This window comes from Schistocerca piceifrons, unplaced genomic scaffold (assembly GCF_021461385.2).
Source record: "Schistocerca piceifrons isolate TAMUIC-IGC-003096 unplaced genomic scaffold, iqSchPice1.1 HiC_scaffold_2512, whole genome shotgun sequence".
Lineage (NCBI taxonomy): Eukaryota > Metazoa > Arthropoda > Insecta > Orthoptera > Acrididae > Schistocerca > Schistocerca piceifrons.
In genome coordinates this window covers 260,898-332,986 of record NW_025728457.1, presented here as the reverse complement: position 1 = coordinate 332,986, position 72,089 = coordinate 260,898, and the positions used below count along the sequence as shown (strand labels likewise).

The 72,089-nt window shown below is 41.5% G+C and overlaps 1 protein-coding gene across 1 annotated transcript; it reads right to left on the bottom strand.

Moving 5' to 3' along the window:
- Nucleotides 1–33,354: 33,354 nt before the first annotated feature.
- Nucleotides 33,355–71,847, bottom strand: LOC124743704 (ankyrin-1-like). The gene is made up of 4 exons (XM_047248879.1): nt 71,821–71,847; nt 67,336–67,503; nt 66,942–67,104; nt 33,355–33,836 (listed from the first exon to the last, which is right to left on the bottom strand). Exons 1-4 carry the CDS (start codon nt 71,845–71,847, stop codon nt 33,355–33,357), a joined length of 840 nt encoding a protein of 279 aa, XP_047104835.1.
- Between the last annotated feature and the right edge of the window lie 242 nt (nt 71,848–72,089).

The following is a 72,089-nucleotide window of genomic DNA, read 5'->3' as shown; positions in this document are numbered from 1 at the left end:
ACAGTACAGCGAACGCATTGTTGTGGCCAACATAGACACGAAGCCAATGCCTATGACAGTAGTACAAGTCTGTATGCCAACTAGCTCTGCAGATGACGAAGAAATTGAAGAAATGTATGACGAGATAAAAGAAATTATTCAGATAGTGAAGGGAGACGAAAATTTAATAGTCATGGGTGACTGGAATTCGATAGTAGGAAAAGGAAGAGAAGGAAACGTAGTAGGTGAGTATGGATTGTGGGTAAGGAATGAAAGAGGAAGCCACCTGGTGCAATTTTGCACAGAGCACAACTTAATCATAGCTAACACTTGGTTCAAGAATCATGAAAGAAGGTTGTACACATGGAAGAAGCCTGGAGATACTGACAGGTTTTAGATAGTTTATATAATGGTGAGACAGAGATTTAGATACCAGGTTTTAAATTGTAAGACTTTTCCAGGGGCAGATGTGGACTCTGACCACAATCTGTTGGTTGTGAACCGTAGATTAAAACTGAAGAAACTCCAAAAAGGCGGGAATTTAAGGAGATGGGCCCTGGATAAACTGACTAAACCAGATGTTGGACAGTTTCAGGGAGAGCATAAGGGAACAATTGAGAAGAATGGGGGAAAGAAATACAGAAGAAGAAGAATGGGTAACTTTGAAGGATGAAGTAGTGAAGGCAGCAGAGGATCAAGTAGGTAAAAAGACGAGGGCTAGTAGAAATCCTTGGGTGACAGAAGAAATATTGAATTCAATTGATGAAAGGAAAAAATATAAAATTGCAGTAAATGAAACAGGCAAAAAGAAATACAAGCGTCTCAAAAATAAGATCGACAGGAAATTCAAAATGGCTAAGCATGCATGGCTAGAGGACAAATGTAAGGATGTGGGGGCTTATCTCATTAGGGGTAAGATAGATACTGCCTACAGGAAAATTAAAGAGACCTTTGGAGAAAAGAGAGCCACTTGTATGAATATCAAGAGCTCAGATGGAAACCCAGTTCTAAGCAAAGAAGGGAAAGCAGAAAGGTGAAAGGAGTATATAGAGGGTCTATATAAGGGCGATGTACTTGAGGGCACTGTTATAGAAATGGAAGAGGATGTAGATGAAGGTGAAATGGGAGATATGATACTGCGTGCAGAGTTTGATAGAGCACTGAAAGTCCTAAGTCGAAATAACTCCCCAAGAGTAGACAACATTCCATTAGAGCTACTGACAGCCTTGGGAGAGGCAGTCCTGACAAAACTCTACCATCTGGTGAGTAAAATGTATGAGACAGGCGAAATACCCTCAGACTTCAAGAAGAATATAATAATTCCAATCCCAAAGAAAGCAGGCGTTGACATATGTGAAAATTACCGAACTATCAGTTTAATAAGTCACGTCTGCAAAATACTAACGCGAATTCTTTGCAGACGAATGGAAAAACTGGTAGAAGCTGACCTCAGGGAAGATCAGTTTGGAATCTGTAGAAATATGGGAACACGTGAGGCAATACTGACCTTACGACTTATTTTAAAAGCTAGATTAAGAAAAGGCAAACCTACGTTTCTAGCATTTGTAGACTTAGAGAAAGCTTTTGACAATGTTCACTGGAATACTCGCTTTCATATTCTGAAAGTGGCAGGGGTAAGATACAGGGAGCGAAAGGCTATTTACAATTTGTACAGAAACCAGATGGCAGTTATAAGGGTCGAGGGACATGAAAGGGAAGCAGTGGTTGGGAAGGGAGTGAGACAGGGTTGTAACCTCCCCCCAATGTTATTCAATCTGTATATTGAGCAAGCACTAAAGGAAACAAAAGAAAAATTCGGACTAGGTATTAAAATCCGTGGAGAAGAAATAAAAACTTTATGGTTCGCTGATGACATTGTAATTCTGTCAGAGACAGCAAAGGACTTGGAAGAGCAGTTGAATAGTATGGACAGTTTCTTGAAAGGAGGATATAAGATGAACATCAACTAAGGAGAACGAGGATAATGTAATGTAGTCGAATTAAGTCGGGTGATGCTGAGGGAATTAGATTAGGAAGTGAGATACTTAAAGTAGTAAAGGAGTTTTGCTATTTGGGGAGCAAAATAACTGATAATGGCCGAAGTAGAGAGGATATAAAATGAAGACTGGCAATGGCAAGGAAATCATTTCTGAAGAAGAGAAATTTGTTAACATCGAGTATATATTTAAGTGCTAGGAAGTCGTTTCTGAAAGTATTTGTAGGGAGTGTGGCCTTGTATGGAAACGAAACATGGACAATACACAGTTTGGACAAGAAGAGAATAGAAGCTTTCGAAATGTGGTGCTACAGAAGAATGCTGAAGATTAGATGGGTAGATCACGTAACTAACGAGGAGATAATGGAGAGGATTGGGGAGAAGAGAAGTTTGTGGCACAACTTGACTAGAAGAAGGGATCAGTTGGTAGGACATGTTCTGAGACATTAAGGGATCACCATTTTAGTATTGGAGGGCAGGGTGGAGGGTAAAAATCGTAGAGGGAGACCAAGAGATGAATACACTAAGCAGATTCAGAAGGATGTAGGCTGCAGTATGTACTGGGAGATGAAAAAGCTTGCACAGGATAGAGTAGCATGGAGAGCAATAGAGTAGCATGGAGGGCAGCATCAAACCAGTCTCAGGACTGAAGACCACAACTACAACAACCTTCTTTATATCCACACATAACATACTATCACGTTTGTATACATATTCATATGTAAATAATTATTCATACTGCGCTGTAGCCTGTTTCTGTTGGTACCAGCTGCCTAAATTGTATTTCTTCTCGTTATTGGGACGTGTCCTTGCATCGTTCCCTGTAAAAAATAACATAATAGTAACTTATAAACTAAGTACATAGTCACTCCAAGGCCAACCCACGTACCACTCTCGCTTATCACATTCATATTGTCATTCAGTATGCAAATGTTTTTAGTTCACTATTTTCTGATAGATTCTCAGAATTGTAGCCTTTTTTGTGAGAGTGGAAATATTAACACCATGTCCATCGCTTGCACTAACCTATTCCATCTCTTCTATATTGCTACAGTGAGTGCACATGAAGCAAATAGGTATCTTCCTAGATGAGGCACAGCGTCATTAAGCCCTGTCGTAGCCTCTCGTAGCTTATTCAGAGTGTGAGAATATCCCTAGACTTATTCATTCTTTAATGATACATACTTATTTCCTATACTATACTGTTTAGTTTATACTGAGTATAGCTATAATGTAAATTTTTTGTGTATATAGTAGACAGTGTGGTTAGTTAATTTTTTTTTGTTCCATTTAAATATTTCCTTATCTTAGTTCTCTTTTCTTAATTAGTTTAACTCATACAGTGTAAACATGGTATTTATTTCAGCAATCATTTTAGATTCATAATCTTTCGAATATATTCTACTTGGTGTACAGATACTAATGCTGTCTGAGTGTCTGCTGTGTTAAGCTGCATGTTGGACTCGTTTTGCCTTCGCCCATACTCTGAGGTTGCTGTCCTGCGATTCAGCTAGCGCATTATCCCTCTTCGTAATACTACATCATTTATTTCTCCCAACAACATTTATCAGTTTGCTGTTGGAAGGTGTATGTATTTTAGTAGTAAATTGGCAGCATGATGATTTGATTCAGCTTATTTCTTATTTCAAAACATACTTTTGTCAGTGAACAAAACCTTAAATAAATAATGACTTACCATATTTCTATTTACACATATAAATAGGAAGAGAGAAACTTATCCTAAAGCTAAGCGAACGTCTTATATGTTCACTATACTTAAACACAGTAATTTCATGAGTTGGTCTAACATTTTGTCAAACCCATTCCATGTACACATTCTTTTAGATACTTGTGGGGATAAAGGCTTTTGGCTTTTCGACTTATGGGGTAAGCCAGTCTATATGATCCTGGATGAGGGACTAGTGTAATTACAAATCAGCCAGTGTATAAGAGTTGCCATTTGTGGTCAAGTTTTCCAACTTTGATACACTTTGGCTGCATACTGTAAGGGGTCCGTAGGCCCTTACTATAAGTTTTGCGACAGCACAGCTCGACAGGACAAACAATCGATAGTGTGTGTCGGGTTGCGAGAGCGAGAGCGAGTGTTGAGATAGTAGTGTGGTCCGCGCTGCAGGCCGAGCCGGGTGGAGGTCTGTTGCTGGAATGCAAGACCGTACCGACAAAGGGAGTGGCCATCGCCGTGGTTTAACCCCTTTGTGTTAGAAATATACGGGAAAGTGGAAAAGTATAGTTACTAGTGTGATTCAGTGATTCTTTGTGCCGATATTTGTAATTACGCGTCTACCGCGCCGGCATCATTTGGATTGCAGTGTTGGATTGCAGTGTTGGATTGTAGTGTTGGATTACAATGAGTGAAATTGCGTGTGACGATAATGAATAACGAAAGGGCCTGTGCTGAGATTAGCCGTTATTAATTCTGTATGACGAAGGCAGTGGCTGTCTCCTTACTTTGTGTTTTTGTGATGAATATAGGTCGTTGATTAATGAAGCTGTGTTGTTGTTCTTCTTGCCACCAGACATTTTATTATTACAGCATTTTGAGAAGGACAAAATGGAATGTAACAACTCCGTAGCAGTCCCATCCGATTGCCAGCCCCATTAGGTACACGGTCACATTAGTTATTATCTATTTGGGCTGCTATCAGGTCCCGATCGAGCGGGATAAGTCAGTAGATTAAAACGGAGTGTTACACCCTTGGCTTACCGTGAAAGGACAAGTGCAATTTTCGGACGAATCGCAAAGAACAATAGGTAATTTTATCTTATTTAACGCGAAGAAAATATTTTCCAATGTTGAATCGGGACAGAGCATAAACTTTATAATCGCGACAAGAAACAGTGCATTTTGAACAATACGAAGTAATAGCACCTTACGATTGTGACTAAACTTTTTTTCTTGCCATATTAGATGAGAATAATAGTGTCAATAAACTGTTATACTGTGCAAACGCGTAAATCCGCACGAAAAACTGTGAAAAGTGAACACCAAAGAAGGACACGTGTGAACATTATCACGACAAATGGGCCAAGAATTCGTCATGAAAGCTTTACAGAAGTGTTTAATAGCAATATTGTGACTGAAATTGTTTTTTGAATAGTGGAATTCAGACAGCTTCATGCGGACCCATAAACTGGTATGGGGACGACAATGTATTGTGGCGACGCAATTATTGAGTGACGTCACGCAGACACGTGTAGCAGTTGCGCCAAAGAGTTTCGATCTGCGAGGTGATTTCACACATCATCCCAATTACCTGTGCAAAGAGAAGTTCAAGCACAGACGCACTACACCGAGCGCTGTCCTGACATCTAGCAGCCGAACTACAAACTACGCCCGCCTGCAGCGCCACGGAGCGGCCGGCTGAGAACTACGACGTCACACCACAGCGAGACCTCACGCGGTTCCAGCGGCAGTACAGCGCCACGCCCACTTCAAACGTCAAAACATCGCGACTCGTGGTAACGTCGGTTGGTGAGTGGAGACGACTGGTTGACATAACATTAAATTACAATGTGCAGTTTTCGCGGTAAATAAACGTTTGTAAACTGAATTGCGTGTTAGGAAAAGTGCCCAATTGCAGTAATTTCCGAAAAGTTGGCGAAAAATACTCTGAAATTGAGCATACTTATTTATGCATACTGCGCTGTCTAAATGATAATTATACAGATATGCTTATTGTTTTTGGGGGATTTTATATGTATAGATTTTATGAATGGTATGATTTATCTTATTTAAAACATTTTACATAAACTGTGTATGTGAAAATTGATATTTGAAGTGATTAGGTTTTGAGAGTTGTTATGTTCGATGCTCTTGCATATTGTATCAATTTAGGGATTAATTGAAAAATACTTCAGGTACTGTTTGATTAGTTCCATGGTAATTAGGAGTGTTTTACGTTACTAGAGGTTATTCTATATTACTTCTTGTGTGTTAAAAATAAACAAACATGTCTACTGAAGATAAGCAGGTTTGTGAGGCAGTAGTTGAAAGAAAAGGGGTAGGACAGGAAGACAGAGATGATTCAGGAATCAGTGATTATGGATTGTCATTAGATAGCCCATTAGCCCACTCAACTAGTTATCCCGAGACACCGGGACAAACAACGAGAGATAAGCCAGTTTCTGAGGGTGCAGATATACGGTCGATGTTGGCAGCCTTGCTAAAAGAAAATAACGCATCATTAGAGAAAAGTTTACAAGAAAACAACGCATCACTAAAGAAATATTTTCAAGAGAGGGAAGAAAAGTTCCACAAATCAGTAGAGAAAGGTTTACAAGAAACAAGAGAAGCACTAAAGAGTTTACAAGAGAATAACACATCATTAGAGAAGGGTTTACAAGAAACTAGAGAAAGCCTAGAAAAGTCATTTAAGGAAACTCTAACACAAGAGCTCAAAACATCAGAAAGGAAGATAGAATATAATCTGAAGAAGGAAATACAAGAATTAGAAGAACGACTGAAGATGGACATCAGCGAGAGCGAGAGGAAGCTACAGAAGAGCATAGACCAAGTCCAGGGAGACGTGGAGAAGATGGAAGGAAAGTTAACAAAAACGATGGAAGATGATATTGAAGAAACGAAAGCCGAATTGGGAGAAAGAATCAACGAAGTGGAAACAAATTGCAATCATCGAATCGCCGAGGTGACGCAAATGCAGAAACAATGTAATGATGCGGTTAAGGGGATAGGAGATAGGCAAAACCAACTGGCTGTCAATCTGAGAAATGCTATAGCCGTGCAACGGGAAGAGGATAACAAGAGGGTTGCAATGGAGGTCAGGCAATTACAACAGGGAGTGCAGCAATTGGAGAGCAAGACAGAAGAAATTGATAAGCGAATTAGCAATGCCACTTTAACCGTTGGGGAAGGTAAAGTCGTTACCTTGATGAGCAGTGATAATCGGTACGTCCAAAATAATACAGGGCAGAAATTTAGACCGAAAGGAGGGTTGCACCCAATGATATTTATGAAGTGGTTAAAAGGAGTTTTCCCAGCACATCTTAAAGACTCAGACAAGATTCAATTTGCAATAGATAGAATGGAAGGTGAGGCCTTCACTTGGGGAGTCAGGAAGAAGGAAGGGACTACTAGTTATGATCAGTTTGAAGAGGAATTCTTGAAGAAATACTGGTCCAAAAGTCATCAGTGTGCAGCAATTGAGGACCTACTCCACCGCAAGTCACTTAATACATGGAGAGGAACGTTGAGAGAGTTTGCCGAACATTTGTGGGAATTGAACGAGACCTTGGAACAACCCCTGAGTGATGACGTAATGATATCAGCAATAAAAAGAAGAATGAGCCGGAGAATGCAGGAAACTGTATCCAGGAGCCTAATTAAAGATAGGGAGGCCTTGATGGAAATACTGGAACAGTTGGAGTCTGTTCGATCACAGGAACACAATCAGGCTAATGATCGAAACCGAGGGGGAAGTAATGACCCAAGGAATCATTTTGGTAATTCATCAAATTATAGAGGAAGAGGTGGTGGCCATAGGTACAGGAACCATGGTGGTGAACGGCAATGGAGAAATGATTGGAGAAGGAGTGAAGAACCAAGAGATCATGAGAGAGGATGGGATAGGCGAGTGAATGACACAGTGCATATAGAAGAGGCGGAAGGACCAGAAGACTGAATGACACTCCAGATGAGGTCTGGTCAGGAGTGAGAGCGACAAGGACCAGAGTAAACCTACTAAGACACGACAATGGTGGAGATCTGAGAGAAGATCTACTGGAAGAAGGAAGTAGGATTCCCAAAGAACCCATGATACCCATGATAGGAATAGGCTATGTGGACTGAGTGTCGAGGCATTAGTCGATACAGGAAGTGAAGCATGTGCAGTATCCAAGAGGTTATATGAACAGATACTAAAAGCAAACATTAACTTACCTAGTTTCCCGGTGAGTGGAGTGAGGATTGTGAATGCGTTGGGTGCAAAGAGTAAACCTATTAAAGAACAAGTGTTGATTACCTTCGAGATAGAGGGAGTAGAATACGAAGCAACATTCTTGGTGGTGGCCAGATTGAACACATCAATTATTTTAGGGATAGATTGGTTGAACGAAGTTGATGCAGTAGTGAATTTTGATGAAGGTACTATCAAAGTGAAAGGAAGAAAGGGAGAAGAGAAGAGATTAAGGTTTGCTGAGGGGAGTGCAATCGAAGAAGAGGAGGAATTCAGAAGGATAAATTTGTGTCATGAAGAGGAACCCACCACGGGATACGGGGAAGAGGAACTAGAAAAAGAAGTGATGATGTACCTTGAGGGATTAGTACGAGAGGATAGACATGAAGAGGATAAGATCAATAAAAAGTTGGAAGAGATGACACACCTAGATGAGGGGACTAAGAGGAAATTAGCCACAGTATTATACAGGCATTGTAAGGTATTTTCTCAATGGCCAGGTATCATGAAAGGGGTGGAGTGTAAGCTAAAGATAAAGAACCATAAACCGTTCAATATAAAACAGTATTCCATTCCCCAGGCGAAACGAAGAGCAGTAGATGAAGAGATACAGAGGATGATGGACCTTGGTGTTATAGAAAGGGCCAACAGTCAGTATAACAACCCCCTATTTGTTGTTGATAAGAAGGATGGAAAGGTGAGGATAGTTTGGGATGCAGGAACAGTGAACAAAATCATCGAGCCGGAGCGGGACAAACCTGAGACTATAGAAGAACTGATTCAAAAATTCCGAGGAGCAAAGGTGCTTAGTAGTATCGACTTAACTGCTGGTTACTGGCAAATACCATTGGCCACAGAGTCCCGCCAGTATACAGCATTTACTTATGGAGGGAGGTGCTATCAATTTAGAGTGTTGCCATTTGGGCTTAATGTGTCAGTGTCTGAATTCATAAGAGCGATGGATAAGATACTAGGCGAGGAGTTACTTAAAAAAGGTCACCGTCTACGTGGATGACCTCTTGATAACAAGCGAATCATGGGAAGAACATTTGAGTAGATTGGACGCAATCTTAGCAGCTTTTGAAACCGCAGGGGTAACTGTAAACCTGGACAAGTCGGAATTTGGCAAATCAAAGATAAAATTCCTGGGCCATATAATATCTGAGGAGGGTATCTATCCTGATCCTAGTAAAATGGAGGCTATTAGAAATTTTCCGACCCCCCATAGTAAGAAACAGTTGCGAGCATTCTTTGGGGTATGTGAGTTTTATAGAAAATTTGTCAAAGGATCGGTACTTAATGCCCCGAGTATGAGGGAATTGACCAAGGCGAGGATGCTGTGGCATTGGAGTGCAGAGTGCCAAACCGAGTTTGAGAATATCAAGGAAGCACTATATAGTGCAGACATATTGTACCACCCGGATTTTTCCAATGATTTTTATTTAGGAGCAGACAGCTCTGACTATGGACTAGGAATACATTTGTACCAAATGGAGAAGAGCGGAAATGGTGAGAGTGTAAGAACGATAGCGTTCGGTAGCAGAAGTTTAAATGCTTGGGAGAGGAAATATTCGATTACTGAAAGGGAGGCATTGGCAATTGTGTGGGGGTTTAAGCGTTTCCGGTATTATTTGGCCAGGAGGCATGTGAAAGTCGTGACTGACCATAAGGCCCTTACATTTCTGACCACAAGCAAGTTGAGGCATAGCACACTAACGCGATGGGCCCTGGCATTACAAGACTATGACTTCGAGATAATTTATGAACCAGGAGCAACACACATAATACCGGATGCTTTGTCAAGATTTCCAGCTGACTCGAGAGGAATGTTGGTGGACAGGCCAGAAGGAGAAGGAGTTAGAATTAACCTGATGAAGGGAGTACAATATGAAGAATTCATAAGGAAATTCCTGAAGAATGTGCGCAGGGAACAGAACGAGGACGAGAAATTAAAGACAATTAAAAACAAATACAGGTGTGCAGGAGAGGAAAGGATTCGCACATTTTATTGTATTCATAATGGGATACTTTATAAAAGAAACAAGGAGAGTGAGGAGAACTGGAAACTCTGTGTGCCTGAGCATGTGGTAGAAAAGTTAATTTGGTATACGCACTATAGTAATGCGCATTATGGACCGAAGAAGTGTTTGGAAAAATTGAAGTTAGATTGTGCATTCAACAACATGGGAAGGCATATACGTAAGATACTGAGTACATGTGACACCTGTCAAAAATCCAAAACGACTACAGTACAACACAAAGGATATATGCATACGATTGTACCAACAGCAATTAAGGACATAGTTGCAGTGGATCTCTTTGGGCCACTTCCTGCCTCACGAGGGAATTACACACAAATCTTAGTAGTGGAAGAACTGGTTTCCAAGTACATAAAATTTTACCCATTGAAGAAAGCTACTAGTAGAGCCATTATTAACCATTTTTAGAAAGACTATTTTCAAAAGGTGTGTATTCCTAAGCGAATTTTGAGTGATAATGGGTCACAATTTAGGTCAAAGGAGTGGACGGAGATGTTAAATAAGCACGGAATAGAGCAAATTGCCATTTCTAGGTATGGGCCAGCTTCTAACCCAGCAGAACGAACAATGAAGGAATTGAACCGTTTATGCCGAACATACTGTCATAGGAAGCATGGTTCGTGGAAAGAATATCTGGAAGAATTTGAGCGGGTCAGGAATCACCTCCCACATGATTCTATAGGGTTTGCACCATGTGAAGTATTGCTCAATCAAGAACCCGACAGTATTTTTCGTGAGTTGCTAGTCTACCCACCAGGAAGTTCATTGACTTGGGAAAGGAAATTGGAGCTAGTGGAATTAAGTATGAAGGAGAAGGCTAGGAAGAGACAGGAAAGACACAACAAGCTAGTGAAACCGATAACTTACCGAGTGGGAGATTTGGTACTAGTAAAGGTTCATGCAAAATCAAAGAAAATAAACTCTGAAATAAAAAGTTCAACCACGTTTATAAGGGACCATACAGGATTATAAAAATTGGTCATCCTAACACTGTGGAGTTGGAGTATGCACGGACAAAGAGAGTGCATGGTAAGGAACATGTGGAAAACATAAAAAGGTACTACTCACACGAGAACAGGGATAACCCAGATGAGGAAGAGGTACGAATTGAAGAAAGTTAGGTGTAGGGAGCTAGCAACTCTTTTGCTGGTATACCAAGTGGCGACTGGTACACTCCCAGCTGGGTGAGACTTTATTTCTTATTTCAAGTTTCACTCCTCTACCATCTGTCTCTATCCTTAGGTTAAGAAAGTTAGTGAGTAGTAGTTAGGATTGGTAGTGGTCATCCAAGTAATTCAGTCAGGAACCATGTAGTAAATTTATAGTTGACTTAAAATAAGGATAAGTAGTTACTGTTGATGTAGTGTGTGAGGTGTCAAAGAATGAATAAGCTGAAAGCTCAGTTTAGTGTGAGTACATTACAAAATGAATAGTGCCAGAAGTAATAAAATGAGAACCAGATAAGAAAGCTAATGTATACAAAATATCGTGGGAAGCTAATTGGTCAAACAAGATTTTGTGTAATCTTATAGAGTTGTTTTATGAGACATGAAAAGATCAACTGTGGTAAGAAAATTGAAGTAGTGTATCAGCTTGTAAGTAGATGAACATATAAAGAAACAAATACATGAGGAGATAGTTGTTCGAATAAATGATGTGAAATAATATGAACGGAGAGGCTAAGGAGCCTGGAGTAGTATTTTTATGTAGTTATTGCAGCAAATATGAAGGGTTGATGTAGGTTGAAGAGATATATATCAGTAGAAGTTGCTATTAAGTTGAGGGAGTTATGTGTAATGATGTATATTGAGTATGAGATGTTTGAAGTATTGAAGTATATGGAGGATTGATGTAGGTTGAAGATATATATTTATTTGCAGTTGAAGTTGGTGTTAAGTTATGTGTAATGAAGAGTATGGAGTATGAGATGTTTGAAATATTGAAGTATGTCATTTAGCACATGAGCAACATTTGTTTGCAAGTTATTTGTAGGCATACATGTTTATCTGAAGTATGCTGATAAAACAAAGTGTAACTAATGAATAATTAGTAATTCATGTATCCAATTAGCTATCAGAGTCAATTATGGTTATACGTAGGTCAAGCTTTAGAAGCAGAATTCCGGCACTGAGTAATGAATGACAAATATCCATATAGTGGATTTGAATTAATGTGAATATAACAGGAAATATTGCACCTCTCATCTAAGCTTTCTTTATAACAATTCACATATGGCAGTAATGTTTGGCAAAATGAAATGATCAGTAGTTTAAAATTTTTCATTGGGTGACCACGTTAGTTGTAGTGTTGCAAATAATTATGTAAGACATGCTTAGCGGTATAATGTAGCATTTAAATTTATGGAATCTGTAATGAATAAGTTGTGAATTTCTTCCTTAACTTTTATGTGTGTTGATCAAGTTGGTTATGGGTTAGAGTGATAGTAGTATGGACGGCACAAACCCCGCTGAAAGGACGGCATACCAATGCGGTAGCTGGCATTCAATGTATAAATGTCATATTTTGTCTCATTTTCAATTTGCTTGTGTTAAAGATTTAAATAAGTTGTGATTTTTCTTCCTTAACTTTTATATGCGTTGGGAAGGGAGTTATAAGTTAGTGTGGTAGTAGTATGGACGGCATGATCCCCGCTGAAAGGACAGCATACCAAAGGGGTAGCTGGCATTCAACTAGTTTGTTTTCTTGTCTTTGCTGTAGCAATAAGTTGTGAATTTCTTCCTTAACTTTTATAAGTGCTGGGCAAGCGAGTTCTGAATTAGAGTGATAGTAGTATGGACGGCACAAACCCCGCTGGAAGGACGGCATACCAAAGGGGTAGCTGGCATTCAAGTAATTTGATTTCTTGTCTTTGCGGTAGCAAGTTATAACAAATATGTAGTTAATTACTCGTACAAACATTGAAAGTGAAAATTTTTGGTAATTGAATGTAAGATAAGTTTATAAAAATATTTACCATGCTATGTTAATTAAGTTAGATTGATGTTGTGTGTTATTGTGGTTTGGACATGCCATGTTTTCGAGATGTAATAACCTTTTGTAGAATATTATTGTAGAGGCAGCCCACTACCAGAGTCAAGGGTTTCTTGGTGAATTGTAATTTCATTACTTATTTGCACTGTGTGTTTTGTTCATATGTAGTGATGTCTAATTCCCTAGCCGATTCTTTTACGCCTGTGGCTTCAAAGAAGTTTTCGAGGGCGGGGATGTAAGGGGTCCGTAGGCCCTTACTATAAGTTTTGCGACAGCACAGCTCGACAGGACAAACAATCGATAGTGTGTGTCGGGTTGCGAGAGCGAGAGCGAGTGTTGAGACAGAGTGTGGTACGCGCTGCGGGCCGAGCCGGGTGGAGGTCTGTTGCTGGAATGCAAGACCGTACCGACAAAGGGAGTGGCCATCGCCGTGGTTTAACCCCTTTGTGTTAGAAATATACGGGAAAGTGAAAAAGTATAGTTACTAGTGTGATTCAGTGATTTTTTGTGCCGATATTTGTAATTACGCGTCTACCGCGCCAGCATCATTTGGATTGCAGTGTTGGATTGTAGTGTTGGATTACAATGAGTGAAATTGCGTGTGACGATAATGAATAACGAAAGGGCCTGTGCTGAGATTAGCCGTTATTAATTCTGTATGACGAAGGCAGTGGCTGTCTCCTTACTTTGTGTTTTTGTGATGAATATAGGTCGTTGCTGTGTTGTTGTTCTTCTTGCCACCAGACATTTTATTATTACAGCATTTTGAGAAGGACAAAATGGAATGTAACAACTCCGTAGCAGTCCCATCCGATTGCCAGCCCCATTAGGTACACGGTCACATTAGTTATTATCTATTTGGGCTGCTATCAGATCCTGATCGAGCGGGATAAGTCAGTAGATTAAAATGGAGTGTTACAATACACAACAATACTTCTTGTCCTATATGGAATTGTACAGTGCGCTCTAATCTTTTGTCGTAAGACTTTTTTCCCGGTTCGGCCATTTCTCCTACAGAAATTAAGGCTTGGCGTATTTTTCTTCAAATGACATATCTCTCTTAGGTACTTTAGACAGTGGTTTCTCCCACTCGTCCATTTCTCATTCCTTAAACATTAATTCGGTTCGTGTAAAACCTGTCGAAGTATGTGGAAAGTTATTAAGTAATGGTTTGCTGAAATGGCGACAAAGAATCGATCCATTTTGTATGTTTCCGTGGTGAGGATAAGGTAAGAATAATTACTGCACCCACAGAGGAATTCAAACAGTCATTCTTCCAGGGCTCCATGCACGAATGGAATGGGGAGAAACCCTAATAACTAGTACAGTGGGACGTACCCTCTGCCATGCACCTGGGGTGTGGGGGAGGGGGTCTACAGAGTACAGAAGTAGATGTAGGTCATGCAATTCGCGTAGATAACGAGCGGCCGACTTGCTCACGCGGTGATGGCATCCGAGAGCGACCCAGACGGGTTCCATAGGATTTAGATCAGGCTAACATGGTCACCGAGATACCAACGTAAGTCTACTATAACGATTCTCAAACAGCTGTAGCACGGCTCTGGCTCCGAGACACGGACAGTTGTACTGCTGAAAGATGGCATCACCGTCGGTGAAGAAGAAATCAAGCACGAAGGGATGCACGTGGTTCTCATCCGTCAGTGTGTCTTCGGTTCCTGGCTCAGGTCCCCTGCAAGCGCAGGAGAAAGTCTTCCACAGCATAATACTGCACACACCAGCCTGCGTCCGTGACGCTCTGCACGTTTCGAGCCACCGTTCACCTCGATGTCGGCGTCTATGGAGACGAACATAGAACTACTGTATCAAAAATCATGCAAACTGCAATCGTGATTGTCGATGTAGTTGGGTCAACATGTGACCACGTAAGGGTGGTCTGCTGCAGAAAATGGTTCAAATGGCTCTGAGCACTATGGGACTTAACTTCTGACGTCATCTGTCCCCTGGAACTTATATATACGTGAACCTAACTAACCTGAGGACATCACACACATCCATGCCTGAGGCAGGATTCGAACCTGCGACCGTAGCTGTCGCGCGGTTCGAGACTGTAGCGCCTAGAACCGCTCGGCCACTCCGGCCAGTGTCTGCTGCAGAGCTCCATTTTCAACAACGTATGGCGAACAGTGTGATCCAAACCACTTGTGTGCGCACAAGCATTGAGTTCTTTCGGCAGAGATGCCACAGATCACCATCTGTGGTACTCGTACTTTACTTCACGTTTGTGGTCACAAGTTTTTTTGTCATCAGACTTCACATCTGTTTTATAAAAAGACATGTCCTAATGTACTGCAGCCATAGTGGCATAGTCAAATGTTGAGCAGAAAATTAGAACCAGCATTGTCAAATATGCATAAGTAACAGCATATGCAAGGGTCAACATGTCAGCACCACTACTGTTCAAAACCACTGTTTGTTTTGAACACTAGAGCTGCTGACAGGATTGCTGAATTAGATACGCACAATGCACTGGATACAGGTGCATCGACAAATATAGTCTCACAAGGCTTACTTAATGAGTTGCATAAGTAAAACACACATACCAACCTACCCTGTGCAGAACTGTCGAATCCTGACGACATTGGGAGAAAATCTAAAGGGGTAAAAAATCAAGAATTAATACTCATTGTTGTTTTTGTTGTTGATTTTGTTGTTGTCATCTTCAGTCCTGTTGATGCAGCTCTCCATGCTACTACTCTATCCTGTGCAATCTTCTTCATATCCGAGTAACTACTGCAACCTACATCCTTCTGAATCTGCTTAGTGTATTCATCTCTTGGTCTCCCTTTACGATATTTACCTTCCACGCTTCCTTCCAGTACTAAATTGGTGAACCCTTGATGCCGCAGAATGTGACCTACAAACGGATCTCTTCTTTTAGTCAGGTTGTGCCACAAATTCCTCATTTCCCCAATTCTATTCAGTACCTCCTCATTAATTACGTGAACTATCCATCTTATCTAGGGCATTCTTCTGTAGCACCACATTTCGAAAGCTTCTCTTCTTGTCTAAACTATTTACTGTCCATGTTTCACTTCCACACGTGGCTACACTCCATACACATACTTTCAGAAATGACTTTCTGACACTTAAATCTATACTCGATATTAACAAATTTCTCTTCTTCATAAACGATTTCCTTGCCATAGCAAGTCTTCATTTTATATCATCCCCACTTCGACTATCATCAGTTATTTAGCTCCCAAATAGCTACTTTAAGTGTCTCATTTCCCAATCTAATTCCTTCAGCATCGCCTGATTTAATTAGACTACATTCCATTATCCTCGGTTTGCTGTTGTTGATGTTCACAATACCCATTACTATCGGAACCTTTTCATTAAAATGCTTATTTTGGTGGTTGAGAAACTTGTACTTGATTATTGGTATGGATATCCTTTGGACAGTACAAATTACACCCTGACACAGGACAGTGAAGCTGTTTCTTTACAATTAATGAACAAAGTCTATCAACAGATTTAATCAGAACCAGTACAATAGAAAACAAGCCTCTGCCAAATAGTCATCACAGTACAATTTCTTTATTCAGATATATAGTTTCGTGAGGCACAAAATACGAACAGCTACATGAAGGAATTATGGATCTGGTACTAGTACAAGCAAAGACAGAGTGAATCCGTTTGTTTGTTAGAAGACGAGAAAGAGGAGCTACAGAAATTAATATTTCGGTATGAGAATGTATTTGAAAAGCGCCCAGCAATAACAGAAGATTACACTTATAAAAAAATGTGTCTTACTTCATGAACGACTTGCTAATAGCAACGCCTATCTTGGAAGAGCATTTAGGATTTTTGGTACATGAAGTATATTGATTCTTAGAACATGATGTTACAGCAAATGTAAAGAAGGCGGAATTAGGGAAGGGAAAGGTCAAATTTGTACGACAAATCATATCACCAAAAGGTATTGTGCAGATCCGGGGACACTATCTGCAATCACCTCCGCCCCCCTCCCTCCCCTCCCCTCAAACAAAAGAAAACACTAAAAGCTTATCTGGGCTCTGTATCTTTCTTTAGAAAATTTTTTCCCGACCTGTTGCTGAACAGCGATTCCCTGTTAAACTTGTTACGGAAGAATGACTTTGGATATGGACCAATCAGTGTCAGACCGACTTTGAAAATGTAAAAGGAGCTCTACTGTAAGCAAGTACTAGACACGTCACAAGAGTTTTGTTTACGCACTCCTGTGTCTCCGCTAGGTCTGGTGCATTCCTGTTCCAAATCACTGAGACAACCGACACACAAGACATTTAGTTTTGCAAGCGTAACTCTTACTGGATGTGAGAGGTCATATTCAGTAACGGAGCTCGAAACTCTCTCTATAGTGTGTGCTTTTAAGAAAGTCGAATGTTACTTGCGGGGAAAACACATCAAAGTACTGTGACCACGAGGCACTTTCTCTTCTCTTGGCGTGTGAACTGTTGCACATAAGAATTGCTAGCTGGTGCCTTTGTTTGCAGGAATTCAGTTTCGAGGAAGTGTACATCAAAGGTAAACAAAACATAACTGCTGGCGCCTTGGCGAGGCCATCCCAAGGGTTGTATGAATTTTTAGGATCTACCAGACAGAATTCTGAAATCTGCATCCTACTTACGCAAGACAAAACACACCACTCTATTACTTAAACATGCGCAGTGGCCTGGAGCCTTTGCAAGAAAACCCGAGTTGGAAAAAGGTAAGACTCAAACTATGTGAAGGAGATAATGATAACAACTTTACAAAATCTCTTACCCCATGTGAAGGACTACTGTTTCACTGACATATACGTAACGAAGAACGGTGCTCCGTATTCTTACATGAAAAGTTTGTACATGAATTCATTCTTTACACTCACAACATATGGGGTCGTTTTTGTGTTTTTAAATGCACTGATAAGACACACACTGCTACTTCCGAAACACATGACGTCGAATTCTCCAAGTAATTCGAAAATGTATTGCTTGTCAGAAGACCGAACACTCCTACAAATATCAATTAATTGAACTACATCCAAAAGTTCCCATAAAACCTTTAGACATAGTATCATTGGATGCAGCCGGTCGTTATCCAAAAGGAAAAGGGGGTGTAACAGCCTTCTGTAATGTTTCTTCCAAGCATATTAAATTGCATGCAGTGAGGTCAGTGACCGCCGGTTCTACTACTAGAAGAACTACAGACGACTGTTCCCTGAGAGTAGGGAAGCCACAGATACTGTTAACTGATAGTGGAAGGGATACACGTCCACAAATAAAATAAAATACAAACTGGTATCACCACTCCAACCCAAAGCAAGCCCCACAGAAAGGGCGTTTAAGGAGTTTAATAGATTGATACGCTCACGGTTCCTATGTGAGCCATATGTAGGGGATGTAGTATATTCGTGGAGTAATTACTTAAAGCTGGTTCTTGAAACTTTGCTAATAGACTTTCGCAGGATAGTCTACAAGAGTCTGCTGGTTTAATTCCTTCAGTGAGACTCTCCAAGGACTAGAAAATCATATGACCAACCGTGTTGTCCTTTCCCGTATACGTTCAATATCACCTGTTAGTCCTATCTGGTTTGGGTCCCACACACTTCAGCAACACTCTAGAACCGGTCGAACGAGTAATCTTAAGCATCTTCTCTGTAGATTGATTGCGCTTCCCCAGTACCCTAGCAATAAACCAATGTCTACCACCTGCTTTACCCACGACTGAACCTATGTCATCATTCTATTTAATACCCCTAGAAAGTGCTACACCCAGGTATTTGAGTGAGTTGGCCGATTCCAAGAGTGACTCACTCATATTATAGTCATAGGATACTATGGTTTTTCGTTTTGTGAAGGGCAAAATTATACATTTCTGAACATTTAGAGCGAATTGAGAATGCTTGCACAACTTTGAAAACTTATCAAGATGTGACTGGATATTTTTGCAGCTTCTTTCAGACAGTACTTCATTATAGGTAATTGCATCACCTGCTAAAAGTCTGAGATTACTATTAATATTGCCCACAGGGTGATTGGTATACGATATGAACAACAAGAGTCCGAACACACTTCCCTGGGCCACACCCAAAGTTTCCTGTGCGTAGACATCTGATGCCACATATATCCACAAACCTACCAACAAACTGTCGGATCCCTGACACGCAGAATCAGTAATTTATTTCGTTCGAAAGATGTACAAACAAGCTATTGAGCCGGTGGTCATAATATTTTAGTTAATCAATGGCACTGCATACTTAAGCGATACGATGTGAATTCGATCACAGATTCACAACTTGAACTGCAAAACAAAAATGACAAAAAAACCGTAGCAAAATGAGTATGAATACGTGAAATGGAGACTTACCTGTATAACCACCTGTATTTCTGTAACCTACAAAGACTGGAAACCCGTATGAAATGTTCTGTTCGCATTTGTTTATATCACCGCCGCCTGAACTATTTGCTTCTCTTCTTGAATGGACCTGTATAGTTGCTTACTGGAGAACATCAAGCGATGTCAAATTGAGAGTATTTGGATACAACGGGTACTACAGGCCTTTAGAAGACGTTAGTCGATGTTGTTCAAAAGCACCAAATGGAACTACAAGTCTAAAGCAGCAATTGAAGAAATTTTATGCTGAATGCAAATTTATCGCAAGCGGCACCTACCCATCTGACAGAGTGCAACTGCTCTTCCAGGTCCTTTGCAGTCTCTGACAGAATTACAATGTCGTTGGCAAACCCCAAAGTTTTTATTTCTTCTCCATGGATTTTAATTCCTACTGCAAATTTTTCGTTTGTTTCTACTACTGCTTGCTCAATACAGGGTGTTTCAAAAAGGTACGGCCAAACTTTCAGGAAACATTCCTTACACACAAAGAAAGAAACTATGTTATGTGGACATGTGTCCGGAAACGCTTACTTTCCATGTTAGAGCGCTTTTTATTACTTCTCTTCAAATAACATTAATCATGGAATGGAAACACACAGCAACAGAACGTACCAGCGTGACTTCAAACACTTTGTTACAGGAAATGTTCAAAATGTCCTCCGTTAGCGAGGATACAGGATTCCCTGCGTCGCATGGAATCCCTGATGCGCTGATGCAGCCCTGGAGAATGGCGTATTGTATCACAGCCGTCCACAATACGAGCACGAAGAGTCTCTACATTTGGTACCGGGGTTGCGTAGACAAGAGCTTTCAAATGCCGCCATAAATGAAAGTCAAGAGGGTTGAGGTCAGGAGAGCGTGGAGGCCATGGAATTGGTCCACCTCTACCAATCCGTCGGTCAACGAATCTGTTGTTGAGAGCGTAGAACACTTCGACTGAAATGTGCAGCAGCTCCATCGTGCATGAACCACATGTTGTGTCGTACTTGTAAAGGCACATGTTCTAGCAGCACAGGTAGAGTATCCCTTATGAAATCATGATAACGTGCTCCATTGAGCGTAGGTGGAAGAATATGGGGCCCAATCAAGACATCACCAACAATGCCTGCCCAAACGTTCACAGAAAACCTGTGTTGATGACGTGATTGCACAATTACGTGCAGATTCTTGTCAGCCAACACATGTTGATTGTGAAAGTTTACAATTTGATCACGATGGAATGAAGCCTCATCCGTAAAGAGAACATTTGCACTGAAATGAGGATTGACACATTGTTGGATGAACCATTCGCAGAAGTGTACCCATGGAGGCCAATCAGCTGTTGATAGTGTCTGCACACGCTGTACATGGTACGGAAACAACAGGTTCTCCCGTAGGACTCTCCATACAGTGATGTGGTAAACGTTACCTTGTACAGCAGCAACTTCGCTGACGCTGACATTAGGGTTATCGTCAACTGTACGAAGAATTGCCTCGTCCATTGCAGGTGTCCTCGTCGTTCTAGGTCTTCCCCAGTCGCGGGTCATAGGCTGGAATGTTCCGTGCTCCCTAAGATGCCGATCAATTGCTTCGAACGTCTTCCTGTCGGGACACCTTCGTTCTGGATATCTGTCTCGATACAAACGCACCGCGCCACGGCTATTTCCCCGTGCTAATCCATACATCAAATGGGCGTCTGCCAACTCCGCATTTGTAAACATTGCACTGACTGCAAAACCACGTTCGTGATGAACACTAACCTGTTGATGGTACGTACTGATGTGATTGATGCTAGTACTGTAGAGCAATGAGTCGCATGTCAACACAAGCACCGAAGTCAACATTACCTTCCTTCAATTGGGCCAACTGGCGGTGAATCGAGGAAGTACAGTACATACTGACGAAACTGAAATGAGCTCTAACATGGAAATTAAACGTTTCCGGACACATGTCCACATAACATCTTTTCTTTATTTGTGTGTGAGGAATGTTTCCTGAAAGTTTGGCCGTACCTTTTTATAACACCCTGTATACTGATTGAATAACATCGGGGACAGGCTACAACCCTATCTCACTTCCTTCCGAACCACTGCTTACCTTTCGTGCCCCTCGACTCTTATAATTGCCATGCGGTTTCTGTACAAATTGCAAATAGCCTTTCGCTCACTGTATTTGACCCCTGCCACCTTCAGAATTTGAAAGAGAGTATTCCAGTCAATAATGTCAAAAGCTTTCTCTGAGTCTGCAAATGCTAGAAACGTTGGTTTGCCTTTCCTTAATCTATCTTCTGAGATAAGACGTAGGCCCAGTATTGCCTCCCATGTTCCAACATTTCTACAGAATCCAAACTGATCTTCTCCGAGGTCGGCTTCTACTAGTTTTTCCATTCGTCTGTAAATAATTCGTGTTAGTATTTTCTACCGTGATTAAACTAGTAGTTCGGTAATTTTCAGACCTGTCAACCCTTGTGTTCTTTAGGATTCGAATTGTTATACTCTTCTTGAAGTCTGAACAATTGAGGAAACAGCATTCTACTAACTCCTGTTGTGTCTGAACAAATCTACAGTGAGCACTTTCATAGGATATGAATGGAAACATTTGTATTTATGGCAATTTCAAAGTAAAGCTAGGGCGAAAATGTTTTCCTTTTATCGAGCGTTTTATTAGCCCGAAGACAAAAATCTCTTAAGTTTTCGATTTTTGTTTCCAAAACACAGTTTTCGTCCATCATTGAACATTTTTACGTTGCGGCAGTTGTAAGAAATGAAACTGTTTTGAAGAGCATGCACTACATTGCTATAAAGAGTGCCCCTTACTCGTTTGACGGGGATCATTTTTATAGACATTCCATCTACTTAATGTTATGACTAAATCCCGCCGATAGCAACACCGTAAACACGCTGTTGGCAGTGTAACAACCATAACAGCTGCTCTTGACATCAGACTGTTTGTCCGTGACAAGATCTCACACTACCTTCTCCGTCACAAGTCCTTCACGTTTGCCGCTAATTCCGTTTCCAGACACCTGCAGAAACTAAAGCCTTCTGTCCTGCAACAAGCCGTTGGCTTCAGTATTTACAATGTTTTCCAGCAATAAACTGTTTTTCGATTTTTTTGTGACTTAAATGATCTGCCATGTCAACATACAAATTTAAAACGAGATGAAGACGATTAGGCGGCAATGTTTTAGCTTTCACGACGTGATGTTAGTAGTATAATGTTAATGGCCACGTTTCCTGTACAAAAATGAGGGATGAGAGCTCCGCTCATTTAATCCGTTCTGTTGGAGAGCAAGACTTTTATGTGATCCAGTGCGATAGATAAACTACACCTGTATACGTTCTGAGTATTCCTTTAATTGTGTGTGTGGCCACGCAAGCATCCAGCGCATGGTGTCGAGTAAGAGTCATGTCGCCCCGTTGTCGACGGTCCGCTTACAGGCAATGAGAATAAATTAATTAACGCTAGTATTGTGACGTGGCTATGTAAGCAGTAAACTCGTTACCCTAACGCACCTGAGTGAGTGACGATCCGGGTCACTGATAATCCCAGTGTCAATGTGTTACAGTCTAACCTTGTATCTCAAGTACTGAATGATAAAAGGGTTGGAATCATACACTTAACCTCTGTCAGTCACCATATCGATGAGTTTTATGTCTTGTTTACTCGTTTAATCGTCACAAGTACCGCAGAAGTATGACACATTCCTTATCAGAAAGCACAGTGTAGGACAGTGCTGTGGAACCAACGTGTCGCAGGCGTCTAAAGCCAATGACCCTCTTACGAGGAAGACTGGAAAATAAGACGCATTTCACAAATGGGCAAGAAAATAGTGTGTCTGTTTAAACGTGGCTGCAAATGTTACACCGCATACCACTTTCACTACCGCTTATTGCTTTCACTACACGTGTGTGTGTGGAGCTGAGATGTCAACAAACAAAGCATAAAAATTGACAATTGGAAAAGTTTATCATGATCTCTCCATTGGTAGAAGATTCTGGGCTAGCCATTCTTTTGTATTTCTGGAAAGGGCGTGCCAAGGAGGAGGTCATCATGACAAAGAATTCAGTAATAAACGACAGGGTAACATTCTATGACTCAGACAGTGAGAACACGCAACGTCTGCAGTTTCATCATGGTAGATAAACTAATAGCCTTAACACTTTTTATGGCGATTAAATTAACACTTGTATATTCATGTAATTAAAATAGTCAGTACAGAGTATTGACTATGGTGTTTTTTGTGCTTAAAGTTTGAGATTTTTTAACCTTTATGATACCATGGATAAATTGTATGGTGAAACTTCTGTGCTTACGTTTTACAAATACTGTTATCAAGTCTGGTACTTTGGATTTTAAAATTTTTCCGCTAATCTAATATTTAAATCTTAATAATAAATGTGAATTTTCACAGTGAATGCCATTTTTAGTACACTCCTGGAAATGGAAAAAAGAACACATTGACACCGGTGTGTCAGACCCACCATACTTGCTCCGGACACTGCGAGAGGGCTGTACAAGCAATGATCACACGCACGGCACAGCGGACACACCAGGAACCGCGGTGTTGGCCGTCGAATGGCACTAGCTGCGCAGCATTTGTGCACCGCCGCCGTCAGTGTCAGCCAGTTTGCCGTGGCATACGGAGCTCCATCGCAGTCTTTAACACTGGTAGCATGCCGCGACAGCGTGGACGTGAACCGTATGGGCAGTTGACGGACTTTGAGCGAGGGCGTATAGTGGGCATGCGGGAGGCCGGGTGGACGTACCGCCGAATTGCTCAACACGTGGGGCGTGAGGTCTCCACAGTACATCGACGTTGTCGCCAGTGGTCGGCGGAAGGTGCACATGCCCGTCGACCTGGGACCGGACCGCAGCGACGCACGGATGCACGCCAAGACCGTAGGATCCTACGCAGTGCCGTAGGGGACCGCACCGTCATTTCCCAGCAAATTAGGGACACTGTTGCTCCTGGGGTATCGGCGAGGACCATTCGCAACCGTCTCCATGAAGCTGGGCTACGGTCCCACACACCGTAAGGCCGTCTTCCGCTCACGCCCCAACATCGTGCAGCCCGCCTCCAGTGGTGTCGCGACAGGCGTGAATGGAGGGACGAATGGAGACGTGTCGTCTTCAGCGATGAGAGTCGCTTCTGCCTTGGTGCCAATGATGGTCGTATGCGTGTTTGGCGCCGAGCAGGTGAGCGCCACATTCAGGACTGCATACGACCGAGGCACACAGGGCCAACACCCGGCATCATGGTGTGGGGAGCGATCTCCTACACTGGCCGTACACCACTGGTGATCGTCGAGGGGACACTGAATAGTGCACGGTACATCCAAACCGTCATCGAACCCATCGTTCTACCATTCCTAGACCGGCAAGGGAACTTGCTGTTCCAACAGGACAATGCACGTCCGCATGTATCCCGTGTCACCCAACGTGCTCTAGAAGGTGTAAGTCAACTACCCTGGCCAGCAAGATCTCTGGATCTGTCCCCCATTGAGCATGTTTGGGACTGGATGAAGCGTCGTCTCACGCGGTCTGCACGTCCAGCACGAACGCTGGTCCAACTGAGGCGCCAGGTGGAAATGGCATGGCAAGCCATTCCACGGGACTACATCCAGCATCTCTACGATCGTCTCCATGGGAGAATAGCAGCCTGCATTGCTGCGAAAGGTGGATATACAATGTACTAGTGCCGACATTGTGCATGCTCTGTTGCCTGTGTCTATGTGCATGTGGTTCTGTCAGTGTGATCATGTGATGTATCTGACCCCAGGAATGTGTCAATAAAGTTTCCCCTTCCTGGGACAATGAATTCACGGTGTTCTTATTTCAATTTCCAGGAGTGTATTTGTAGTTTCAGGATGGTGCTTACACACATCAAAAATTATGTTGTGACTGAAATTCAGTACCTAACGAAATTTGTATTTTTAAAAAAAATTTATTTTTGGTCATAAAGTAACTTTGCCCTAACCACTAGACATTGCTGAAAGTTGTTATAGCGCAGGCAAAATACCATGATCGACAGATGGCAGGGCATGTGCGGGGAGACTGGTACTGGTGATCGTTGGGGGCGGGGCCGGTAGGGGAAATGCCGAGCGCTGGAGGGGGGGAAGTGCCATTCTAAACTGAAGCCTACACTCACATTTTTTTGTAAATATTAAGTGGGGTCATTTCGCGCTCACAACAGCATGGTGACCATTCAAAAAGGTGTGTCATTTCTATTTGGTTCTAGGCGCTTCAGTCTGGAACTGCGCGACCGCTACGGTCGCAGGTTCGAATCCTGCCATGGGCATGGATGTGTCTGATGTCCTTAGGTTAGTTAGATTTAAGTAGTTCTAAGTTCTAGGGGACTGATGACCTCAGATGTTAAGTCCCATAGTGCTCAGAGCCATCTATCTATTTGGTTAGTATCTGAAAACAATTCCAGCGAAAATGTCGCGTTTGTCAAACCTTATCGCCTGGTTTGTCCAACATTTGTAACTTCCAGAGAAGTGTAAGGGGTGGTGAATTTTGAGTTAAACCTAGCAAGCCAGATAACAATTTGCTTCTTTCGCCAAAACTCAGCAGAGTTCAGGCAGTTTCACCTCACTAACATGTTGTGCAGACGCAATTGCGAGAGAATTCTGAAACAGGAATTTATTTATTTTATTCAGTGAGGAACTGAGGAAAAGTAAGGTCAGCGTCTTATGAGAAAGTACAGCCTTTAATGACTTCACTTATTTTGTTCCAAAACCTATAGCATTTGTCGTTTCACCAGCTATCCATGGCCCTTAAAAATTACATTGTTTCATCAGAAAAGTCCGTAGTTAATGGAATAATGCGGAAGATAATGAACTTTTCTGTAATAACCATATGATAAAATACTCTCCTCTTTGTGTGTTACCATTTTCCAAAAACTTATTACGATATATCAAACTGTTTGTAAATATGAGAAATGTTGTGAATATTTCACTCTGGCCTTATCGCTGGAATGGTGCGATCGCGATAGCAAGATCAATTTTCTCGAGATTGCTGGCAGATAGAAACTTCCACCCATGTCTATAGAAAAGTTCAATTTCTTAGCTAAATTTCATGTAGTAAGCACCAAACGTAAACTCATAGCGACGCCTATGTTTCACTGTAAACGTTTTCGAATTTCGCGCAGTGTCTTACTTACACATATCACAATAACTATGACCATTAACGAAATGATAGGCAAATCATATTGAACCTGATATATAAAGGTTCAAGTAAAGCAAAAATGAAATTCTTGTACCGAATAGTTTCCGTGAAAGTGTTTGAGAAAGGTATCAAGGTGTGCGCGTCGATTCTGTCATCGCCAACCCGCCGAAGATGGCGAACGCCTGCCGGCCTCCCCTTCTGAACAAACGAATGAACTCGTCCAGCGTTTTGGACGAGAACTGGTTACTGGGCAGCGGCCACCGCATGCTGCGCGACGTACAGACGAGCTAAGAGTGTGGTAAAAGATTTTTCAGGTTCTTGACCTGTTTACGTGTTAGTATCCATCGAAAGTGTGTGCAGTTCATGTAAGTAAACAAAAATTATTGAATTTTGTTACTCGTAACAGGTTTATACTGCTAAGCCTACGTCACCAGATCTCTAAACGGACTAAATTTCATGTACTAGATCTCAAGTATAAAAAAGTTGAGCACCGCTGATCTATTGTGATCATCCGGCTCTAAGTTTCCCGATAGATTGCAAACTGCAAGCGAATTTAGTTCGATGGTCAGTGGCTGTCCAGGAATACGATTTCGAAATAATTTATGTCAAGGGTGAAAATAATGCAGTGTTGACCGAGGAGTTGACCGAGATGCAAAAATATGGTAGTCAAAAACACTGAATTCAAGGTTTTATTAATTAGGGATGACTCATATCCACAATATGACCTCAGTCTGTGTAGAAACTTCACATAGTTACAAGATAATGTTTCCAGATGGGTGAAATTGAAAATACAGCCAGTGATAAATCTGATGGTGGCACTAAGTCATCATTGTACGAAAGATAATGAATTGCTCTATCACTGCGTTTGCATTCCAAAGGAACCAAGGAACGTCTAATCTGGTATATGCACAGAGCTTGGTGGAATTTTGGAATGGATATATGTGCCAAAAAAATTACTAAGTAATTCTATTTTCCAAAGATATGACGGAAAATGAAACAATTGATACAGAATTTTTTCATATGTCAGGAGACGAAACCTTCAAACCGAGGCTCAAAGGAGAAATTATACCATATTACTGTTGAGAAACCTCCACAGGTCATTGCAACAGACATTTTGGACCCCTTAAAATTGCATGTGCAGGCACCTGACACATCCTTGCTTGTTTTTGAAACATTTTAAACTACATGCTTTGACAAGAGTAACCAGCACCACAGTAATCCACCGATTTATAGAAAATTACATTCTTCCAGTTTGCAAACCAGAGATTATTTGGAATGAAATGCACAAAATTTTACCAGCAGGAAACGAAAGCAGTTTTTATAGGTATATGTTTTCAAACAGATACTTGTATCATGCCATCATCCTGATGGATGGGTATTAAAGGAATTCAGTAGTGTCATGTGGACTTACTGTTCAAGTAAACTGTGGAGTATTCTTTGCCATTATTTCAAGAAGTGTTTAATAATGTAACCTATGCCTCAACGCAATGTACTCCAAATGAACTAATGTTTGGTAGGGAGAACAATGAATGGATTATGCCATCACCCAAGATTGCAAGAGAAGTGTTCCCTTTGGAGAAACAGGTTTGACCAATTTTGATTACACACACGAAATACAGAAATGGGAGAATTGTCCTTTGACACCAATTTCAAGAGAGTAAAAGAGGTCACAGTAGAGGTTAAAGCACTTGTACAAAGCTGTAATAAGCCTTCTAGATTACCTAAACCCAACTGAGAGTGGCAATTGCTATATTTTGGCCCCTATGTCATTATTTACATACATCACAAGGGCACATATCTTTTGTCATATGCAATGTATCAAAGGAATATACATCCACAAAGAAATCAAGATATATTTTGAGTAAATACACTTATGACAAATGGAAATTTCTTCTGTAAAATTGTAAATACAGTTGTGTAGATGTAAGTGGTACATTTAAGAATTGTCTGTTCTTAAAGTAATCAGCATCTATAGTAACATATTTGAATGTGAACCACATAATATAGATTAGGTTTTGTCACTCATTCGTTTACCTTTCCTTCATATTATTAAGGTCTCTGCAAAAATGACAGCGTTGCTATAAAATAAATTAAACTTAGCTCTGGAGGTATATTGATCAGTTTTAAGTAGATAATAGATATGTTTAGTTGCTTGCTCAGCAATGAAGTAAAATTAAGATTGAATTCAATTTGTAAAAACATTGACCACAGATGTATGTGACAAAGTACCATAGCTGACATGAATAGTTGAGCTCTACTGCATTTATTAACAAGCAGTTTAATTACATAATATTAATACTCATAAATCAACAAATTTCGAATAACATTCTGTTCTGCATACATTATCACTGACAGTTTTATGTATGGGCTCCTCTACTTGATTTTTCCCATGTCCTTTCAGTGTGATGGACTTTGCTATCTTGATACAACAATTTCCTTCTCTAAAAGGGTGCAAATCCATCAGATATATTGAGAGTACTCCTGTCTGGCAACCAGAATAGCACTAAAGGCTTTGGAGAAGGGTTGAGATCATTAACATGAAAGCAGAAGCATAAACAGGATTTTCGAATCTGATATGGATCTAGTTCAGTCATGTATGAGATTCTTTGTTTAGTGGATGGATATGTTATGTGAATCATAAAGTTTATACCCATTTAATGTATGTGAGTGGACTTGGTGGCGATACAAACATGAATGTTTTTTATGAACTGGAAGTGTCAAGAATGAAGATGGCAGTATGCAGGCACTAGTGAATATGAACAGTTATTCAAACACAATGTTGGCCACTGTGTATGTAGTAAGGAATATCCATCAATTACCTATTGTAGAACAATGATACATCTTTCAGATAGAACAGACGTATCATCAAATCGCAACTGGGCTATGGTGAAATTTAAAAAATCTTGTAGCTAAGAGACTGCATTGTTGGTAATGGTGGTGGGTCAGCTGTTAACAGAGCAGTCTACAGGCAACAACAGGATTGCTAACCTTACCTAAATGGATGCTTATAAGTGCATACTGTGACTGTACTATCATTGAACTTGAAGGACTAGTGAAAATTATCAAACAAGGATGAAACTGATCAAATTGATCCCAAAGATACCACTAATGTACAAGTTAACCAATTTGAGAATGATTTCAAGAATATTAAAGTGTGCCTAGATTGTGAGTCAATGTCCCTCATTATCTGATCCAATAAATTTATGCTGAGGAAGCCTTCAATATTGTCGATTGTTAATATGCACCTTCACAGCAGCAGACAACCCTTACCTAAAAGTCAGTCACTTGCACTTGCTCCATCCAATTGCTGCCATGAATACTAAGATGATTAAGAAATTGTTGGGTATCATGATTTTATATATATATATATATATATATATATATATATATATATATATATATATATATATATATATAATGAGATACTTATTATGCAATCTGAATACTTATATGTAAAATTAATATCCATATTTCATAACATTACCTTCACAATGGAATTTGAGTCTGTATAACTTATACAATTTTTGTAAAAATTTAGCTTCATGTGTGAGTGAATTTAAACTGAACTTTATCTCTTAAGTTAGATTTTGGGAATCAGAAATTGTCAGCTCAAGATTTATTTAAACCTGTACTCTAGCAATAGTGTCTCACTGATAATAAATAATGTTTTGCCCCTGTTATCAACTGAACTTCAAGATTTTTGATAAAAGATGTACCAAATGGTCAGTTAATATTACAGTTCAATTATATTACAATTCCGCTCAAAAAAGTCAACTACAACTCAAATTTGTAATACTCTGACTAAATGCATCATGAAGTTGAAAGTCTGTTCTATGTTTTTTGCCAGTATTTCATGGAATGGCATCGAAATAAGGAGACACTGGAGTAATGATATTGTGGCATTACTATCAAATAAGCATCTTTATGAGTAGCAAAGAATCAGTCACAAAACTGATCTTTGTAACTACTCTATTGAGCATAGTGGTAATTATTTTCACAAAATCATTATTATAATTAGTACGAAATATGATTGAACTCTTGCAGTAACTTGATTCTAAATAATCGTAATAAAGTGCAATTTGTTCAACATGATGTAGAATTATAAGTTACCTTCGTAACTTTGGAGAGGTGCATTAACAACAACTAACAAAGGCAATTAACTGTTGCACTAAGAAAGAACATTTGAAATTCAAACAAAGTGAACAGCTAAATACACTCCTGGAAATTGAAATAAGAACACCATGAATTCATTGTCCCAGGAAGAGGAAACTTTATTGACACATTCCTGGGGTCAGATACATCACATGATCACACTGACAGAACCACAGGCACATAGACACAGGCAACAGAGCATGCACAATGTCGGCACTAGTACAGTGTATATCCACCTTTCGCAGCAATGCAGGCTGCTATTCTCCCATGGAGACGATCGTAGAGATGCTGGATGTAGTCCTGTGGAACGGCTTGCCATGCCATTTCCACCTGGCGCCTCAGTTGGACCAGCGTTCGTGCTGGACGTGCAGACCGCGTGAGACGACGCTTCATCCAGTCCCAAACATGCTCAATGGGGGACAGATCCGGAGATCTTGCTGGCCAGGGTAGTTGATTTACACCTTCTAGAGCACGTTGGGTGGCACAGGATACATGCGGACGTGCATTGTCCTGTTGGAACAGCAAGTTCCCTTGCCGGTCTAGGAATGGTAGAACGATGGGTTCGATGATGGTTTGGATGTACCGTGCACTATTCAGTGTCCCCTCGACGATCACCAGTTGTGTACGGGCAGTGTAGGAGATCGCTCCCCACACCATGATGCCGGGTGTTGGCCCTGTGTGCCTCGGTCGTATGCAGTCCTGATTGTGGCGCTCACCTGCACGGCGCCAAACACGCATACGACCATCATTGGCACCAAGGCAGAAGCGACTCTCATCGCTGAAGACGACACGTCTCCATTCGTCCCTCCATTCACGCCTGTCGCGACACCACTGGAGGCGGGCTGCACGATGTTGGGGCGTGAGCGGAAGACGGCCTAACGGTGTGCGGGACCATAGCCCAGCTTCATGGAGACGGTTGCGAATGGTCCTCGCCGATACCCCAGGAGCAACAGTGTCCCTAATTTGCTGGGAAGTGGCGGTGCGGTCCCCTACGGCACTGCGTAGTATCCTACGGTCTTGGCGTGCACCCGTGCGTCGCTGCGGTCCGGTCCCAGGTCGACGGGCACGTGCACCTTCCGCCGACCACTGGCGACAATATCGATGTACTGTGGAGACCTGACGCCCCACGTGTTGAGCAATTCGGCAGTACGTCCACCCGGCCTCCCGCATGCCCACTATACGCCCTCGCTCAAAGTCCGTCAACTGCCCATACGGTTCACGTCCACGCTGTCGCGGCATGCTACCAGTGTTAAAGACTGCGATGGAGCTCCGTATGCCACGGCAAACTGGCTGACACTGACGGCGGCGGTGCACAAATGCTGCGCAGCTAGTGCCATTCGACGGCCAACACCGCGGTTCCTGGTGTGTCCGCTGTGCCGTGCGTGTGATCATTGCTTGTACAGCCCTCTCGCAGTGTCCGGAGCAAGTATGGTGGGTCTGACACACCGGTGTCAATGTGTTCTTTTTTCCATTTCCAGGAGTGTACATTGGTAAATTCATAGCCCCAGTGTTTCACCACTGGAAGCAAGTGTAATGGTGCTTTCTGTCTTATAAATACAATACTTACATTTCACTACATTGACACACTGTCTGCCATAATAACAATCTTTACCACCTACACTGAAGAGTCATAGAATGTTTTTTATGTTGACTCTTTGTAGCAGATTGAATCTTGCAAGATGCATCACCATAAAGTGTTTGAAAAGTACTTTCTCTTGTTCTGGTATTCATGAAGAAAGTTGTGATGTAATCTTGTGCTGAAATAAATATCACATTATGCATTTCCTGCTTTCATTCGAGTAGACCATATAAATCTCCTTGGTGTTATCATAATCAATCATATATTTAGGAAACAGCAGTTTTCAATTCGAATCAGGGATAAACTTAATTAAATATTTCTCATGGGTATTTAATTATTGAACTAATTGCTGTTTTCAGTCTTGTCTGGTGTGAAATTTTAGTAATGAATGCTAGTCTTTGTAATAATTGGCAACATAATCAGAACCTGCACTTCGATTTGTTTCATACTTAGTCCGATAGCCAGGGTCACTGTTTTGTTGAATGTACAGTTTCATAATGAATTACCAGACAAGACACATGAAATAGTGCACTTACACATTTCGTTTGCAAAATATGTGGTGGCTTAGTTAAGTATACAGCTTATATGATAGTAGTGTTGCTATGGTGTAGTTTACACTAGCCTAACAAAGAATCATATATGCTCCTGTCAAGTACTTCTCCATAGTCAAATAATGTAGAGGTCTGCTAACAACTGAAGGAGATGCAGTCATGTGGGATATTTGACAACTACTAATGTTTTGCCATGTGTGACTTGAAAATGATTGTGTATTTGCATGTTGAAGTATCAGCGGTTGTCATAGACGGCACTTGGCTGCATTACCGTAAGTGGTTTGAACATTTAATATACTGGTAAAAACTCGAGATTGTGACACAGAACTGGTGTTTATTGGTGAGTATTTTTCAGTTTTGTTGTTAAGTGTTGTAAATAATGCTCAAGAAAAATTTTTCATGCTGTTTCCTCCAAGGCACAGTTACATAGAGTAGTTTACAGGTGTCTCCCATTGTTGCATTTGCTGAGGTGCTACTAGTGCAATTATATGTATAAATGGTTCATGACAGGATTATTTTTTTGTATTCTATGTTTTAAAAATAATGGCAAATTAAGTAGTGGAGCTTTACTTGTTTTATTCCACATATAGTACTTAGAGTGAAAGCTTCAAGTTAACAACTCTACGATATCCTGGTGGTTCTCTTTCCTGGCGAGATGACGAGGGGTGGCACCAATGTCATCCCTGGCCTCTGGGCTGGCTCCCACAGCCAGCAGTGCTGCTGTCGCCTCCACATGGCCATCGAGTGCTGCCCTGTGCAGTGGTGTCATCCCCCACTGATTCCTAGCATTGGGGTCAGCAGACAATGCCGCCAGTAGCCGGACCACAGCTGCTTGCTCTTTCCATGCTGCCAAGTGCAGAGGTGTATTCTGTAAGTTGGTCCTAGAATCAACTACTGCTCGAGCATCCACTAGACACTTCACTGGCTCTATGGGTCTCTCCCTTGCTGCCCTGTGCAGGCCACTGATGCACACTGTGTCCTTCGCTCCAGCGTCTGCCCCTGCTGCAAGCAGTACCTGCATCTCCTGCAGTGCCCCCTCCTCAGCTGCCTGGAGCAACCTTTTGTTTTTCCTCGTCTCCAGGAAGGCTACTGTGAGAGGCAACCATATGCCTTGCTCATACTGTGGCATCAAGCAGTCAGGCCTGCAAGATGAGTGGTCTGTCAAGCGAGTGGATTTGTTCTTATTTATTGAGTAACATCAATGACTGATTATGAGCTCTAGTACCCACAATTAAGCTACAAATTATTCTCCTGATGAATATTGCACAATGGAAACGGATAACACACATCTGACTATTAGTAATTTGCACAACTCTGATTGTTCACTACGCCCTGGCAACACCACATTTTCTTTCTCACCCAACGGCTTTGATCAACACGTGGCCATCGCACTGAATATGAATGGCGCACACATTATAAATTCTGGATATCATGACTACACACCATTCGAAGAACAAGACCACCAATCTTTTTCTTTTCACTGTCATTTTTATTCCAATAAATCCTACTCGTATTATGATTTAAAGATAACCTAAACAAACCATTACATTTTATACAAGAATTACACATGAGAAACTCCGACCAGTGGGCATGGCTTTTCATTGGTGATTCTTATGGTCTCGTAATTATTTAACGCTACAGTGCACTTTCTGGATAGGATGATGGATCTTCTGCTATATCTCACACTTCGACTCTCACACCCATCATCACGAATATTTACTCCAGACCTAGCGGTACAAAAAGAAACATGCATAACCCATTGCCTCTGAACCTATCTTGCTACTCTCCCATGCAAACCACACATACTTAAATTACATGAAATACATCACACTGACAACATAGAGTACATCACAAAGAATAGTCACAGCGTTAGAATCACTTCACTTTCAGCTTTCCCACTTCAATTAGTATTCATCCTAGTTTCACACGGCACTGCCCCACTTCGTAACTTTTCTTTCCTACTACGAACTCTGGGCGATATATGCACGTCTTCCTGTGCAATGCAAGACAAGTGGCGTTGCTGGATAGACACTTGACTCACCTTGCTTCTCTCTCAGAGTATTAGAGTTTGAATCTAGCGTTACACGGAAACATAACACGCAAAGGTAATATTTAGATCATATTCATGTTTCCTACCACGAACTCTGGAGGATATATGCATCTCTTCCTGTGCAATGCTAGCCAAGTGGCGTTACTGGATAGACTGCTGACTCACCTCTCTCGGAGTATTAGAGTTTGAATCTAGCGTCACACAGAAACATAACACGCAAAGTAATATTAAGATCACATTCGTCACACACGCGAGTCATCAACTGATACCTTGGACAGGTACTTATCTTTATTCTTTGTCTCATACACTGATTGAGACTCACACAGTACCCACCACGTAGTAGTGCTCGTCTCTAATTTCAAGTCCTGCACACGCCATTTCGTAAATATTCCAACTTATAGTACACACGCCAGTAATTCAGCTTAACTTTAGCACTCGGAAGTATTTCAACTTAGTACTAGCATTCACAAGCATTTCAACTTATTGCTACACGTGGTTTCATTGTGACCGTTGGTCACTTACGAAGATTAATACGTTCCCCTTAATATTACCTGCCTGTCATTTAATTCTCCCCCCAAAAGTTCCTGAAATAGTGAAATAATTATTCCAAACTACTCTGAAGTATTTCACATGCATACCATTCCCTCCACTCTTTTGTCTTTACGGAGCACACCTAAGACAGGTCTTACCAACATAAGATCCAGCGCCAGAGTGCTGAAACATGGCTGTTCTTCAGGTTATCTCGCACATCCGCCGAGGTGGGATGCACCATGCTACCGTATTGGTCATCCACATTTCAGGTGCTCAAAGCTCAGGTAAATTTCATCTCTTTGGTTCCACCAAAGGTGACCAAAGGACCGTCTCTAAGATGATCATATATTACACATTCACTACTTGTGGTTAGCAGACGACCATACATTCATTCATTTCACAGATCTCACCAACTTTGATGTAGGGATTTACTTTGTGGGAGTGCACATGTGATCAATTAAATAAATAAATTGTCCTTCTTTCTTACACTGGTATCCGGCTTCGGTGTATTAAGTGAAATTGAGTTATTATTACAAAAAATATGTTGTTCTGACAAGAATAACGAAGAATGTTGTACCTCTTCTCAATGTCGGGCGGTACTGTACCCTTTCACCAGCACAAACCATCACGATTCTTATACTTTAGTATAAATAGAGAAACCAAATGAAGGAAACTATCATAGAAGCGAAATTGTGAGCTGTTCTAAATACATATCCATATAGCAGGGTGAAAACCTCCCCCCTATGATAGGGAACACTCTGAAAGTCAGTTTATAGTGTCTAGCCACAAGGCAGTATCTCCTCATTAAAGTCTCCATCCACTACCCATTTCCTCTCATATAAATAATACAGTTATCATCATCATTTGCTTTGGGCCTTTGTCCCACTTCAATGGTGGATCGACCTTGTTACTATGGATTTGGCCATGTTAGTGTCAGAGGATGGCCATATGCCCTTCCTGTCGCCAACTCTTACCCCCTTGGATGGAATTAGTGTACCTCAGCTGTCTGCATCTAGTGTAAGCCATGGAATATTGCGAACATTCTGCATATGTCTGTGAGTCGTGTAACTGAGGTGGGACGTGTGGACCAGCCCAGTATTCACCTATTGGGATGTGGAAAACCGCCTAAAAATCACATCCAGGCTGGCCGGCACACCAGCCCTCGTCGTTAATCCGCCAGGCGGATTTCATGTGGGGTCAGTGCGCCTACTCTAACAGTGCATTAGTGCCCTTGGCTATCCTGACAGGTCAAATAATTCAGTTGTCATATTCTCCATAGCTCATTTCAGACAGTGGGTTGCTTACACCTCAAGAAGCTATAGTTATCCAGTACTTGACCCCACTGAAATATTCATTTGATACACCTATCAATATCTCTCTGTGCATGCTAATCCCTTATGATGCTGTAGTATACAGAGAAGTTGCAGCATTAGAAAATTGTAGTGAAATGCAGGAAGATCTGCAGCGGATAGGCACTTGGTGCAGGGAGTGGCAATTGACCCTTAACATAGACAAATGTAATGTATTGCGAATACATAGAAAGAAGGATCCTTTATTGTATGATTATATGATAGCGGAACAAACACTGGTAGCAGTTACTTCTGTAAAATATCTGGGAGTATGCTTGCGGAACGATTTGAAGTGGAATGATCATATAAAATTAATTGTTGGTAAGGCGGGTACCAGGTTGAGATTCATTGGGAGAGTGCTTAGAAAATGTAGTCCATCAACAAAGGAGGTGGCTTACAAAACACTCGTTCGACCTATACTTGAGTATTGCTCATCAGTGTGGGATCCGTACCAGATCGGTCTGACGGAGGAGATAGAGAAGATCCAAAGAAGAGCGGCGCGTTTCGTCACAGGGTTATTTGGTAACCGTGATAGCGTTACGGAGATGTTTAATAAACTCAAGTGGCAGACTCTGCAAGAGAGGCGCTCTGCATCGCGGTGTAGCTTGCTCGCCAGGTTTCGAGAGGGTGCGTTTCTGGATGAGGTATCGAATATATTGCTTCCCCCTACTTATACCTCCCGAGGAGATCACGAATGTAAAATTAGAGAGATTAGAGCGCGCACGGAGGTTTTCAGACAGTCGTTCTTCCCGCGAACCATACGCGACTGGAACAGGAAAGGGAGGTAATGACAGTGGCACGTAAAGTGCCCTCCGCCACACACCGTTGGGTGGCTTGCGGAGTATCAATGTAGATGTAGATGTAGATGTAGAACATGAACATATGAAGGATATTCACGAAACTGACCATATCTCTAGGTATGCAAAGAAAATTTTCTCACATGAAACCCAAAAATTTCGGCCCAGTTATTCGTGACTCTGTCCTAATAGAGAAAATTACTACTTCACACCATCTGCCTCCCCATTACCCCCACTCACACTCAAACAAATATGGTTTTTATATGCATTAGTAAATAACTCAGTCATACATGCAAGGTCACACCAGTGCAAGAGTGTGCACATGCGAGTGCGCGCCCGCGCACACACACACACACACACACACACACACACACACACACACACACACACACACACACACACACATACAGGACCTTTTAACTAGATTCTTATGCCTCCTATGTGTCTGACATATCAGAAAAACCTTTTAAAGAGTAAATTATTATTTCATATACTTGTGTACAGTACTGTTAGACGTATTACTATAAGCCAGTCTGGGCCTACTAAATACATGGCAGACTGCATGCCACTGATGTAAGTACTGAGAAATGGCAACTTTCCAGTATCACCCAGCAACCTAACGATAACATGCCAAACAGACAATACCTGTAATCCACTCCCACAAAATGTGTGCTACATGTCATGAGGAGTAAAATGAAACAAATTCCTTACACACCAAGAGCATTTAAGAAGAAAAACCCTTTTGTTATACTGTCAAGGGAGATGTTACACTGATACATCAAATATCCAGCAAGCAAACACTCAGTTTCTCTTTCTATAAATATTATATGCTCATGCAGATACTGATGTCACTTTTTCAACTGGAAATGAGTCCAAAAAATAAACTAATGGACTAATAGGTCATACAGTTCATTTACTAAATCGGATTTCATATTCAGAGAATAATGTGAGTCTTATCTTGGTCTTTCTTCAGAACGGTGAGCTAGCTAATGCATATTTTCAACAACTGTACAGTTGGCAACAGCTTGGAATACTAACGTCAACAATACTTGGTTTTAAAGTACATAAAGCACTGACAGAGTTGGAAGTCACGAACTAATCCTGTAAGTCTGAGTGAGACTCTGAACTGTGAAATTGCGCACTCATATGGAACAAGAAACGTTGTTCACATGTAGACACATGCAATAGTTTCCATGGCTAGTTCCACTGTACTGATAATCAGCTGCAAACAGATTTTCATCTGTGACATTGTACAAGTCATTTAGTCTATCATGTGCTCACATTATCATTGTGTATTTTGTGGTCTATCCCCTTAATTAGGATTTGGTGTCTCAGAATCGCTTGCAATGCAATAAGGGCCCCCACCCTTGCTCCAGACCAGCACATGCTGAGGAAGGCCGAGGTATCAGAAGCCTATGTTGTGAATTGCGGTGGCATTCATATGGATCCATCTGCACGTCTGGGTAACTGGCTGTTAAGAGTGGGGGGAACTCGATACTGTAAATCTGTTGTGGGAAAAACATAACTTACGCATATATGACCGCTGTCTCTGGCTGCCAAGGCCAGGCCCTGAGCCACAACACATGAAGAAAGAAGCAGTCTGGGTGGTGGCGGCAAGGAGGAGGCTGAGGCCGGTAGGGGGATATCAAGGTAGGGGTGTGGGGTGGTAAAGTGCTGCTTTTGAGGGGATAAAGAGATGTGGTGGAGAGAGGGTAAGACAGCTAAGTGCAGTTGCGAGGTTAAACAGAGAACAGTGGAATGGAATGATGTGCCAGTGGAAAGTAAAAGGAATGTGGGTGCATTGGTGGTAGAGAGGGCTGTATAATGCTGAAGTGGAAACAGGAAAGAACAATTATTATACTTCCAGTTTTTTAACTTTATGACTCTGGAAACAATTGTTTTACATAAAATTATATTTTTTTTCTTTTCACTTGTGTAAAAGTTTAGAAAAATATTTGATTCGATAATAGCCAGCAGCAAGATTAAGCTAATGTGAACATATCATTCCATTATTATGAAGATAATTTGAGAAATTGTATGTCATATAAACAATAATGATATTGAACTGAATTAAACGCAATGAAAAGATATGAATAAAACAAACAATATTAAGTCAATGAAGATGCATTCAAATGATATGGTATTAGTGGAGACCAGTCAGATGTGCTGAACCTGCACATGTGTAAAGACAATTTAAAATCTGTATCAGATCAGCACAAGAACAATAATTTCTTATTTAGTATGAAAATTTACCTAAACAGTTACTTTAAATCTTTCACTTTGAATTATAACTAAAAGTTCTTTATTCATAAAGAATGTGTGTTTTCAACCTTTCTTTTCCTTAAAATAATGATTCAACATAAACGTAATCAGTCTAATTCAGTTGAAGAATGAGACTCATTTCGTTTTGCATGTCAATTGCTGTTTTCCTCACTCAGTTTAAACAGTAGTATGTTAAATGTCATTATGGGCATTGCTGATGTGGACTTGATAGAATCCTGTACAATTTCTCTCTCATGAAGATCATGTCATTAATTACATTCAACCAGCCAACTTTTATCATTGTGGTCAGCCTTTCTTGTTAATAGCTAGTTTCCATGTAAATCAATGGAATAAAACCTAGTTTCTGATTTATGTGGCCTATGTTGATCGGTATGTCTTTACCATGGGAATCCAGTGCAGTGTAGAGACATTTGGGTACAGAATTGTTGCTCTATAGTATTTTCTTGTCATCCACAATGTTTACTGCCATGGCTAGATATCCAGTATCTGTGACTTCGAGAATCCCAGTGGTACTTACGTGTGGTATACCATTGTGTTACTAAACACAGCCTTGAGGATGTTGTCAGATCATACTAAGCTAACATTCTGCTTCCTGTGTTCTGTTAGAAAATGTGACGTTCAGTGAGAGGACTGCTGTTAAATAATTTATTTTACTGATGACAAATGTAATCATGAAAATTATCATTTTGAACCTACCAGAAATTCTCATTTCATGGCCATCACTACAGACATCATTATGTGCATGCTCCCAGTTAGCTGAAACCATATATCCTGTTCATGTCAAAGTACTTCATGTATAGGTAATTAGAAGGCATATCTAATTGTATGAGCTAGGATATCTTTTATAGTTACTTTTCGGTACTGTCGTTTAGATGTACACTCTAAGAAAAAAAGAGACACACAACAAAGAAATTATCCGAATGGGATGGAAATCTGTAGGTCTGAAGCACATGTACACTCAAACAAATTATTACTATTTCAGAAAAATTTGATGATTGATTCAAGAGAAAGAGCTCCACAGACTGAGCAATTCAGTAATGTGTTGGTCCACCTCTGGTTCTTATGTAAGCAGTTATTCAGCTTGCCACTGATTGATGGATTCATTAAGTTGTTTGATGTATTGCTCAGAGATAGTGTACCTAATTCTGTCCGACTGGCGCGTTAGATCGTCGAACGTCCAAGCAGTTGGAGAGAGACGTGATGACCTTCCTGGCCAAGGCAGACGAAACAATAACGCTATGCTGTGAGGGTGCCACGGATGACAACCAAAAGAGTCCCACAATGAAAAGAAATGGCACCCAAGGCCATCAATACAGTTTGTCGAGCTGCATAGTGAATGACAGTACTGTTGTTATCTTACAGCTGTCTGGAGCGTTTCCAGTCACGTCTTCACTGGTCACGAACTTGTAGTGAAATAGAGTCATATCACATATAGTTTTAAAATGAAGTGAATAGTACTCGTTTGCTTGTGCAAAAAACAGAGCTATTGAGCAAAAAGTAGAAAAACAATCCTCAGACCAAACAGGGAGGTTGGCACCTGGCGGATTTCATAAGGTATTGCGAACGAGTGGTACCAAAAGACATGAAAGGTGAGGGAAAGATTAATTTAGCATTTGATGGTATGACTGGTAGTGCGAAGACATGGGGATTGAACTTAGACATGTCTCAAATGACGTTCTTGGCGTTCATACAGATGATTTTAAAGGAGTTTTGCTCTGTGCAAAAATGTCATCGCAAAAATGTCAGACATTCTTGGGCATAATACTATGAAGGCCTACTGTGAGACCTGATATAAAAGACTATAAAGTATTTCAAGGATAGGCCTTTAGAATTTGAGATATTGTGGGAGTTATGCAAGAAACTGGCTGATGATTAGAAATGTTACATCAGCAGCAATCACGAAACAGTTGACAATTTCTCGGAGAAAACTGAATATGAGGATCGGTGACATAAAATGAGCGACCAAAGAACTTTCAGGAATCATAATCTACCTGAAATAGGAAGCTCCAATGGGCACCAAATAACTATGATGAGAGGACATCGTTATTGAAGTTTTGGTAATCCTGATAGAGGTAACTTCAAAAATTGCTGGGGGCTCAGAGATGAGGAAAATTAACCTCTTTTCAGATTTCGGGTCCATTGTGTGCAGAAAAAAGAAATTGAACCAAGAAAGGATGACTGCAAAAGTATTGTCAGCTTGAAGATAGCATCAGAAATGTAGAGTATGATCTTGTTGGAAACACATTCCACAACCACGGCAGTATGACACTGAGGTACAGACATACAGAGTAAGAGCAGACTTGATTGGTGTGGAGGTAGGTGAAACTAAAAAGATCAAATAGAGTAGGGTATAGTGTGACAGGACAAGAAATAAAGACAATGGTTAAGACGAACATTGTCTGGAAGTACCGAAGAAAGGGCATATTTTTGTGGAAGGTAACAATAAATCGCTATTTAGAAGCCATCTCAGCTGATGTTGCGTGGTTTTGGGAACTTTGTCAAACGTATGACAGGTTGGAAAATGCAAAAGTTGAACAAAATAGGACAGATAGTGACCTATAAGAGGCTACCCCAATAGTAGAAAGGGAGGAAAGGAAGAAGCCTTGCATACCAATTAATGTGAAATTGTGCAAATAGATTTTGATGAGATAATCCCATTCTCAAAATGAGAAGAGTAAGTAGAGAAGACTAGCAAAAGAAGGTAACTGTCGAAGAGAAAAATGAAGCTTATCCCAATATAATTGTAATCAAAACTCATTTTGGTTTTGGTGTTTATTCAGTGTGGGAGGAAAGTCATCGGTCATGAAGGTAACACGAACGTTATAGGATGTGTACCCAATGAAATAAAATCTCGTGACACTGACAGTATTTTTCCTCAAATCACCGAAAATCAGGGAGATACACTATCAACGCAGGATGAAGAGGAAGATTACATGTAAGATTCTAAGAGGAACTTGTTAGAAGAGGATGAAGATGACAAAGAAATTTATCGATGAACTGAAGAATTTCTAGCAGCATGTCGAGCAAAGGAAAATAAAACAGTTATATCTAGGGAACGATGCAGCTGAGAGCAGTAGTGATGACTAGTTTAGACTTTCCCCCTCGTAAGGAAATTACTCTAAATGAGAAGAAACAGCGACTGTAGAACAAAATGACAGAAGGAACTGAAGATAAGATTTGTGGGCAAGATGAAAATCTGACAGAACATTTGGATCTTGTTAAGACTCAAGAGAAAGCGAGTAAAATTAATCGTGAAATAACAAAATTCAAATTTATTTACAGTGGACTTAAGAAAATTGCAAATATTCCTCATACTGATGCTTGCGTTTTGGAATTTCTAACACTGATGAAGACATTTGGTACAAGGAATATAGTAGAGTTGAGAAAATACACACATAGAGGTCAAAATAATAATTAACAGGCATAAAATATAGTCTGAAATAAACGGATGTTTAATATGTGCAAAACCATAAAAACTAGATTAGTTAGTATTTCTTGCATGCATTTGAGTTTTTCAAGTTTGAAAAGATATAAAATGTAACAAAAGTGGCAGTGCTTTAGAAAAAGGGCCTTGAAAAAAATAAAAGAAATAATGTGAGTCGTGTTGAAGGACTTGGAAAACAGTGAAAAATTGTTGTGAAAGAGACTGAGAAAATTATTAAAAAATTCACTATAAGTGAAAGCTCAAAGCAAATGAAAGTGTGGGCAAGGGATGCTCTTAGACCCATTGCCCTCTGCCATTTTAGAAAATTTGTCAATATTATGAATGATTTGCGTTTAGAAAGAAGTATAGAGCAGAAGTACATAGTAATTTAGTCTATAGGTTTTCAAACTGAAAATTGGACTTTTCAGTAAGTAAACGATAAATGATTTATATGTGATATATGACAGAGTGTTGTAATAAAAACATATACTAAACTCAAAAAGTTATTAGTCAGTAAGACTTTTATTTATTACGTCATTCGTAAGTTTTATCTAAGTATGTTATCCTGTTGGAAACTGTGATGTTATTAAAAGTAGCTAATGATTCAATTAGAGTTACGTTATCTGAAGAAATATTTCCTTGAAGTAATACTTACATGATACTTCAACAATAAGGGGGACACATTTAACGTAACAGTCCTACAGATATGACAATATTTTCAATTAAACTGTGGCCAATGCATAAAGGTATTGACGTTTTTTGAAGTATGTTAACTGTCGTGTGAAAGTGAATGGAGTAACAGATATTGTTTAAGGAAACCAAAAGCATAATAATGAATGTTTTCTACAATTATAATGACCGTAATATTCGTAGGTTATTTGAAAATGTATGTTACTTTCGACAAAGCAAATAAAGACGGGGATCCTCTTAGGGTTTTCAGCCTGTGGTTGTGTGCATGACTTCCACCTTAAGTGGCTCAGAAAGTCCTGAAGGAAACGAAAAACAGAAGCTGCAGGCAGAGTAACCTGGTTAGCTAGTTACCTGTGCCATGTCTGGCGATGTCAAAATTTCCGGAGTGGTCAAACTGTGCGTGATAGAGAGAAAGCTGTAATGGCAGCGGCGTTCGTCTCGTAAAGTCGTCTCCAGAAATTCAGTTTCTGGAAAGCAAGCATATCCAACATAATCTAAGATGGTATATGGAGCCAACGCAACTCCAAGGAAAGTGGCTACTGCAAGAAAGGTGGTAGTAACAAATTAATTCCATCTTACTGGAGACATGAAGGTCCTAACCAATTATCGGTCAGTGAACGTCAACTACAGGACCGCAACAGCCACGATAAACGAGGCAAGAATATTTAGTGAACCTAAGTAACCAGAAGAGTTGTAATATTTCTGGCCTTAGAGCCGTCATATACAGGTACAAGAAGCTCTTCTTAGAGCAGTTGAGAAGGCAGAAGTGGCAAGATGACGTAATGTGGTGTGAGATACCGGTGACAGATGATTTATTCGGTTATGGTATCGTGAGAAAGAGCGCTTAAACTGTGGTCCTTCTCCGCGATTGGCTGTTGCGTTCGGAAGTTGCGCGCCTAAAATGATCATCTTCCGTTATTAATATGAGGCAAACCAAAGAGCATATTTATTTGCATTTCAAATTAAAGCATCTCTCAGTAGCGTGCTCTCATTCCATTATTTCACAAGCATTAATAACCAGCAGAATAATAAACAACTGCTAAACGAAAAGGAAACGAAGCACTTTGGTAATCTTCGGATCGCACCTAGCTTGGTTGGCGGGCGAAGTGGTTAGGCTGTAAGATCAGAGTTAAGACGTTGTCAGCAATTTCTGGTCATTTATACATATAGCTGAGAACAGTGTTATAGTAATTATGGAAATACGTAGCTCATTATTTTGTTGGAGAACGGAAATTATTTATGACTCTTAAAATGGAATGTAACTGTGCAGTTTGTGGTGTTGTACTAATAAAAAATGAGTGGCGTCCCATATAAACAAAAATACCGGAAAATTTAGTTATTCACATAATATCAATTTCGCTAAGAGTTTCTTACAGCCTCAAGATTACGGATTCACGACCTACGTGCAGTTTTCTGCGCAGGGGACAAGTACTGTAGAATACTGTATTTTGGCAAACATTTGTTAGAACTGAACACATTCCACTCAGGGCGATGGAAGCAAATAGGCACCTCGCTTGTGCGGCAACCTTAGTACAAATGAGATCAGTGACTCGTCGCCTATGGTAACACAGAGGAAATACGAAGGAGAGAAATTTTCGGGGGGAGGGATTTATCGTACGTACGTATGTATCACCCTCTCTCTCTCTCTCGCTCACTGTTTTTCAACTCGCCGTAGTGCATTTAACATTACGGCCATAAACTTCATGGCTAATTACTGAACACAACAATTTTTTTAAAAGTATCTTTTAAGTAGTTATCCTAAATTCAGAAATTGAATTCTGATTTCCCTGTCACTGTGTTTAAATAATTCTGAGTATATCTAAACGATCAAAAGATCATATAAAACAATCTCAGAATTACGACAGTGCAAGATTGTCACAAGTGTATTTAGGTGGAAAATACAGCTTTAATTTTATTTGCGTGTTTATAATACTGGCTCGTCGCATTGCTAATTCACTTAGTGCTTCAGGTTTTGAGATTTCTTTCATTTAATTTTCAATATTAAATTTTCATTAATATGTGACTTCAAATTTTAATGACGGTAGCTATTGTGCTACGTAAGCTTCCATCCATCTTGATTCCAGGTAGAGCACTGAATATTAACTGTAGTAAAGTAAATTCATTTCAGTGACTGTCAAATTACTTCTGAACGAATAAAGTTAAATTGCTCCTTCAGAGCTGGAGATCACAAATGTTTGTAGCAAAAGTATCATTTCCAGACGGTCTGTCCTACAAAAAGATTATACCAGTCTACAGTCTCTTTGCTGCTGTGGTGAGGACAAAACATAGTTTTCTATGGATTAACATGTAGTGTGCGGAAATGCATAAAAATGTGTTTCGTAGTTGCTTACTGCATCTGGCTTTACATTCTGTCATTTCTAACTAGTTAACTGTTCTGCTGGCGTCATGGCCTTTTACTTTATTGTTTATTGTGTAGAACCAATATTTTGTCATCAGTGTTATTATTTATCACACGTGCTTGCCTTGCTTGTCACATTGTGTTGATTATTATGGCGTTCAGTTGTTCATACCTCAAGAAATTGTGTTATGCTCCGTGTTATCTGTAGAGGCATGGGGAATAATATTGCGTTGTTTCCTTTTGCCAATCTGTATGCTGCTGTGTGTATTGTATTAGGACTCGTCTGATTTTGTATTTTGTGTATCATAGCTATCAATGTCTACAATTTTAGAACTGTGGTTGCTCTGTTACTGCACATGCTGTTCACATTTGGTCAAGAACTTTTGTCAAATAGCGCTGGTAAAACACACACACACACACACACACACACACAAGCTAAAACCTTATAATCAGCTGCTAAATAGCACATCAATCTACCTTTTTATGAAATACAGCAACGATTGTACGTGGCATGAATTCTACAAGACCTTGGTAGGTTTTGGGACTATGCACGGATCAATTCCCATACATATTGGGCCGGTTGTTCGTTGGCAAGGAGTTGGCACCCAAGAGCATCCTATGTGTGTTCCACTAGGTACAGGCAAGTCGATTTTGGTGGCCACGACATGAAATTTGGTTTCCTATCGTCCTCTTGAAAGAACTGTTACACGATTCTGGCTTTGTATAATGAGCTTTTAACCTGCTGGATCATGCTATCGCTGACATAGATGTAATCAAGCATCAAGGTGTGTGGATGGTCTATGATATACCACATTGTCAACTTTAGTAAAATGATCGTTTTGGTCCTATTTTTCGCCTTTCAATAATTAACAATATCGCGTTGTATTCTGCACTGATTAATTTAAAAGATGTTAAATAAGCTCACCGTTGGTAGTACAGGTCTGTATGAGTAAGATTCAGATGCAAAATGCACGGTCTTTAATTTTAAAGTGAACTGTGTGGGCAATGCAGTCATACTGCAAAACTACCAATCCACTCTCAGATAGCTACATTTTTTTCTCATAAATCCAACTATATGTGACTACTACCATTGGTAATTGATTTAAAATATGTACTTTAGGTTGTACAGAAGAATGCTGAAGATTAGATGGGTAGATCACATAACTAATGAGAAGGTATTGAATAGAATTGGGGAGAAGAGGAATTTGTGGCACAACTTGACGAGAAGAAGGGACCGGTTGGTAGGACATGTTCTGAGGCATCAAGGGATCACAAATTTAGCATTGGAGGGCAGCGTGGACGGTAAAAATCGTAGAGGGAGACCAAGAGATGAATACACTAAGCAGATTCAGAAGGATGTAGGTTGTAGTAGGTACTGGGAGATGAAGAAACTTGCACAGGATAGGGTAGCATGGAGAGCTGCATCAAACCAGTCTCAGGACTGAAGACCACAACAACAACAACAACAAACTTTAGGTTGGAATTTCACAAAAACTGCTCCATGATGAACAGAAAACTGTACTTAGAACACCTACAAAACTCTGTCACCTGCTCGGAGGCAAGGCACACTGCACCACACGCATCTCCACTCAATCACACCCACAACAAGACTGGCCAGATTTTCTGATTATTGCATGCAGGTGCATTAACGTTTAGGCCACATGAGAACACCTGCACTTCTCTCCAACTTTCATTGTGGCTGATGTTTTCGCCCATGATATCCAAACACTACCATTAGAGATTCTCAAACACATTGTACTAAGATGAACCAAGGTTTCCCACTAACTCCTCTACCCATTGTTGCTATTCACACATACCCCATGGCAGAAACTCTCATACTAGTGTATGGAAATCAGTGGTGGGGCGTCTATGAGAAAGACTGAGTCTCGGCTCAGGGTGTGGTCAGATAGACTGAAGGTTAAGGTGACTGCCTGTGATAATCAGGATATCTGGGCACAAATTTAACACAAATTTTCAATGGTCACTATATATATAAATGTTGATAAATGTCAGTTAGAGAAAATTCAAAGTATATTTGAACACACATTCAAAACAAGCCATACCCTCAATCCTGTGTCGAATATTTACTTTTTGTTCCTCCTACTCCTTTACCCACTTACTCTTTGTTCATCATTTATTTCTGAGAAACTGTATGCACTTACATCCACAATTACTCATTTACTTGAGATCTAGGTTTTGTTGAATCGTAATTCAACAAAACCATGCTTCGACAGACATTTTCTTTGGAAATGAGTTGTAAGATAAATAAGTATTATTGAAAGCAGAAACTGCACACCAATGAACGAAGAATCTTTTGAAATGTATATGCTTCCTATGCCACATTTATCATATAAGAGCATTTCAATAATTCTGAACAGAACATATTGTTCACTGTGAAGCCAGAGAAACTATCTGTCTTATGCATATCTACTCAAATGATGATTTCATGATACCACTACTCAAATACAATAAAAGAATATATTTTTCCAAGATCTGTAACTTGTGCTTCATTCATAAACTAAAAAACCAGGGATTCAATTTTTTCCTGTAACACTTAGTTAACACCGCAGAATGTGGTACCACATGTGCAAAAAGTGTTTAAACAGTGCTGCAACTCACTGCACGCGAGAGACAATTGCATCATCAGCTGGGGGTGTGTGGTGGGGAGTTTTGGGTGGAGTAGCTGTGGCAGGAGTCCGGCTGTGGCCACTGAGAGGCTGATGGTGACTGCCAGGGATGGGGCCACCCCCTGTGGTGGCCAGCGCACTGCGCAGAGAGAGGTACTGCATGGGTGAGTCTATTCACATAGGGGGTGGGGGTGTATAGGGGTCTCCACAGTACAGGCAGCACTGCTGAGGGAGTGTTTACAGGGATAGTTGAACACACACTCTGAACAAGAATAGTTTGTCAGTTAACATGAATGATTTTATAATGAACTACCCAAAAAATTACCACCTCAAAAAAGAATTACACGATTATACACAGGAAATAGATACACACACACACGCACACACACACACACATGCGCACACACACACACACACACACACACACACACACAAGTAAAAAATGAAAAATATCAAACCGCAACACAACACACACAAAAGACAGACAAACACACAACGACAGTTGGCAACACTACACACTGAAAAAACACACATATTGATCACATGCAGCTTTACTGTATGATTAAATGATGATGGCGTCCTCTTGGGTAAAATATTCCGGAGGTAAAATAGTCCCCCATTCGGATCTCCGGGCGGGGACTACTCAGGAGGACGTCGTTATCAGGAGAAAGAAAACTGGCCTTCTACGGATCGGAGTGTGGAATGTCAGATCCCTTAATCAGGCAGGTAGGTTAGAAAATTTAAAAAGGGAAATGGATAGGTTAAAGTCAGATATAGTGGGAATTAGTGAAGTTCGGTGGCAGGAGGAACAAGACTTTTGGTCAGGTGATTACAGGGTTATAAATACAAAATCAAATAGGGGTAATGCAGGAATAGGTTTAATAATGAATAGGAAAATAGGAGTGCGGGTTAGCTACTACAAACAGCATAGTGAACGCATTATTGTGGCCAAGATAGGCACAAAGCCCATGCCTACTACAGTACTACAAGTTTATATGCCAACTAGCTCTGCAGATGACGAAGAAATTGATGAAATGTATGACGAGATAAAAGAAATTATTCAGGTAGTGAAGGGAGATGAAAATTTAATAGTCATGAGTGACTGGAATTCGAGAGTAGGAAAAGGGAGAGAAGGAAACATAGTAGGTGAATATGGATTGGGGGGAAGAAATGAAAGAGGAAGCCGCCTTGTAGAATTTTGCACAGAGCATAACTTAATCATAGCTAACACTTGGTTCAAGAATCATAAAAGAAGGTTGTATACCTGGAAGAATCCTGGAGATACTAAAAGGTATCAGATAGATTATATAATGGTAAGACAGAGATTTAGGAACCAGGTTTTAAATTGTAAGACATTTCCAGGGGCAGATGTGGATTCTGACAACAATCTATTGGTTATGAACTGCAGATTGAAACTGAAGAAACTGCAAAAAGGTGGGAATTTAAGGAGATGGGACCTGGATAAACTGAAAGAACCAGAGGTTGTAGAGAGTTTCAGGGAGAGCATAAGGGAACAATTGACAGGAATGGGGGAAAGAAATACAGTAGAAGAAGAATGGGTAGCTCTGAGGGATGAAGTAGTGAAGGCAGCAGAGGATCGTGTAGGTAAAAAGACGACGGCTAATAGAAATCCTTGGGTAACAGAAGAAATATTGAATTTAATTGATGAAAGGAGAAAATATAAAAATGCAGTAAATGAAGCAGGCAAAAAGGAATACAAACGTCTCAAAAATGATATCGACAGGAAGTGCAAAATGACTAAGCAGGGATTGCTAGAGGGCAAATGTAAGGATGTAGAGGCTTGTCTCACTAGGGGTAAGATAGATACTGCCTACAGGAAAATTAAAGAGACCTTTGGAGAAAAGAGAACCACTTGTATGAATATCAAGAGCTCAGATGGCAACCCAGTTCTAAGCAAAGAAGGGAAGGCAGAAAGGTGGAAGGAGTATATAGAGGGTTTATACAAGGGCAATGTACTTGAGGACAATATTATGGAAATGGAAGAGGATGTAGATGAAGACGAAATGGGAGATAAGATACTGTGTGAAGAGTTTGACAGAGCACTGAAAGACCTGAGTCGAAACAAGGCCCTGGGAGTAGATAACATTCCATTAGAACTACTGATGGCCTTGGGAGAGCCAGTCATGACAAAACTCTACCATCTGGTGAGCAAGATGTATGAGACAGGCGAAATACCCACAGACTTCAAGAAGAATATAATAATTCCAATCCCAAAGAAAGCAGGTGTTGACAGATGTGAAAATTACCGAACTATCAGTTTAATAAGTCACAGCTGCAAAATACTAACGCGAATTCTTTACAGATGAATGGAAAAACTGGAAGAAGTGGACCTCGGGGGAGATCAGTTTGGATTTCGTAGAAATTTTGGAACACGTGAGGCAATACTAATCTTACCACTTATCTTAGAAGAAAGATTAAGAAAAGGCAAACCTACGTTTCTAGCATTTGTAGACTTAGAGAAAGCTTTTGACAACGTTAACTGGAATACTCTGTTTCAAATTCTGAAGTTGAGAGGGGTAAAATACAGGGAGCGAAAGGCTATTTACAATTTGTACAGAAACCAGATGACAGTTATAAGAGTCGAGGGGCATGAAAGGCAAGCAGTGGTTGGGAAAGGAGTGAGACAGGGTTGTAGTCTCTCCCCGATGTTATTCAATCTGTATGTCGAGCAAGCAGTAAAGGATACAAAAGAAAAATTCGGAGTAGGTATTAAAATTCATGGAGAAGAAGTAAAAACTTTGAGGTTCGCCGATGACATTGTAATTCTGTCAGAGACAGCAAAGGATTTGGAAGAGCAGTTGAACGGAATGGACAGTGTCTTGAAAGGAGGATATAAGATGAACATCAACAAAAGCAAAACGAGGATAATGGAATGTAGTCAAATTAAATCGGGTGATGCTGAGGGGATTAGATTAGGAAGTGAGACACTTAAAGTAGTAAAGGAGTTTTGCTATTTAGGGAGTAAAATAACTGATGATGGTCGAAGTAGAGAGGATATAAAATGTAGACTGGCAATGGCAAGGAAATCGTTTCTGAAGAAGAGAAATTTGTTAACATCGAGTATAGATTTAAGTGTCAGGAAGGCGTTTCTGAAAGTATTTGTATGGAGTGTAGCCATGTATGGAAGTGAAACATGGACGATAACCAGTTTGCACAAGAAGAGAATAGAAGCTTTCGAAATGTGGTGCTACAGAAGAATGCTGAAGATAGGGTGGGTAGATCATGTAACTAATGAGGAGGTGTTGAATAGGATTGTGGAGAAGAGAAGTTTGTGGCACAACTTGACTAGAAGAAGGGATCGGTTGGTAGGACATGTTTTGAGGCATCAAGGGATCACAAATTTAGCATTGGAGGGCAGCGTGGAGGGTAAAAATCGTAGAGGGAGACCAAGAGATGAATACACTAAGCAGATTCAGAAGGATGTAGGTTGCAGTAGGTACTGGGGGATGAAGAAGCTTGCACAGGATAGAGTAGCATGGAGAGCTGCATCAAACCAGTCTCAGGACTGAAGACCACAGCAACAACAAACAATTGATCACAAAATGGAAGGTGCAAGTGATATATGCTACGTGACAAATATGGGTGAAAGAACGCCATAAATCGGCCAGCTGAGGTATGGAAACTAATTAATACATCTCCAGGACCACACATATCAGTCAGCAGCGCTGTAAATCGTAAGTAACACCGAACGATAAGTTCACATTACGGAATTTGTGCTACAGTAGTTGATTCTAATCTAAAAAGAAAGAGAAAAGCATGACAAAATTTAATAGAGCAGCATAGTATATCTACCACATAATACGTTTATTGCGTCTATAAAAGGATAGATGTATTACATGCCACTGATGATGCTTCCCAAGTAAAAGAAGCGAAAAGCATATAGCAATAAACAAACTGCCTTCAATTAATTGCATAGGCGGTACAGACCACTACAAATTTCTAGATTATTTCTCCCTACAGATGGAGCTTATCATACCAAAAAACAAATTGTTCAAAATTAAGCACAAATAAAAGATAATTACAATGGCCCACAATAAATCTGGACTGGCAGAAGAACTTTTCAGCGGCATACATCACACAGAAATTAGAAGGGCATCAAACAGGCTGTCTCAGACCTTTAATTGTTCTTAACAGTTGTTACCGTAACACTATCATCATCAGACAGTGTTCAAAGTGTTTGTAGCTCACGTGCCAGGGAATGGGCTATAAGAGACACCGAAAATGAACTGGACAGCAAGTTTTGAACTTAGCTGGGAAGGTGCTTCAGAGGAAGTAGCAGTGCAGGAAGATGACGATTCATGACAGAATGGAGCCAATCCAGTGGGAAATTTAACTGACATTAAAACATTATTACACAGAAATGTAAATGCTGTACAATAAACGGAATTGATACACATGGGCCAACGATCACTGTTACTCAAGAGGTCGATGTGAGGCACGATCCAACAGAAATGATGAATCGACGTGTGTGTGTGTGTGTGTGTGTGTGTGTGTGTGTGTGTGTGTGCATGTGTGTGTGAGAGAGGGAGAGAGAGATGGCAATACAATCTGGTAAAGTGGGTTATCAGCTTACTACAGAAACAACGTCTAGCTTCTCATGACCATACAGATCTGAATGGGAAGTTATGTAACAAATTGACTTCATCACAGTCAGATGAACAGATACCAAGCAATATGGTGTGAAGTTTAAAAGACTGAAGAAAATTGTAACCAGGAATTACATTAAGTAGATTTTAAAAGTTATCAAGAGTATTTCCCGAATTTACTTTTGAGTGAAGCAGGTAAAAGTAAATTTACGTGCAATGTTTCAGAGTCAGAAATTCTCGAAAACACACCACTGGTGATGTGTTTCATTTTCACACATTAATTTTCATTTAACATAACGTTGAACAAACAAAGTTGCTTGAAGAGTTTAAAACAATGGCTACAGTTAAAAGAAAAATCGTCTTTGACATTGTAAACAATATCATCTCAACGTTTACAGTTCTTGAAACACACCATTGTGTACTGCAGACATATGCTTAAAAATAGTTGAAAAACATAGGAAATAAACGTGAGTGGGGCATACATACCTGTGATACAGTTTATAACAAAGGAGAGTGGTATGTATACATCTACTCAATACTGTCATCCCTATAAATGTATCAGCAGCTCCAGTATGTTGGATAGGGAAGATCACCTGCTGTGTCAAAGTAGAAGGAAACTTTTGATACTCTATGGACAGGATCTATTAACACCATAGAGAATTTCAAACAAGGAAGGAGCGTAGGGATTTGATGCTTGCTCTTCCAGGATTTTATATACACTACTGGCCATTAAAATTGCTACACCACGAAGATGACGTGCTACAGACGCGAAATTTAAGCGACAGGAAGAAGATGCTGTGATATGAAAATCATTAGCTTTTCAGAGTATTCGCACAAGGTTGGCGCCGGTGGCGACACCTACAACGTGCTGACATGAGGAAAGTTTCCAACGGATTTCTCATACACAAACAGCAGTGGACCGGCGTTGCCTGGTGAAACGTTGTTGTGATGCCTCGTGTATGGAGGAGAAATGCGTACCATCACGTTTCCGACTTTGATAAAGGTCGTATTGTAGCCAATCGCCATTGCGGTTTATCGTATCGCGACATTGCTGCTCGCGTTGGTCGAGATCCAATGACTGTTACCAGAATATGGAATCAGTGGGTTCAAGAGGGTAATACAGAACGCCGTGCTGGATCCCAACGGCCTCGTATCACTAGCAGTCGAGATGACAGGCATCTTATTCGCATGGCTGTAACGGATCGTGCAGCCACGTCTCGATCCCTGAGTCAACAGATGGGGACGTTTGCAAGACGGCAACCATCTGCACGAACAGTTAGGTGACGTTTGCAACAGCATGGCCTATCAGCACGGAAACCATGGCTGCGGTTACCCTTGACGCTGCATCACAGACAGGAGCGCTTGCGATGGTGTACGCAATGACGAACGTGGGTGCATGAATGGCAAAACGTAATTATTTCGGATGAATCCAGGTTCTGTTTACAGCATCATGAAGGTCGCATCCGTGTTTGGCGACATGCCGTGAACGCACATTGGAAGCGTGTATTCGTCATCGCCATACTATCACCTGGCGTGATGGTATGGAGTGCCATTGGTTACACGTCTCGGTTACCTCTAGTTCGCATTGACGGCACTTTGAACAGTGGACGCTACATTTCAGATGTGTTATGACCCGTGGCTCTACCCTTCATTCGATCCCTGCGAAACCCCACATTTCAGCAGGATAATGCACAACCGCATGTTGCAGGTCCTGTACGGAAACGGAATATGTTCGACTGCTGCCCTGGCAAAGCACATTCTCCAGATCTCTCACCAACTGAAAGCGCCTGGTCAATAGTGGCCGATCAACTGGCTCGTCACAATACGCCAGTCACTACTCTTGATGAACTGTGGTATCGTGTTGAAGCTGCATGGGCGGCTGTACCTGTACACGCCATCCAAGCTCTGTTTGACTCAATGCCCAGGCGTATCAAGGCCGTTATTACAGCCAGAGGTGGTTGTTCTGGGTACTGATTTCTCAGGATCTATGCACCCAAATAGCGTGAAAATGTAATCACTTGTCAGTTCTAGTATAATATATTTGTCCAATGCATACCCATTTATCATCTGCATTTCTTCTTGGTGTAGGAATTTTAATGGCCAATAGTGTAATTTGTTAATACCTACACAAAATTTCGTGTGTGTTGTAAACGAGATTGTACCAAAGTAGAGCAAATATTTTGGGGTAACTAATCGACTGAGACGAGAAGAAAATGTGAAGGAAAGATAAGGCATTGTCTAGGACCACTCTAAACTGCCATGTTGTTGAGATGACTGGTTTGTTGTATTGTGGATCAGAGCAGTGGAGTGTGAAATGTTTCACTTGATGTTCCTTAAAAGTTATATCAAACTATACCCATACTGCTTGCGGGTAGTAAAATAATTTTTCCTCCAAAATGCCTGGCATACTGCACACACATACTAAGAAAATAAAAGACAATTACGGGACACAGAAAACTTTCCTACTGTCCTGCGCTGTAGCAGATATGTGCCTTGGCAGTCTGAAAGGAACACCAGCTCTGGATTACACTGACATATTGAACTCCCAAGTATGTGGTTTATGCTTCTGAGTCACTGAGTTTTAATATCCTCAACTGTGTACTAATGCAAAGCTATCCACTACTACCCGCATCTGGTGGGATGCTTGTGAAAGTTGGAACTGCAAGGTGGTGGCGATGATGATGATGATGATGATGTTTGGTTTGTGGCGTGCTCAAGTGTGTGGTCATTAGCACCTGAACAAAGTCCCAATTTTTACACAGTCTATTTTCTTTTCCACAATCCAATCTAGTAACTCTCACAAATAATGAGGATGATGATGAATTGATGAGGACAACACAACACCCAGTCACCAGGGCGAGAAAATCCCCAATCCGTCTTCGAATCAAACCAAGGACCCCGTGATCCAGAGGAAGTAACGCTAGCCCCTAGACCACGAGCTGTGTACTGTAAGGTAATAGGTTGATTATATGTGCAGAGATTCACCTGTCAGTTCTAGTTGTCATTTTGGCAGCTGAATGGGAACTGTGAGACATAAATGTGGACCCAATGTTGACAAAGCAATATCATTTACTAGAACTAAAAGTTGTGGCAAGTCAGCATTTACAGCACGGCAACGTGAGAAATGGATAACTATGAATACGTTGCTGCCCTCCTTGATTGACTCGTTTTCCAGCGTACTGCTACTTGGTACTGGTAAAGAGAGACGTACTTAATCCTCCCCTTCAGCTTGTGTTTATGTAGTGTGACACCATTTGTGGCTAGCTTACTGCCAGCGAAGTAGTGGCAGTGAGCAATTACTTTTTTTGTGAAGAACAATTACTTTTTGTGAGGACCTGTACATCATGCAGAGAATGGTTCAAGCACTCACGTGCACAGTTTAAAAACACACAAATTGCTTTGTCTATGAAACTTCCTGGCAGATTAAAACTGTGTGCCCGACCGAGACTCGAACTCGGGACCTTTGCCTTTCACGGGCAAGTGCTCTACCACTGGCAGAAGTGAAGCTGTGAGTACCGGGCGTGAGTCGTGCTTCGGTAGCTCAGTTGGTAGAGCACTTGCCCGCGAAAGGCAAAGGTCCCGAGTTCGAGTCTCGGTCGGGCACACAGTTTTAATCTGCCAGGAAGTTTCACATCAGCGCACACTCCGCTGCAGAGTGAAAATCTCATTCTGCTTTGTCTATGTCTATACTGAGCAGCACATCATCTTGCCCAAATCGAAAATGCCACCTGCTGAGTACACTATCAACATGATCTTTGTTCAGAAGCATGATGCCAAAACCCAAATAATGTGTTGTACACAAGTAGTATAACGGAAATAGTGACTACATATAAGGATGGATTGCTTCGAGGTTAATACAACCTAGGAAGCTACGAAAATATCGAGTTTTCCAAAACTTCTTTTAGCTAACTTAACTCCTAATGAAAACAGTTCAGATTAGAGATTCGATGAACGTGTTATGAGAAAGCAATGAAAATGTCGTGAACTATTAGAAAATTGCTGTTGACGATGGTCAATTTTATGGTACAGACCCATGTAAGGATAGAACTGGAAAATGCAGAGGAGTGTCTTGTTTTGTGCTTACCTAATTTCTCCAAGTGGCGCAGCAACAAGGCGAGTCACTTGAATAAAATGTTGAGGCTGGTTCAGCAATGCATCTGCCCAACCCTGTGTGGCCATTACCTGGACGTTGGCCTTCATGAAGGCGACAACAGCCACAGTTAGGTCAGTGCACGAATTCCTGATGGCGAGGACAGCTGTGGCCGCCACACTCTCTACGGTCAGCTGTGCAATCAGCTGATGTTCACACACGGCCTTTAGGGTCGAAAATCCGTACTTATCAGCAGCTGCAAGGAGCTGGGGGGCTATGCCGGGCAGCTGGGAGGCCTGCAGCTGGGAGGCCTGCAGCCAGCAGCTGCCTCAGCGTCAGTCCCTCCACGTCTGCGATGGTGACCTGGCCGCTGCTGGCCTCCAGCGTGTCGTGCCGGAACACGGCGGCGAAGACGGGGCTCCTGGCGGCCAGGACCGCTCTGTGCGCCACGAGCTGTGTCTCTCCAGGCAGCAGCGTTACCATAGCGCCCTGTCCAGCATCCAGAAGGGCGCCCAGGTCCACAGCTCCAGTGTCTCGAACCTTATTCATTGCAGACATTGTTGATGATACTGAAACACACCATCATTGCTCTTTGCTCTTACACAGCACCTTCAACTATTGCACATGCACATGAAACCTGTATGAAGACACAGTTGGTAAATGTTGTCCACTGCAAGACAACTACACACATCAAAAAAAGTTTCTCATGACCCCAATTCCCAAAGCTCCTGAAGATAGACAATGACTGTGAATATTGTATCACAGACACAGTCCCTTAGACTGTTCAGAGATGTCACTAAACCTTCCCAAAGATGTAAACAACCATACACGAGCAGTGCCTATTAGACAGAGGGAGTCTGACAGCTGATCAGTTCCAGTCATTACATCAGGAAGGAGGTACACAGTTCATGTCATCTGTAGCTCAACCATGCCCAGACGGTCAATACCGCGGTTCGATCGCTTCCACATTGATATTTTGTGGCAGGAAGGGCTCTCAACCAGGGAAGTGTCCAGGTGTCTCGGAGTGAACCAAAGCGATGTTGTTCAGACGTGGAGGAGAACCAGAGAAATAGGAACTGTCGATGACATGCCTCGCTCAGGTCACCCAAGGGCTATTACTGCAGTGGATGACCGCTACCTACGGGGTATGGCTCGGAGGAACCCTGACAGCAATGCCATAAATTTGAATAATGATTTTCGTGCAGACACAGGACGTCGTGTTATGACTCAAACTGTGCGCAATAGGCTGCGTGATGCGCAACTTCACTCCCAACGTCCATGGCGAGGTCCAGCTTTGCAATCACGACACCGTGCAGCATGGTACAGATGGGCCCAACAACATACTGAATGGACTGCTCAGAATTGGCATCACGTTTTCTTCTCCAATGATTGTCGCATATGCCTTCAAACAATCGTTGGAGACGTGTTTGGAGGCAATCCGGTCAGGCTGAACGCCTTAGACACGTGGTGTAGCGAGTGCAGCAAGATGGAGGTTCCCTGCTGTTTTGGGGTGGCATTATGTGGGGCCGACGTACGCCACTGGTGGGTCATGGAAGACGCCGTGACGGTTGTACGATACGTGAATGCCATCCTCTGATCGATAGTCCAACCATATCGGCAGCATATCGGCGAGGCATTCGTCTTCGTGGACGACAGTTCGCGCCCCCATCGTGCACATCTTGTGAATGGCTTCCTTCAGGATAATGACATCGCTCGACTAGAGTTGCCAGCATGTTCTACAGACATGAGCCCCATCGAACATACCTGGGATAGATTGAAAAGGGCTGTTTATGGACGACGTGACTCACCAACGACTCTGAGGGATCTACGCGGAATCGCCTTGATGAACTTGTGGATAGTATGCCACGACGAATACAGGCATGCATCAATGCAAGAGGACGTGCTACTGGGTGTCAGAGGTACCAGTGTGTACAGCAATCTGGAGCACCACCTTTGTAGGTCTTACTGTATGACGGAACAACATGCAATGTGTGGTTTTCATGAGCAATAAAAAGGGCGGAAATGATGCGTATGTTGATCTCTATTCCAATTTTCTGTACAGGTTCGAGGAACTCTTGGAACTGAGGTGATGCAAAATTTTTTTTGGTGTGTGATAACACCAAGGTATCCTTTCTCTTCGAAACTGCTACCACAAGCGAACAGCCGAAAATCTACTACGTTTTGAGGAGTTCCCATTTTGTTGCAGCAAAATTATTTTGTACATGTTCTCAGAAAGGGCGTAGACATAATTTCCATATTTCTTTTGAGAGAGTGGTGTCACTTGACCACGAAGTCTTTCAGAATAGAGATACTAACAACGTCAGAAGGAACCGTAGTGCTACTTCATAGAACCACCGATGCCTGTAATCTGTCCTGTTATTGAGGAAATCGAAATTTTGGTATCGGAATTCGTATTATCCTGCTCATAACAACCAGTCAGGGATGTTTTGTAGGAGTTGGTTCACAAAGTAGACTTACCGTTTGCTACTGAAGTCTGGGGTGTCTTACCAGCAAATACTTAAGCAGGGTGACAGCCGCAGTCAGACAGTAACTCATTCTCACCAATTCCAGAGATTCCTCGCAGACAATACCGAACCAGCCGTAGGTGAAGTGTTGAGTCTGTCATAGAGATTATGTCTTACAACTAAACTAAAACATATGCTGTCGTTTTATTCTGTAAGCCCCCTTTCCCACCATACGAGGAGAAGTAAAATCACCAATACAGAAGACTAATAATTGGGTTTCGCTCGCAGGCAATACAAGATAACAAAAGAGCGTAACTCACTTGTCATTCATGTCTGACTTACCAGTACCAGATTGCTCCTGTGATGTAGAGCTTTAAAAAAATATCAGAAATATGTGTAATTCTTTATAAGTACTTTCTAAACTTTCTCCTACTGTCAGTCACAAGATGGGAAGTTTACATTATGGTGAAAACCGGTAAAGAAACAAATTGACTAGATGTCTCAAATAATGGAACATTGAAATGGAAGTAACAATTCATCTCTATTTTGGGGAGACTTTAATATTTTAGGAAGAACTATACAAAGTTCCAGATGGTTCTGGCACATCAACATTCAACGCAAAAGGACGTACTTCTAATTCATGAATCACAGCCGTTATACTGGATTGTAACGTCGAAATTACACTACTGGCCATTAAAACTGCTACACCAAGAAGAAATGCAGATGATAAACAAGTATTCATTGGACAAATATATTATACTAGAACTGAGATGTGATTACATTTTCACGCTATTTGGGTGCATAGATCCTGAGAAATCAGTACCCAGAACAACCACCTCTGGCCGTAATAACGGCCTTGATACGCCTGGGCATTGAGTCAAACAGAGTTTGGATGGCGTGTACAGGTGAAGCTGCCTAGGCAGCTTCAACACGATACCAAAGTCATCAAGAGTAGTGAGTGGCGTATTGTGACGAGCCAGTTGCTCGGCCACCATTGACCAGACGTTTTCAGTTGGTGAGAGATCTGGAGAATGTGCTGGCCAGGGCACCAGTCGAACATTTTCTGTATCCAGAAAGGCCGGTACAGGACCTGCAACATGCGGTCGTGCATTGTCCTGCTGAAATGTAGGGTTTCGCAGAGATCGAATGAAGGCTAGAGCCAAGGGTCGTAACACATCTGAAATGTAACGTCCACTATTCAAAGTGCCGTCAATGCGAACTAGAGGTGACCCAGACGTGTAACCAATGACACCACATACCATCACGCTAGGTGATACACCAGTATGGCGATGACGAATACGCTTCCAATGTGGGTACACCACGATGTCGCCAAACACGGATGCGACCATCAGGATGCTGTAACCTGGATTGATCCGAAAAAATGACGTTTTGCCATTCGTGGACCCAGGATCGTCAATGCATACACCATCACAGGCGCTCCTGTCTGTGATGCAGCGTCAAGGATAACCGCAGCCTTGGTCTCCGAGCTGCTATTGGATACACCATCACAGGCGCTCCTGTCTGTGATGCAGCGTCAAGGGTAACCGCAGCCATGGTCTCCGAGCTGCTATTGGAAAGGTCATCGAACTGTTCGTGCAGATGGTTGTTGTCTTGCAAACGTCCCCATCTGTTGACTCAGGGATCGAGACGTGGCTGCACGATCCGTTACAGCCATGCGAATAAGATGCCTGTCATCTCGACTGCTAGTGATACGAGGCCGTTGGGATCCATCACAGCGTTCTGTATTACCCTCCTGAACCCACCGATTCCATATTCTGCTAACAGTCATTGGATCTCGACCAACGCGAGCAGCGATGACGCGATACGATAAACCGCAATCGCGAAAGGCTACAGTCCGACGTTTATCAAAGTCGGAAACGTGATGGTACGCATTTCCCCTCGTTACATGAGGCATCACATTAACGTTTCACCAGGCAACGCCAGTCCACTGCTGTTTGTGTATGAGAAGTCGGTTGGAAACTTCCCTCATGTCAGCACGTTTTAGGTGTCGCCACCGGCGCCAAACTTGTGTGAATGCTCTGAAAAGCTAATGATTTGCATATCACAGCATCTTCTTCCTGCCGGTTAAATTTCGCGTCTGTAGCACGTCATCTTCGTGGTGTAGAAATTTTAATGGCCAATAGTGTAATTAGGTTGTATTTCTGTAATGGAGTCAAAGATTCAATACTGAGTAGGTAAAAGATGTTCCACTTTATAGTTTGAGAAGTAGTTTCTGCAATTTGTTCTGTGCTTATCTTAGTGGACGAGAAAAGTGTGAGTAGACTGCATGAATCTGCAAGTGAACGAAAATCGTTCAGTACACAAATTAAATCCGAAAACGGTAGTTCTGTATCTTAATACGTCTATGCTGCCTGATACCTGCCCTAAGCATAGAAGAATGTATTGCATTGTCGCACTAAGCTTCAGCAAAAACATTCTGTCAAACGTAAAAGATGAAAGACGTGGTCGAAAGTAAAGCGAACGAACAGTACAGAATCGGTATGGGAATCAGGAAAAATCGCCGTGAGTATTGAGGCAATCATGAGCCCGACGCGTCGGATTCAACACAGCCGTTTGGTAAAGCAGCTTGTGCTGCTGCGGGAAGAGGTCCCTAACTGTCCGCTGCACGCCCTCGTCCTACTGGAGTCGTGCATCGTCCAGGGCTTACTTTAAGGGGCAAAGGGCGTGGCGGTCTCTTGAGGAGAGATAGGGACTCTGGCTCAGGTGCTCGGGTGTCTCACCCCTGAGTTGGCGTAACGTTCGCAAAGCGATGTGGAATGGCATCATAAAGAGCATAGCGCACACGAACCCCAGATTTTTCACGAAATTAAGTGGATTGAAGTACAATCGTTCCCAGATAAGGATTTCGGCTTTATTTGATTTAGTGTTCAACGTACACAAGTCCTAATTTCTCATCAACAAATCCTCAGAGTTACCTGATTTTTTATCTTTTCGTGTGACCGCTGAAGTGGAGGGTAGTGGAGTGATACCTCTCACGTTCTAGCTTTTAGAATTCTTCGTACCCAATACTGTGTACAGATCTTACTAGTCCTTCAAAAGAGGTAGTTGTACGCCGTTTTCCCGACTGCTTTTTCCCTCACATTGTAGTCTTTACAGTGTTAGCGTCGACTTCACTGGAGTAATTCTAAAGCGCACTTCTGTCAGACATCGTCGTGACTGCTTTTCTATGAAAGGAGCAGGCGGTAAACCATAGACACGGCACACAGAATTCTTCTTAATCTCAGGATTCCCCACCCCACTTCGACAGACGACGCGAGAGTAGAGTGACTGCTGTTTAAATTTCCTGGCACATTAAAAATGCGTTTCTGATCGGGATTCGAACCTGGGACTTTTACCTTTCGTGAGCAAGTGCTTTTTCAAATGAGGTATCCAAGGACGACTCAGAATCAGTCGTGACATCTTTACTTCCGCCAGTATGTCATCTCCTACCCTCCAGACTTCATTTTGGTGACTGGCGTTCATACAGAGAGACGCTTCAATCGTTTACTGACATAGCGCAAAGATCCAAGAGGCTACTGAAGGTATTCCCTTTCCTGAAAGTAAAAGGTGTCCGTGGCTTTGACAGACAGATAGAGAGACAGATAGGGAGATAGTTGCAAATTTACAGTATTGGCATTGACCTCAACGTCAAAAAATAGTTCATTATTTGTAGAAAAGAAGATTAGCTCTCTCTGTCGATGCTGTATGGAGTCTCCATCCAAATTAAAGGGGATTTGTCTAGAAAAGTCAGTGAGCTGACGAACAAAATAAACGATAAGCTAATAGGTAAGTTGTCGTTATAGGAGTTCCACGGTATCAGCCCACGAAGATTCGGTCATGTGTGCCACACTGCCCACCTCCTATGTCTCCAGATCATCTAAAAATTTAATCCTGCACTCTTTCTGCTACATTGTACACAAAAGTAATAAGTGAAATTTAGTTGCCGCTAATGGTATTGCGATATTAAAGGCCATCAGTGGATAAATGCCAACGGCCTTGCTTCAGTGGTAACATCGGTTTCCGTCAGTTCACAGAAGTTAAGCGCTGTCGGGCTGGGCTAGCACTTGGATGGGTGACCATCCGGTCTGCCGAGCGCTGTTGGCAAGTGGAGTGCACTCAACCCTTGTGAGGCAAACTGAGGAACTGCTTGACTGAGAAGTAGCGGCTCTGGTCTCGTAAACTGACATACGACCAGGAGAGCAGTGTGCTGACCACACGCACGTCCGTATGCGCATCCAGTGATGCCTATGCTCTGAGGATGAACCAGCGGCCGGTCGGTACCATTAGGCCTTCCAAGGCCTGTTCGGAAAGGGTTTTTTCAGTGGATGAGTATTTAATGTTATGTAGAAAATTTTCATTTAATGATGTAATATGTATCCCATTTTAAATGTTTCACATCAGGCTGGCCAATCGAGTCAAAAAGAACTGACCATGAAACATCAGATCTACAACCACACATCTCCTAAATACAACTGCAAAATAGACTGTATTATGCTGTTTGAACTGAGATCATGACAAAATTTGCAGTTAAGCAGTAACTAATTTCAATCAGTTACAGAATGAATACATTTCTCAATCCTGGATATCAGTGTGAGAAACACTGAAAGGGTTACGTAAGCCTAGTCAAAGACCTCAGTCGTTAGCTAGATCCATCACTCCTGACAATAAACGATCGAGATAAGCGATAAGGTGGTATGTGCCACATCCGAATGGAGCTAAGCAGACGATCGTTCCAAATTATGACCATCGCAGAATCTGGGATACCATTCCACAACTGTGGTGCAGGACAAAAGAAAATGGTTCAAATGGCTCTGAGCACTATGGGACTTCTCATCTGAGGTCATCAGTCCCCTTGATGTAGAGCTACTTAAGCCTAACTAACCTAAGGACGTCACACACATCCATGCCCGAGGCAGGATTCCAACCTGAGACCGTAGCAGCAGCACGGTTCCGGACTGAAGCGCCTATAACCGCTCGGCCACAACGGCCGGCGCGGTTCGGGTCAGACACGCTGCCCCATACACATTCTTCACTCTCTGATGGACCGGTGTTTGTCCTTCAGCAGCCAAGAAATAACACCTCGTTGGTCTTGTTTGGACGCATTTGCCAATAACATCGCCGTAGTTCACGGTTCTGCGTGTGCGTCGGAAACACACAAATGACACACTGATCTTTTGCCTACATGACGGTGCTTATGTTCCCGCATCAGAGTCACGCTACGCTGCATATGTGCTGCCGATATGCCCTCAAATGGAAACATCTTGATCGCTCTCTTACACTACGTACACAGGAGAGGGAGGCATAAGACTGCAGCAAAATTTGGACGTAGTGACTCCGATTCTGTCGCAGTGAGCACTCTGGCGCAAAACAGTTGCCTTTGTTATGGCCGTGCACTGTGTTCCTCTGCAAGTTAAAAATCTGCCCCACCCAGAATAAACTGAGTCTTAACTTCAAAGAGGAGTTATCGACTGACAGGGCAGTGCATCACCTGCCCAGTAATCCCAGAAACGTTGAAAGGTAACAAAAGAGACACGTCCTGCAGAGTCTCTACTCACCCCAGAGTGAGGTGGGTCAGCCCAGCACACACAGCGTCGCGTCAACAGCCCAGCCAGACCAGCACTGTAGGCAGAGACAGCCTGACCACCACTGATGCATATGTACCTCTCAGCGGGCAATATTGCGTCACCGCGTTCTTCACTTGCTCCACAGGTGGCCATTCGGATGTGGCACGTACCATCTTATCACTTGTCTCGATCGTTTATTGTCAGGCGTGATGGCTTTAGCTAACGACTGAGCTCTGTGAGTAGGCTGACGTAACCTTCCCTTGATTCTCAGAGAACACTGATACCCGGGAATGCGAAACGTTAAGTACTCGTTTTGTAACTGATTGAAATTTGGTGCTGCATCACTGCAAATTTTGTCATGATCTCATTTTTAACTCTTTCACGTACAACTAATTTGACCAAAAACCAGCTCTAGAAGTACACGACTTGCTTTTATTGTCAAAAATTCATACAAGCAACATATTTATAATAGAATGAACATAATTATTACCATTGTACACAAAAATTCAATTTTTATAATCATTGTTGGTCACAAGGGAGGTGGTTCATTTTTTGTACCACCGTGCATCAAGATGCATGATAGTCTTGGAAGCATGTCTCCCTTTTCCCTAAGCGTTTTGGAACCTTAAACACACTACACATCCAGCCGGTGAGAATTTGTTGTTTCTTGGAACTACATGCTGCACATCTCCTCCTTGTAGATCTTTCTGGCTGATGAGATGAACTTTCAAGACGTACCGATTTCGGAACATTGGGTTTCTTCTTGTTGAACTGGAGATGGCTGTTCAGACTTCGCTTTTTACCTCTTGAAGGTACCAAGGCAGGTACCACTAAATCCCTTGCGATTTCTGTTCTGAAGTCCTTCAGAGTCATCGTAGGCAACTTCATTTCTTTATGGATGACGAAAGCATTCACCATGGTGGCATAAATAAAGTACCAAAATATTCTGTGCGACCACTTTCTGCTCTTTCTGTCAGTTTCATATATGCCCTTCAGCTGGTCAAATTCATCTACATAATTCATGTTGGCATTGTAATCGGAGAGAGCAACAGGGCAAGAAACTTTTATTTCATTTCCATCTTTTTCCTTTCTTGTAACCTCTGTTGTTTGAGTTGGATCATGGAGATGTGAAAGCAGATGGACGGATCTCTTATCTTTCCACTTCATCACACTAAGGCCTGTATTGCTAGTAGCCCAATCATAGTCACCCCTTTTCATTTCCTTGTCACTTTTCAGCATAGGTAAATATTTTCTACTTGGATTCACTGTACCACAAGCACGTATTTTGTTTTCTTTCAAATCTCGAAGGAGATCTAGGCTACTGAAATAATTATCAAAGTAAACTCTGTGATCCTTACCTTTAATATTTTCAGTGAGGTGTTTCACAAATCTTTCTCCCAATTTCTTTTCCACAGCATTATCTTTCTTCCCAGTGTAAATATCCAATTTCCATGCATAGTCAGATTTGTCTGCTAGTACCCACACCTTGTAGCCTCTCTTGATAGGCTTCTTTGGCAAGTACTGTTTTATAGAAGATCTTCCTTTAAATTTAATCATAGATTCGTCGACTGCCATACATTCATGTGGATTAAGTGCTTTCTGAAAGTTATGTGAAATTCTTTCTAGGGAAGGATGCAACTTATAAAGTTAACCATAGTTGGTGTCCCCTCGTTGTGGCATTTTACTATTGTCATTCAAATGTAAGTTGGTGAGGAACCATTCGAAACGCCTCCTTGACATCAGCTGACTCACATAACTATCATGTAGATCAGCACCTGAACTCCAGTAGTCTCTGTAACTAGGAAGTGGTTTTATGCCCATCAAGATATTTATCCCTAAGAAAGTTTTTAATTCTTCTGTGGATGCTGGCACATAAGATTTACCAGTAGTCAGAGACGACTGTTGCGCATATAAGTTCGTCTGAAACAAAAATAAATCCATAATAAGCTGTGGTGTATCGAGAGGTTGTAACAATGGAGAATTGTACTGAAATGCAGAAGGATCTGCAGCGAATAGACGCATGGTGCAGGGAGTGGCAATTGAGTCTCAATGTAGACAAGTGTAATGTGCTGCGAATACATAGAAACATAGTTCCCTTATCATTTAACTACAAAATAGCGGGTCAGCAACTGGAAGCAGTTAATTCCATAAATTATCTGGGAGTACGCATTAGGAGTGATTTAAAATGGAATGATCATATAAAGTTGATCGTCGTTAAAGCGGATGCCAGACTGAGATTCATTGGAAGAATCCTAAGGAAATGCAATCCGAAAACAAAGGAAGTAGGTTACAGTACGCTTGTTCGCCCACTGCTTCAATACTGCTCAACAGTGTGGGATCCGTACCAGATAGGGTCGATAGAAGAGATAGAGAAGATCCAACGGAGAGCAGCGCGCTTCGTTACAGGATCATTTAATAATCGCGAAAGCGTTACGGAGATGATAGATAAACTCCAGTGGAAGACTCTGCAGGATAGACGCTCAGTAGCTCGGTACGGGCTTTCGTTAAAGTTTCGAGAACATACCTTCACCGAAGAGTCAAGCAGTATATTGCTCCCTCCTACGTACATCTCGCGAAGAGACCATGAGGATAAAATCAGAGAGATTACAGCCCACACAGAAGCATACCGACAATCCTTCTTTCCACGAACAATACGAGACTGGAATAGAAGGGAGAACCGATAGAGGTACTCAGGGTACCCTCCGCCACACACCGTCAGGTGGATTGCGGAGTATGGATGTAGATGTAGATGTAGATATCATCAGAAAGCAGAGCTCCTAATAACTGATATGGTGATGGTGTGCCTAACTTCACAATAAAATCACTGGGACCACACTGGGAAGTAAATGCGGGGGCATCAGCAGGGTGTTCAGTTTTGCTCCACTTATGTTCAGTCTTAGACTGATGATCAGCAATCTCAGATGGAGCCTGATGCACTGTGAAGGTTTGACTTAGCTCTGTCTCTAGTGACCTAGTCACTGAAATGGTAGCTGGGCACTCATCCTCAGAATCACTTGATGTATCAGAATCAAACAGAATAGCTTTGGATGTAGTTGGTTCCAGACAATAAGAATTGATTGTCATTGGTGTCATCACTGTCCCCAATATCAAATGATATGTCAGATGGAATATCCTCTTCAAGGGCATTCAAAATTTCAGACTCAGTCAGCTTTCTCTGACCCCTCATTATTCCTGGAAAGTAAAGAGTAAGATTTACCTATGTTTGAAGTAGACTGACTGTTGTGGTACAGAGGTACATATTTTGAACCGATGAATAGTTAGCTACATTTTAATAATTTCTCAAAGAAATAGTCTGAACAACACAAAAAACTACAATAAACAAATGTACTTACATATTCCAATATAAATTTTTGGAAACTTCCGTTAGCAAATAACAATTAACAATGTTGCACAAACAATGTCTCCACAGTGCACTTGAGCGCACCTGACGTAGACAAATGAAGTACTGGTGCTGCTACAAGAACCCAGTAACAACTGCCATCTGGTGCATACAGCTAAGAACTACAAAAAACATATCCTGCTAGTTCAAATGGTTCAAATGGCTCTGAGCACTATGGGACTTAACATCTATGGTCATCAGTCCCCTAGAACATAGAACTACTTAAACCTAACTAACCTAAGGACATCACACAACACCCTGTCATCACGAGGCAGAGAAAATCCGTGACCCCGCCGGGAATCGAACCCGGGAACCCGGGCGTGGGAAGCGAGAATCCTGCTAGTAGTTCAAGTAATCTACCACAAGAATGCGCTGTTCTACGCATCCAAATTGGTGGTACAAGTAATGTACCACTGTACAACCTCAGTGCAACATAAGGTGGTACACAAATTGTACCACCAGACTTGAAAGAGTTAACATCATAATACAGTCTATTTTGCAGTTGTATTTAGGAGATGTGTGGTTGTAGATCTGATGTTTCATGGTCAGTTCTTTTTGACTCGATTGACCAGCCTGATGTGAAACATTTAAAATGGGATACATATTACATCATTAAATGAAAATTTTCTACATAACATTAAATACTCATCCACTGAAAAAACCCTTTCCGAACAGGCCTTGGAAGGCCTAATGGTACCGACCGGCCGCTGGTTCATCCTCAGAGCATAGGCATCACTGGATGCGCATACGGACGTGCGTGTGGTCAGCACACTGCTCTCCTGGTCGTATGTCAGTTTACGAGACCAGAGCCGCTACTTCTCAGTCAAGCAGTTCCTCAGTTTGCCTCACAAGGGTTGAGTGCACTCCACTTGCCAACAGCGCTCGGCAGACCGGATGGTCACCCATCCAAGTGCTAGCCCAGCCCGACAGCGCTTAACTTCTGTGAACTGACGGAAACCGATGTTACCACTGAAGCAAGGCCGTTGGCATTTATCCACTGATGGCCTTTAATATCGCAATACCATTAGCGGCAACTAAATTTCACTTATTACTTTTGTGTACAATGTAGCAGAAAGAGTGCAGGATTAAATTTTTAGATGATCTGGAGACATAGGAGGTGGGCAGTGTGGCACACATGACCGAATCTTCGTGGGCTGATACCGTGGAACTCCTATAACGACAACTTACCTATTAGCTTATCGTTTATTTTGTTCGTCAGCTCACTGACTTTTCTAGACAAATCCCCTTTAATTTGGATGGAGACTCCATACAGCAGCGACAGAGAGAGCTAATCTTCTTTTCTGCAAATAATGAACTATTTTTTGACGTTGAGGTCAATGCCAATACTGTAAATTTGCAACTATCCCCCTATCTGTCTCTCTATCTGTCTGTCAAAGCCATGGACACCTTTTACTTTCAGGAAAGGGAATACCTTCAGTAGCCTCTTGGATCTTTGCGCTATGTCAGTAAACGATTGAAGCGTCTCTCTATATGAACGCCAGTCACCAAAATGAAGTCTGGAGGGTAGGAGATGACATACTGGCGGAAGTAAAGATGTCACGACTGATTCTGAGTCGTCCTTGGATACCTCATTTGAAAAAGCACTTGCTCACGAAAGGTAAAAGTCCCAGGTTCGAATCCCGATCAGAAATGCATTTTTAATATGCCAGGAAATTTAAACAGCAGTCACTCTACTCTTGCGTCGTCTGTCGAAGTGGGGTGGGGAATCCTGAGATTAAGAAGAATTCTGTGTGCCGTGTCTATGGTTTACCACCTGCTCCTTTCGAAGAAAAGCAGTCACGACGATGTCTGACAGAAATGCGCTTTAGAATTATTCTAGTGAAGTTGACGGTAGCACTGTTAAGTCTACAATGTGAGGGAAAAAGCAGTCGGGAACACGGCGGACAACTACTTCTTTTAAAGGACATGTAGAATCTGTACAATGTTGGAAACGAAGCATTCAAAAAGCTCCAACGTGAAAGAAGAGTCATTCCACCACCGTCTAATTCAGCGGCCTTACAAAAAGGTGAAAAGCAGGTAACTCTGAGGAAACTTGTGTACGCTGAACATTAAATCAAATGAAGCCGAAATCCTTATCTGGGAACGATTGTACTTCAATCCACTTAGTTTCGTGAAAAATCTTGGCGTTGTATGCATTATGTTATTTATGTGTACATTAGAGTCATAACTCACATGCTCCAAAATAACGAAAATTGAGATGCTGACATATTCTCATATAGCTTTATACATAGAATATAATTCACGAAACAGTTATTCACATTTGGCACAAGATCCTTGAGAAAACTGGTGTTAAACTTCATGGTTAGTTTCAAAAGTCTCATGATCCGCGGGATCTTGTGAGTTTTATCCCGTACCTCATCTTGACGAATCAGCGATTAGTTCACTCGGTGCCATTTTCTTGTGTAGTAGTAAATAAATGTTGATGCCAGCGGAGTGTGTTTTCTGTTCTGTTCAGTTATTTTCGGGAATAAAATTCAATATACTGGTTGGAATAAAACTGATTTGAGACACAAGTCATGGAAGAACACGTTTCACCCGCTGGAGAAAGAGGAAGGCCAAGGAAACGTTCACAGCACCCAGAAATGTGGAAAAATCAGGAAGCCAAACGAATGAGGTTAGAATATCCTGTTTTCTTCATTGTTTTCAAATTAAACTGATTCTTGTTATTGACTTGATTTGTTCCTCCACGTAAGAATGTATAGGACTCTTTCTTTGGAACTTAAACTGAGGAATCGCAAATTCAATATTTTAAGTCCATTTTTGAGAAATAAACAGAACCTCACAGTGTAGTTTGTTCTACCATTATAGGTACAAACCTTCAGTTCTGCCCCAGTATCCGACATGTCAACACTGTGGAGGAGCATTTAATTGCTCTTCACTTTCTATGAACGATATTAAAAACTTTCATGATTTGTTTTATAAAACAACGGAAAGAGAATCAGTTCATATTGAAGCATGTGGAAATTTGCAACGTCATCAGACGTCGACCTAGAAAAGACAAATCAAGTCAAAACCAAAAGTCACAGCTGCTTAGAACGACGAAATATTTTATACGAAGCACGCAGAAAAATAAAGTTCCAGTTTG

Bases quoted from the DNA above. Each gene is read 5' to 3' on its own strand.
- LOC124743704 (XM_047248879.1), bottom strand. From the start codon at position 71,847: ATGTCGGATACTGGGGCAGAACTGAAG. The intron at 67,105-67,335 runs GTGAGTCAGCTG...TCTATAAAACAG, and splicing joins CTGATCTACATGATAGTTAT to TACTTGCCAAAGAAGCCTAT. The intron at 33,837-66,941 runs GTAAGGATCACA...TGCCTCTCACAG, and splicing joins CCTCACTGAAAATATTAAAG to TAGCCTTCCTGGAGACGAGG.